Source organism: Lineus longissimus, chromosome 12 (genome assembly GCF_910592395.1).
Source record: "Lineus longissimus chromosome 12, tnLinLong1.2, whole genome shotgun sequence".
NCBI lineage: Eukaryota > Metazoa > Nemertea > Pilidiophora > Heteronemertea > Lineidae > Lineus > Lineus longissimus.
The window spans coordinates 8,737,270-8,809,358 of record NC_088319.1 but is presented as its reverse complement, the minus strand read 5'-3'; the positions used below and the strand labels follow the sequence as shown (position 1 = coordinate 8,809,358).

The window sequence follows — 72,089 nt, the reverse complement described above, 5'->3', positions numbered from 1 at the left end:
CCCACCGTTTACTCCAAGCGTACAATTTATCAAGGTCGGTCTGAAGTAGCAGACAGTCGGTTACAGACTCTATCTCCCTACACATTTTGGAATCATCAGCAAAAAGATCCATGGCAGTACCGTCACTAACGACCTCAGCAATATCATTTACGTACAATAAGAATAAAAGAGGGCCTAAAATTGACCCTTGCGGCACACCAGACAGTACATCTAAAAGTGATGACTCCGAGCCATTAATCACAACTCTCTGCTTCCTATTTGTAAGATACGACGTTAACCAACTCAGAAGACGTCCACAGATTCCAAAGGAACGAATCTTATGTAATAAGAGGCAATGGGGAACGGAATCGAAAGCTTTAGCAAAATCCAAATATATAACATCAGTTTGACCCCCACTATCTAAGACCTGGCCCAGTCTATGCTGGAACTGAACAAGCTGAGTGGCCGTTGACCGCCTGTTACAGAAGCCATGCTGGCCTTTATAGACTGACGGACTTAAGACTGGATAGACACTGTTATAAATGCAACGTTCCATTACTTTAGAAACCACAGATAGGAGAGACACGGGTCTATAATTTGAAATCAAATGCTTGTCTCCCTTCTTGTACACTGGCACAACGTTAGCGATTTTCCAATCGTTTGGTAAAACACCTGTCTGCATTGAAACGTTGAATAAAAATGCGAGTGAAGAACACAGTGTAGAGGCACACTCCCTCAGAACACGATTAGAGACCCTGTCAGGCCCACAGGCCTTAGTCTTGTCCAGCCTGTTTAATACCGATTTCACCTCAACTGCTGTAAAGTTAACAGAATCAAGGTTATAATTATCATACATGGTAACATCAGGTTTTCTCAAGTCGTTGTGATGAGAAAAATTGGAATAAAAATAACCATTGAAGGCTTTTGCCTTGCGCAGAGGAGTCACAAAAGACTCATTGCCCAGCTTCGCTGTCTCTGGTATAGAGTTTGATTTGGTTTTTGCGTGATAGAAGTTCCAAAAACGTTTTGGGTTTCTACGCACTTCTGATCCAAGATTGTTTACATTCGCTTTGTATTTGTCACGGGTCAAATTTCTGAGTTCATTGCGCAGGCGCCGGTATTTCCTCCAACAAGAGTCACTGTTCCTGTTTTTTGCGCAGCGGCGGGCAGCATTCACTTTTGTTGACATGCGTCTCACTTCGCGGTCAATCCATGGCGGATAGCTTTTGTCACGAATAGTTTTCCGCGGAATAAAGCGGTCTAATCCAGTGTTATACACACCTAGCCACTCTGACCACAAATTGTCAATGCCGTCCTGGCCATTTTGCAAACAGAAATCAGAGTTGGGACCAAGCTCGTCACAAAGGAATGACCTTAGACCTGTGTAGTCCGCACGCGTAAAGTCATAAACAACGCGCGAAATTCCAACACGACGGGGCATTCTAGTACGGAAATTCGACACTACGGGAAAATGATCAGAATCGTACATTCCATCATCCACCCAGTCAGCCATAGAGTCATACATCTTTATTTTAGTCGCGAGAGATGCTGCGATAGCACGAAAATCATGACCGTCATCATTTGCAGTGTCATGATGTTTACCCCAGTTACCCTCATGCAAGTCAATATCGGGAGCTCGATATGAACTTGGCCTTGGTAAATATGCCGAGTATCGAGTGGTTTGAGCTGCAAGGGTCCGGACAGTAACATATACACTGGAGCATTAATGGTATTGTTTGTGACCAATCCATTAATAGATGCATTGCAATTACAATGTAGTTAACCGTGGTGGGAAGAAGTTGGATGATGACTTTAGAGCCCAACCGCACTGAGGACGGACAACACAAGTGCGGCAGGACGGGGTGCGAAAAACAGATTTACCTTCACACTCAACGTCCCTATTCTTATCAATGCTACTGGCGAAATATGAATCGTCACAGGGTAAGGGCCTCTTAGTTGATCTTACCTCATGCCTGTCTTACAATATGAAGGAGGCTTGGGGTAGATATGTGGTTATCGTAAGGGTGATCCAACGGTAGAGCTCTTCCACCAGTGGCTACTGGAGAAGAAAGATAAAGCTCTTTGCTACGGTATAGGAGCTGCAGTAATATATATATGAGGTGATAGGAATGTAGGTATTTCTAAGCTATTTTGACAAAATCCCTTACAGGCCTTTTTGCCTCAAATCAGCTTAGAAACCCCTAAGAACCAGCCGCCTCATATATATATTACTTAGGGAATACTACAGCTCAATGGGTTAATTCCTTAAAATAAATGGCCTTTTTACTGTCTTCATTATCCAAAACTGAAGGAAAAATTCAAGTAAATTAAATGTATTATCCAATTGCAAATCAACATAAAAGTAAATTCACCTATGACTTCTTTAATTTAGAAGTAACTGTTAACAGTAACAATTTCTTCAGACTACAAGAAACTAAGATAACACCTTGGTTTTTGAGCCTGAAAAATAAGAAAGATTGTCTGCGACTGGAAAAGAATCCATTATCGTTTTACCAGAACCAATTTAACATGGCTGTTTGGTTTGCTACTACCGGTTGTGGTATTTCAATAGATGATCACTTGAATCACAGTGACCCATTGATAAGGTCAATTTACAGATTTCATGTTTACTATCAAATATTGAAGATGAAGAATCTAGAGATACCAATTCCAGGTGAAAGTGATTTCAATGAGACAAACAATAACATTAACCGTAGGAAACTAGGAGGGTTATTGAGTGAATTTGGTTTAAAAGACGAATATGATTTCTCAGTGTTTGAAAGTAATGAGGGGTGGACTTCCTGGATTGTACCGGATTACAACCCGAACATAACTGATCCCGGATATTACATCAATGATTCTAAAATCAATTTCTTCCTCATGCAAGTTCATGAAAATAGAATGCCACCAATGTTTAAATCTGATTGGGATGCTGGAATGGCTAATTTCAAATATCCAGAAGTATTAAGGTAGCAGGAAGGGTTGGGCGTTTGTGGTTTCTGAGTCTGAGGGGGTTGGTGTCTGTTGACTGTGCTTTAAGAGAGACTAGGCATGGCGCCAGTCTCTCTTAAAGCACAGTCAACAGGCATTTGGTCTCAGTATTTGGGTTTTGATTGCCATGACTGTACCCCTGTAAAAGTCAGAGGAGGAGAAGTTTGGAATGATGAAAGCATTGAAGAAGAAGAAATGTTATTATTGAGGAAAGCAAAATTTATTATGAGACTAGAAGGCAGTGTCCTGACTTGATTATTTTGAAAATGGCGGTCTGAACACATTAAAAGGTGGAACATGGCATTTTATCGACTTTGAAGTGCTCCGCAGTTAAAGGGAGACTATAGGCAGCAGCTAGGTAGGCAAGATAAAGTCATACAAATTTGCCAATAGGGGTCAGTCATATCTCTAGGCATGGCGCCAGTCTCTCTTAAAGCACAGTCAACAGGCATTTGGTCTTAGTATTTGGGTAAGTACAGAATCAAGGCAGCTCAGAGAGCAATGATTGAACGATGCTGTGGACAAGTCCAAGGATACTGCATCAGTCACGACTAACTTCTCATCAGAAAGCGTCACCACCAGCATATTCAATGTTCAGTTCCAACCTGTACCAGTCCAATGCACGCCTGTCATGGTCAGCAGTGGTCAGCTTAGCGCGATATGGAACATTCTTCCGAAACTCAAGCGAGGGAAGTCTGCTCATTTGCCTATCTCGCGCACTGCTCCTTCTTGTCAAACATCGTAGTGAAATCGTGGTACAGTGGGGCGTCCTCGAGGATTGCAGCTGGTCGGACAGACGTGAGGTGGAATGTGGGCGGCTGCACTTCTTCGTTGATGTGCGATGGCAGATAGCACAGTTGTTGCGTTGCATGACAGCTGAAAGTGAATGTGATATCATAGAACTGAGGCGTTTGCAATGAGACTATAGGTGAAGTAGAAGCAAGGAGTGAAATGGGCCATCTTCCAGTGACTAATATACAGAGTAAGGGCCCTGGGTGTTGTTAGATTCAGCATTGAATGTATTCCTCGTACAAGCGTGAATAGTGTGGACATACAGTGAGAGGTGAGAGACCCCTATTGACTACTTCTTGTAACTTTATCTTGGATATTATATTAGTATTGAACTTCTAGCCATGGAATATGAAGAAATTGAAGTTGTAGGCATGGAATATGAAAAATTATTCAACGGTGAAAGACATTATTCCATGAGGCTTTGCCGTGATCGCAAAGGACGCGACGTGATTGGTTCACATGCTAATGAGGTATGATAATGATAATTACCTCTATAATGCTACTTGGATAGCGACTGTGTCGTTGACTGCAACAGTGGTCTATGTCAATGTGTACCTGTAATGTCAATGAAGTATGATGAGGTGATGACGATAGTGCAATTATTAAATATTGGCAAGAGATCATACTGCAACATAGGTCTTGTTTTTGACAGATGACTGTGCGACATTCCCATTGGGTCTTGTTAGAGTCAGCGCTGCATGTATTCCTTGTACAAGCTTGAATAGTTGTGACGGACTTTGAGGGGTGAGAGACCCCTATCGGCTACTTCGTCTAACTTTATCTTGCCTACCTAGCTGCTAGCAATAGTGCCCCTTTATCAAGACTGAAACCCACTGTGTGGGGCTAAGAAATTACCTTTATAATCCTAGTTGGATAACCACTGTGTAGATGATTTGAAGAGTGCTCTGTGGATGTGTGCCTGTAATGTCAATGAAAGTATGATGAGGTGATGACGATAGTGGAATGACGAAATATTGGAAAGAGATCTATTCCTAGAAGAACATATGTCCTGTTTTGACTAGGTGGCGCATTTTAGAATCAGCAGTGAGCACTGTGTGTAACATGGTGGAGGCAGCGGAGATAATAACTGTGTCGAAAGTATTGTTATAGGGCCTTCCCTAGGCCCATGGGGTTAAATTTACAATCCACGATTGAAAAGACGTAGTTTGATCGCATTCAACTATAAATCCATTGAACAGTTGTGTTCCTTTAGTCAACCGATGACCTTTTGTTGGGCCATGATCGGGGATTGTAAACTGTAAATGTATTATGGACTGGGAGACGGGGGGAAACACAAGTGAAATAGACCAAAACAAGTGATTTTGGGGCTTTGGTTTAGACGCATGCCCCACATGCGCCATGCGGGATTATACGGTTCATGTGAACTTGTTGACATCTACATGATCTAGTGCTGTTATTGGTCATGGTACATGGTAGGCCTAATCATCATGGCTATATGTTTCAGGAAAAGCTCGGAGTAAAATGAACTGCCGATGAATAATGATGTTGTTCATGTTTACCATGTTTACTAGTACATAGCCATAGGGTATGCACTGGCCAGTGCACTTTCTGCACGTCGTCATGGTCATGTACGTGATACCGTAACCTTGCATATTTTGTTTTTTGAATGCACATGCTTTTTGGGCAAAATCACTTGTACCAACACTAATGAATAATGTCTTCTTATCCCTATGACTCCATACACAGTGAGGGCATTGTCCCATTCCCATCAAATGGTAACTTATTGTACCGTATTAGGGTGGAAGTTGGGGAGCAGATACCGACCGTTGCACGCCTGTCATAATCAGTAGTGATGAGCTTAGCGCGATATGGAACATTCTTCAGAAACTCAAGCGAGGGAAGTCTGCTCATTAGCATATCTCGCGCACTGCTCCTTCTTGTCAAACATCGTAGTGAAATCGTAATGGAAAACGTCTGGCTTTGCGCCAGACGTTGAGACTAATAAGTGAAGAACTGATAGGTAAAGAACTTCTACTTGCGCGAGACTGCTCTGATAAAATTATCATTGCAGAGACTACGGTGACGTACACACATATTTTTTACAATCAAAAATGCCCTCAAAAGACGACATGGAATGATTATTTTATTGATATTTCCTACTATATACCTTCCAATTATCACTTTATACAAATAGATCGGCGTTAGGTCGCATGCTTTTCTTTCCTGGTGACACTATAAAGCAAAATAGTTGCAACCCCGTAAATGCGCTATAAGTCCAATAATAAGTGACGGTGACCAGTTATAAATGTTTCGCCAGCTTCGCTTTTTTGCCGCTACGCGGCGCGTTGGGCCCTTGCGTCCAGATACCTTCATTAAGTATCATGTGAAACAACACAAGAATGTATTTGATGTAATTACACAAAATGAATGTCAAACCTATCAACAATTCATGATATTTAAATCAAATGGTTTCTCTAATCCTGGAATAGAGAGGTTGAATGACACAATAAGAACATATGTTTACTGTATTCTGGGTGCTCAAGCGTTGACCAGAACACCAATAATTGGAGTACCGGGTACAGAATTGGATGCTCAGAAGGAATTTAACAAACTATTAAAGGACTCGATTAATCAACATCCTGATATTCCCACTGCAATTCAAAGATACCAAAAAGCAGTGAGTGACACTCATACAAGACTAGATTATGTAATAGCACCAGGATTGTATGTCATAGGGTCAAATATGGTACTCGTTATTGGTAAGCTGGATAACTACAATAATAACATTTTAATAGCACCAAAAAATGCTAAACCTGGTAAGAATGACATTAACCACAAAAAGACCTTACCACCACCACTGATGGAAGGAAATAGTTCTAAGAAAATAAGAGTTAAGAGTAGTGTTGATACTGTCAAGACGGACTTCGTCCTGAGAGCAGAGCTCGAGACCAGTCATACACCAAAGAGTAATGTTGATGCACCAAAAACAACTGAAACATCAAAGAATACTCCTACTACTAAACGGGACACCAAAGTTGAGAGGGAGGATGATACTCATGAAACAATTAAATTCATGCTTTACTCAGTTGTTGGTACATTGATTGTTTTATGGTTAGATAAATAAGTAATTATGGCTGAAGGAGGTGAAGATTATGAAATGGATGATTACGATCATAATTACATTCATAATGTGGATGATCCTAATACAGGCGAAACCAATAGAAATTTTCAAGATGACGGCACAATATACAACACAGGTAATACAAATCTTACTACTGAAACTTCATTCACTACAACTCCAGATAGAGCAAGAGGTATTGCCCCTGAATTGATGGAAAAGGAGTTTAATTACGCTGAAGTAGAGGGTAAACTTGATACAGCATTGGAAAGAGCAAAATGGAAATATGACAAGAACAAATTGAGTAATCTTGCACCACACATTAGTTACGATGGAAACAAACTTTATTATTGGCCGACAACACAGTATGAATTTGATTTGATAAAAGGTAAACTAGGAAACGAAAATTTATTTGACTGGCGTAATAAGGATAGAGAAGACATAAAGTTAATTCCTTTAACTAAGGGTGATGGAAGCTTCTTTGCTGAAACAACTTTAAAGAATAAGTTTGGTACTAATTTTGTTAATTATTTAAAAGGTATGATTGCACCTGATGAACCAGCACCTATGGAAGGACCTAGAATGGCACCTATGGAAGGCTCGGAACCAGTAAGTCAAACACAACAGGTATCAACTCAAGCTGTTGAAACACAGTCACTAATTAATGAGGTAAACATTTCAAACCAACCAATAGATCAACTGATAGATTCTAATGATGATGAACTTAAAACACTGGGTTTTACTGAATCTGCCTTGAGAGAACTTAAAGGGTTAAAACAGGCTGGTGATGATCTAGCTGCAGTAAAGAGGGATAAGGACATGCAAATAGAGGAATTAGAAAAAAAACTTCATAATTTAACAAGAGACTATGTAAAGTATGTAGAAGAAGGTTCTAAAGATACGGGGGAGTTGAAAAAGCAAATAGATGAACTAAATAATAAATTGTATGAGGAAATGTCAAAGGTATGGAGGTTAGACAATGACAGGGAGTCACAAACTAGAAGAATTAAACGTTTAATTGTTGATGTTCTAAAGAAAACAGATTCAACTATTTCTCTAACGGACAGAATAAAGTTACTTTTTAAGACGTATGGTGTAACCATTAGCGCCATAATAACAGCTGTTGTAATGACATTTACAACTCTAGGTCTCAGTATCAGTAGTGCTTTAAGTGGTGCCACTAAATCTGTAAAACCAACTCCAGGACCACACCCAACTCCAGGACCAGACCCAACTCCAAGACCTACACCAGAACCTGGGCCAGGACCAAAACCATCAATACCAAATAAAGTAAAAGAAGGTCTCAAGAAGTTTGCTGAATGGCTAAAAGAACTGGCCAAGAAATCAGCTGCGGCTTTACCGGGAATAATAGGGTCTATCGTATCATTTCTCCTGAAAACAATTGGTGCAGTTGTTGGTTTTCTAGCTGAACATCTGATCATAGCAGTTATTGCTATTGTGAGCTCCATAATCTATGGTTTAATTGGGGGTGTTAAAGCCTTAAAATCACGTAAAGCCTTAGAATCACGTAAAAGGTCTTAGGTGACCTTCTATCAAAAAACAATGTTTAAAAAAATAATTATCATGTAAATATGAATAAATACATCTCATTAAAAGATTATTATTCTAGTGAGTGGAACAATGAGAATCTTAAAGGATACATTCGTCCTAGGGTCATGGATAGAAATTTTAGTGAAGAAAATGTCAGCAAGAATTATGACAGTGGGAAATTTGATAAGCCTACTCGAGCTATGCTCTCAAGACGAAGTCTGACTGAGACACACAAAGTAGTCCTGCCAAGAATGAAAGAATATGACGTCAGTACCAACACTAATGCCCAATTCTGCCGTAATTGCAAACGTTGGACACTTTTTGAGTATCAAAAGAATTTAAATTTAGCCAGGAACGCCGCTAAAACTGTGAAGTATCAATTCTGCATTGTTTGTAATGCAACCAGTTATGATGATGATTTTAAGACTCTTGAGATCAATATTGACAACAAGATTCGTTATTTTGACATTATTCTTAGAAAGCTTGGATGGAGACGTTTGTCTGAATCGGTTCTCAAATATTTAAAGGACTTTGTGGAAGTGTATTTACAGTGCTACTTTTCAAGTCCCAGAAAATGTCTTAGTTAGCAGAGATATGAAAGTACAGTCCACTTAGCTTTAAAAATGGGTATTAACACTCTCCCCTCTAAGTTACGGGAAAAGGGGTTACATGGCGAGGCCATACTTGTTGAATTCCACTGTGGGGAATATGACTGGTTTCTTGCCATTGAATTTATCAACAGGGCTATTGGTAAACCCCAATTAACAGATGAGAATATCACTGAACTTAGACTAGTGTACTATGCTTTCCTTAGATTTCTGCATTACTGTGGTGTGAAGGTCACAATTGACTACAAGGTATTTTTACACCAAGCCTTTAAAACGATGAAAATTGATTATGTAATATTTAGTCCTTTTTTAACCAACAAGGAGCGAGGTAATGATTTGGAGAGATTATGGTATGATTTCACTCAAAGTATTTTCTTCCAGAATTACAAGGTTGAGAAGGAATATGACCAGGAAATTGACAAGCAGTTTGACGTTTTATTGAGTGCTAGTGCAGGTCGAGACATTAACTGCATCAGTAGTATTAAGTTAGCACCAGCCTGACTTTGTCATGAGAGCTTCGCTCGAGCCGGACTTTGTCCTGAGAGCATAGCTCGAGCTAGTGTTAAGTGCAATAAACTTGTGAAAACAGCATTTTGCACTTAACACTCATGTTTCTATTATTTTAAATGAACAGTCAGCAAATGAATAGTCAGACATCATCTGTAATTGAACAACAAATGAAACATATTGGTGTTATCAATCAAAACCCAGTAGGACTTTGTCCTGAGAGCATAGCTTGAGTCGGGGCTTCTAACCAACAGAACACTGGTAGTTACCAACAGAACAGTACTAACTTTCAACAGAACTGCACTACAAATCAACAAGTTTCAAACAAGCAGTTGAATAGTTCAAATTTAGTTACTCCTAGTCAAGGAATAGTCAATTCTAGTTGCCAACTAGGATCAACTAGCAATCAACAAGGTTCAAGTAGCAATCAACAAAATTTGAACTATTTGACTGATAGTAGCCTTAAAGCCAAACAAGACTTAGAAATTTTAGTTGCAACTGGGAAAAGCAAGTATTTACTTAATAAACAACTAACTTTAAATGACTTAGATAATATGACAGAAAAGGAACTCTTAAAACACCACAGAATCTACCAGACAAAGATGGCTGCCAGACTTAATGATTCTTTGGGTAAGACAGTACTTAAAGCTTACACTAAATTATCAAGGTGGTTATTACCAATAGATGACGAGGATAATCTTTACCATGACCTCAGAAATGATTACATCGTTACCAATGAACTTGACAAATGGCTTGGATGGGTTAGTATCAAAATGGGTGCACTAACTGCACTTGCTTCAACAACACTTATTACTTTAGGCCATTGTCATGAGGAATCATCAATGAATACACCAAATATGACTGTCTCTGAATGTGACAAACCAATAGATGAAAGTCTAGATATCACAGATAGTGATGATAAAGAAGACTAAATTAACCTGGTTATGAGATCATAGTTCGAATTTATTCGGCCAAGATAAATGGAACTTGAAACTGTAACTGATACTACTAAAGTTTCAGTGTCTAAGAAACCTCGATCAGAGAAACAATTAGCATGGTCTAGAGAACTGGGTAGAATATCTCAGGAATTTAAGAGGATAAAAAAGGATAAGACGACATTTAAAGTACAGTACTCCTCCCCAAACAACAGAGTTGTGGAAAAGGAGGAAGAAGAAGTAGAGGAAGAAGAACCACAATCTCAAAATACTGATGTATCACTGCGTGAATCTACCAGTAATACCTATGTCTATGTAGGTTTAGGTGCAATTATTTTAGCAGCATTTATCATGTTTAAGAAACTTCCTAAAAAAGTAAGTAAAGAGCAGCGATCAGGCTTGAATGAAGCAGTCATGAAGGGATCACTCAGGAAGGGGTCAATTAGCCCTCTTATTAAACCTGCAGTTAAAGAGAAGAAATGTACTATTCCTTTAATGGAATGATCTCATGAGGTGGTCCGAGGTGCTTGTCTTCACCACAAGAGTTTAACTCTATTCTTAACTCTAAAGAAACCTCTGTTCCTCTGAAATTAACTAGCTTACCATTCTCATCAGTGATTTCGAATTTTATGTGATTAGTACACTTATTTATCGTTTTCTTACAATTCGGTTCGTATCGCTGCATTTTTATTTGGTCACCATTTTCTACAGGTATGATGCAGAAAATGTTAGATGGTTTATTGTTGTAGAGGGTCTTAGCTTTGTCAACCAAATTAGCTTGCAGGAATAGATTTTTCCTGTAAAAGTTGAGTGGTCTTATGGAGTAGTATTTTCCTTTCTTGGTGAATTCAGTTTGTTTAAAGCCGAACCATTCATTTACCACAAAGGCAATGTGTGTGGAGAATGTTTTGCCAGCTGGTGTATCATTTACAATAGCATAAAATCTGTTATTAAAGTAAAAGTATTTGTCCTCTGTAAGTTCAAGGGTTATGTAATTATTGTTATCACAGTAAAATTTCACATAGTTTATTCTATTTTCTTTTATGTATGTTTGCCATTCCTCACAAAACTCACTTAAACTAAAATGTCGAGAGTATGGCAATGTAGATTGTCTGTTTTTTATTATTGTTCTAATAGAGGGGTTAACTAAAAAATTCTTACAAAATTCATCTGGCGTCGCATCGGGTGTATGGTTAATGTCTTCAAGGCACTGTTCTATTATGGTTGCATTCAGTTTTTTATTAAGTTTAAACTCTTCGTAAAGAAACATGAATACTTGGGCACTCGCTGGCAGGTTATCGCTTGACCACCATGAATTGTAAAAGGTTATCGATTTCAAAGTAATGGATTTTATGTCTAATTGGTCTGTTAAGTAGTACTCAAATTTGGCTTACATTCTTGTTCACTGATTATGAAGTCCATTTCTATTTAATTCAAGAGATTCATTGAATTTAATAAATTTTAGTCTAATAAATAAAATGACTGATAAGAATCAGAAAATACTTTGCACTACATGTGACAAGTACATAGCATACAATAATATGGCCATTCACAGGAGAACCAAAGGTCACCTGACCAAATTAAATCCGGATTATGTCCCTATTGCTCAACCCCGAGCCCAATCATTGATCACTAAAAGTATGGATAAGAAACTTGCATTTGAGGAAAATGAGCTAGATGGCATAAAGAAAGTGAGTGGAGTAGAAATAGTAAAACAATTTGGCAAGCCTGTAGTCACCATTAGTTTGAAGATTGACAGAGAAGCTAAACAAGTGTATGAATACAGAGAGAAATTAGAGGAGGTATTATTTCAACTCAATGATTACCATCACAAAATAAGCATATCAGTATTTGCTCAGTTTGATCGACCTTTGGTCGCAGAGCAGAGCATTGATCATCAAGGTGAAAGTGTAACCCGAACTACGTCCAGAGAGCATAGCTCGACACACCCCATACAGTCTCCAATGGAAAGCATAATTTCAAGGAACCAGGCAATTTATGCCATGACCAACCAGTTAAACTACATTAAGACACAGATTGAGGAAAGTTACTTTCAAGGGTCTGGACTTACACTGAACAAAATAGAGTCTTGTAACATGACCATCTGTTCTTACAAGAGGTGTAAAGGTGGTTATTACACTAAATTACCATTTAAAACAAAAGCTGTAATCAATGTGGAGTCGAATGACAATAAATGTTTTCTCTGGTCTTTATTGGCCGCTAAATATCTAAAAGAAAATCCTGAGACGGACTTCGTCCTGAGAGCAGAGCTCGAGAGTACATTCAATATCACTACTGATATGCTAGAAATGACTTCGTCACGAGAACAGAGTTCGAAAACTACTGATATCAAAATCGAGCTCTGCTCTCAGGACGAAGTCCGACTCGAGCTATGCTCTCAAGACGAAGTCTGACTGGTAATTCATCATTCAATCTAGGATGTACAGACAGTTTCTTCTCACAGTGGTTAGAGTACCAGAGGAGTCTATCTCCAATAGGACAAAGTCCCGAGAACAGAGTTCGAATAGTAGAAGAAGAGTTGGATCATGTCTTACCAATCAAGGAATTCAAAGATAAACCTGAACTGTGCTTTGCTTGGTTTAACATTCGACCAATGTCTAAAACACAAAACAGGCAGAAGAGTGCTACAGTAGACTACACACTATTTAAGGATCAATTGTGCCGCTCATTTAACTTTATGGTCAATAAGCGTAATGAAAACTGGTTTGACTATCGAGACCAAAACGTGATAAACGAGTGGAGAAGGATAACAAACAAGTATTTTTGGGATAACCCAGAATTTAACGATATCCTTCTACTTAATTAATTTTCATCTTAATCTTCATCTGAATAAATAATACTAATTTTATTTCTTCTGAATAAATGAACAGAACTTGGGGTTACACAAAACGACCACGTAATTGGAAAGAAAGATTAGAACGTTTTCATAGAGAATTAGAGGCAGAAGTAGAGTCAAAGTTGGAGCCTGAGCCCGAAAAACCTTTAAAACCTCTTGGGCCTGCTATGGTCGAAAAACCTGTTATGGTCGAAAAACCTTTAAAATTTAATGTACTTAAAAAACCTGTAGTGTCTGCACGATCAACACTAAACACTAGAAATGTCAGAACAACTGATTCTAGTTATTCCCACTAATTAAATGGATGGAGACAACAAGGTTTATCCAGATTTAAGTAATTTAAACTCTGAAAGTCAATTAAACTATGAAAGGTCTGAAAAGCATACAGAAAGTAACCCTCAGGCTTTCAGACTACAACAAATATGTGATGTTAAGAGTTTCTTAGAAAGCGAGATTGAATTTAGAAGAAAGATATTTTCAAAGTACAAAAAAGCATTTAGCGTAATTACTGGCATTAGCCACTTCCTTAATTTAACTAGCGTAGCAGCCGGATCTGTTGGTGTTTCCGCTCTAGCTGGTGTCATCACGGCTCCGATAGGTTTAGCTCTGGGTGGCGTAACAATAGGTAGTACCATTATTTCATCGGCCATAGGCTGGGAGAAAAAGAATATTCTAAGGAAAATTGAAAAGCATGAGAATATCAGAATGTTGGCAATTTCAAAACTGAACACAATCAATGATTTGGTTAGTAAAGCCTTAACCGATTCTCACATATCTACAGATGAGTTTACTTTGATTCTCAAGGAGAAGGAGAAATACATTTCGATGAAAAATGCCATTAGGAAAAAACAAAGGGAGGCAAGTTCAGCTGTTGATGTAAAGTCTTTAAAGAAGACCTTTTTAGAAGAAGGAAAAAAGATAGCTCAGACAGAGATGCTAGAAAAACTAAAAGTTCAGTAAATCAAACAGGACTCGAGCTATGCTCTCAGGACAAAGTCCGACTAGGACAAAGTCCCGAGAACAAAGTTCGACTCGAGCTATGCTCTCAAGACGAAGTCGGACTAAATAGTCATAATCCTAATGTGGTGTATCACTATCACTATCACCATGACTTCGGTGTTAGGGGTGAATTTCCGCCAGTGCCACTACCATCAGCGCCACCATATTCATTAGTTTAATAAAGATTTTGCACTCGAGCTATGCTCTCAGGACAAAGTCCGACTCAAGCGAAGTTTGAATCGCTGTAATCTATGTAGCCTTCATAAAACATTCCAAATGGTAACGTTCTTATTCCATCTTCAAGTATGAACCTCTTATCATCAAAAGGACTGAGGCTTTTTTTGTCAACTTTTTCCAAATAGATTTGGTGTTTATCTGATCTTAAGTGTCTCATCTTGTGGTAAAATGACATACTCTTTTCAAGACAAACAACATAGTCATCAAATGAGATATCTCTCTTTACTACATTCTTGGCAATACCCTTTAATTTCTTAGAATCGTAATCTTTTGTCCTGTAAGCGTACATCTTACTTCTAAGGGCAATGAATTCAGTCATCTCGACTCCTCCTAACTCATCCTTGAAATAACCTGGCACCTTCTTCTTACTGGTGTCATAGAGTGGATGATCTTTTGGATAATTACTGAAGTCAAAATAGTGTTTCAACTCCTTTAAGTCTTTAGTTAAGTCATCAGTATTAATGTTAAGTACAAAGGAATCTGTATCTAGATACAGTAGTTCAATATTTTTCTCACCAAAGTACGGTTGAAGAACTTCATAATAGAATTCATACATTAATAATTTAGACAATTCAAGTACTGAAGCTCCTATGTAGATTGGTTTGTTGAATTTCATTGATGTTTTCCTCATGCTAATAGCAGCATTCTGTTCGTCAAATACGCATATCGATGAAAACCTGGGATTGGCCATTACACTCCTGGCTCTCTCCCCGTCCGTTACCAATTCTATTTCCACCCTGTTCCTTACATTCTCACAAGTCTTTCCGTAGAAAGCATTATTCATGAGCTTGAAATAGTCTTTCTCAAAATCAGTCTTAGAATCCATACGTCTTTTAGTATTAAAATCAATGTATGGTGCTAACCACTTTGATTGTTTAAAACATATCACCGAATGAACCCTCTTAAGTACCATTCCGTGCTTGAGGTAAAATTGTAGCATTCTGTAATGCACTATGTTATTAGTTTTATCCTTTTGTGTTAGTATTAGTTTTTCTACATTTGATCTTTTATCATCGCCCAGTAACTCTCTCTGGTAAGGACTTAATTCATCATCTTCAATAAAGAGAGATTCGGGACAGAATGGAAAGTTCCTTGACTTAAATTTAATATTTCCTGGATACTCCAAATCCACCTCTAAGAAGTAGCCTACTTCACTATCACTTGGAATTGCCATAATCTGCTCTTTACTAATAACATTCATGTTAAGTGGATCAATATCTATCATTTCAAAACTACCATAGGGTTGAGGTTCCATCATGGACCAGCCGTAAAGATTATTTGCGTCTACGTAGAGTAGTTTGTGGTGTTCATCTGCCTTGACATGTCTTGTTCCCATAACACCCGAAATTCCACCTCGTATTGCTTTCTCAAAAGTAAGTAAGATGTTGGTATCAGTCAGTAGTTCTAGGTTTATTCCTGTGTACTTCAAACCAGCTTGCCAGGTTAGGCCTGGTGCCGAGTAACAGTGACATGGATCTATCTGAAGGTAGTTCAAATTGACATCCCTGAATTTCTCAAATAAATCAGCTAAAAGGATCACATCAGTTTTGAGGTAGAGGTCAATGAACTCACCGTGATTCCTGATCTTGAAATGATCCCATATTACCTTAGCCTCATCATAGGCAGAATCAGGTGCCATTTCATTTTTCAATTCGTCAAAAAACATAGACTTTTCTAGGTAAGTGACTTTGTAGCTTTCATGTGATGTGTAAAGAGAGTAAGGTACTGAACCCTTCTTCCTCAATAGTTTAAAATCAATGGTATTTGGGAACTTCTGTCTCGTAATTTTAAAGTCATCATCCAGCATTGATTTGGTTATGTTGTCTAAACTGGACTGCATGAATCTGTACGAGTCCAAAAACCTGAAACAACCGAACTGAAATGAGATGTATTCCTCTGCTGTTTTGGCAAGTAATTTCAGTTTCTTGTACTTCGGTAGTTTAGTCATTAAGTCTTTAATAAACAGGTGTGAATCATAATTACTAAGATTGTGAAAAAATACTGGAACGAACATGGCTTTATTTTCATTCAAATTGCATGAGCTGTGAGCAGCACCTCGATATCTACCACTGTAGTGATCGTGATCCTTGACCTTGTCATATCCTAAAGGTTGATTACAGTAATAACATTGTGTTTCTTGTGAGTAACTCACCAAATCTTCATCTGTCATTGTTAGAGGAAAGTTACAGTTCAATAAATTAGAGAATTGTTCTTCCAGCCTGATTAACCAGTTACAGAACACATCTACAACATCAGCACCCCTGTGAGACACATACTGGCTACTGTAAAGTTGTGGGTAGTCTGAGTGAACATAAACACCAACAGCTGATGCATGTTGTTTGAATAGTTTTTTAGTGGTAACAGTGGTATCTGTCTGAGGACGAAGTCCGGCTCGAGCTCTGCTCTGAGTTGTGTTATCATTGACTGTTGTGCTTATCGCTTCGAAATCAGCATAGATTACAAAGGGAACTCTATTTTAAATGAGTGTTTTTCAAATTTAAGCTGTGACCATTTACTGTTAGGTGGAGGCAGACTAATCTTACAGTAATCGTGTTCTCCACATTTCTTTTTATGATTGTCTAGTGTAGACTTCCTGTAAAAGTAATTCATGCATCTCCTGCAAAGATACACTCTATGAGCGAGTGACCTGAAGAAAAGATTGATGTCTCTTATGTACATGAAATGGTCCTTGAAATAGAGCAGATCAATGACATCATCATCGTCATAATTCTTGGACAGGTAGAGAGGTTCTAGTTTTGCGGCATAAATGCTTTTAGCCCATTCGTTCTCTAACTTGAACACATTAATTTTGAGATTATTATCACTCTCTATATTAGGGATATCCTTTTGAATACATACAGGAAATGAGTCTATTTGTACTCCGTACTGAGAGCAGAGCTCGATTTTGATATCAGTAGTTTTCGAACTCTGTTCTCGTGACGAAGTCATTTCTAGCATATCAGTAGTGATATTGAATGTACTCTCGAGCTCTGCTCTCAGGACGAAGTCCGTCTCAGGATTTTCTTTTAGATATTTAGCGGCCAATAAAGACCAGAGAAAACATTTATTGTCATTCGACTCCACATTGATTACAGCTTTTGTTTTAAATGGTAATTTAGTGTAATGACCACCTTTACACCTCTTGTAAGAACAGATGGTCATGTTACAAGACTCTATTTTGTTCAGTGTAAGTCCAGACCCTTGAAAGTAACTTTCCTCAATCTGTGTCTTAATGTAGTTTAACTGGTTGGTTATGGCATAAATTGCCTAGTTCCTTGAAATTATGCTTTCCATTGGAGACTGTATGGGGTGTGTCGAGCTATGCTCTCTGGACGTAGTCCGGGTTACACTTTCACCTTGATGATCAATGCTCTGCTCTGCGACCAAAGGTCGATCAAACTGAGCAAATACTGATATGCTTATTTTGTGATGGTAATCATTGAGTTGAAATAATACCTCCTCTAATTTCTCTCTGTATTCATACACTTGTTTAGCTTCTCTGTCAATCTTCAAACTAATGGTGACTACAGGCTTGCCAAATTGTTTTACTATTTCTACTCCACTCACTTTCTTTATGCCATCTAGCTCATTTTCCTCAAATGCAAGTTTCTTATCCATACTTTTAGTGATCAGTGATTGGGCTCGGGGTTGAGCAATAGGGACATAATCCGGATTTAATTTGGTCAGGTGACCTTTGGTTCTCCTGTGAATGGCCATATTATTGTATGATATGTACTTGTCACATGTAGTGCAAAGTATTTTCTGATTCTTATCAGTCATTTTATTTATTAGACTAAAATTTATTAAATTCAATGAATCTCTTGAATTAAATAGAAATGGACTTCATAATCAGTGAACAAGATTGTAATGAAGCCAAATTTGAGTACTACTTAACAGACCAATTAGACATAAAATCCATTACTTTGAAATCGATAACCTTTTACAATTCATGGTGGTCAAGCGATAACCTGCCAGCGAGTGCCCAAGTATTCATGTTTCTTTACGAAGAGTTTAAACTTAATAAAAAACTGAATGCAACCATAATAGAACAGTGCCTTGAAGACATTAACCATACACCCAAGCGACGCCAGATGAATTTTGTAAGAATTTTTTAGTTAACCCCTCTATTAGAACAATAATAAAAAACAGACAATCTACATTGCCATACTCTCGACATTTTAGTTTAAGTGAGTTTTGTGAGGAATGGCAAACATACATAAAAGAAAATAGAATAAACTATGTGAAATTTTACTGTGATAACAATAATTACATAACCCTTGAACTTACAGAGGACAAATACTTTTACTTTAATAACAGATTTTATGCTATTGTAAATGATACACCAGCTGGCAAAACATTCTCCACACACATTGCCTTTGTGGTAAATGAATGGTTCGGCTTTAAACAAACTGAATTCACCAAGAAAGGAAAATACTACTCCATAAGACCACTCAACTTTTACAGGAAAAATCTATTCCTGCAAGCTAATTTGGTTGACAAAGCTAAGACCCTCTACAACAATAAACCATCTAACATTTTCTGCATCATACCTGTAGAAAATGGTGACCAAATAAAAATGCAGCGATACGAACCGAATTGTAAGAAAACGATAAATAAGTGTACTAATCACATAAAATTCGAAATCACTGATGAGAATGGTAAGCTAGTTAATTTCAGAGGAACAGAGGTTTCTTTAGAGTTAAGAATAGAGTTAAACTCTTGTGGTGAAGACAAGCACCTCGGACCACCTGATGAGATCATTCCATTAAAGGAATAGTACATTTCTTCTCTTTAACTACAGGTTTAACAAGAGGGCTAATTGACCCCTTCCTGAGTGATCCCTTCATGACTGCTTCATTCAAGCCTGATCGCTGCTCTTTACTTACTTTTTTAGGAAGTTTCTTAAACATGATAAATGCTGCTAAAATAATTGCACCTAAACCTACATAGACATAGGTATTACTGGTAGATTCACGCAGTGATACATCAGTATTTTGAGATTGTGGTTCTTCTTCCTCTACTTCTTCTTCCTCCTTTTCCACAACTCTGTTGTTTGGGGAGGAGTACTGTACTTTAAATGTCGTCTTATCCTTTTTTATCCTCTTAAATTCCTGAGATCTTCTACCCAGTTCTCTAGACCATGCTAATTGTTTCTCTGATCGAGGTTTCTTAGACACTGAAACTTTAGTAGTATCAGTTACAGTTTCAAGTTCCATTTATCTTGGCCGAATAAATTCGAACTATGATCTCATAACCAGGTTAATTTAGTCTTCTTTATCATCACTATCTGTGATATCTAGACTTTCATCTATTGGTTTGTCACATTCAGAGACAGTCATATTTGGTGTATTCATTGATGATTCCTCATGACAATGGCCTAAAGTAATAAGTGTTGTTGAAGCAAGTGCAGTTAGTGCACCCATTTTGATACTAACCCATCCAAGCCATTTGTCAAGTTCATTGGTAACGATGTAATCATTTCTGAGGTCATGGTAAAGATTATCCTCGTCATCTATTGGTAATAACCACCTTGATAATTTAGTGTAAGCTTTAAGTACTGTCTTACCCAAAGAATCATTAAGTCTGGCAGCCATCTTTGTCTGGTAGATTCTGTGGTGTTTTAAGAGTTCCTTTTCTGTCATATTATCTAAGTCATTTAAAGTTAGTTGTTTATTAAGTAAATACTTGCTTTTCCCAGTTGCAACTAAAATTTCTAAGTCTTGTTTGGCTTTAAGGCTACTATCAGTCAAATAGTTCAAATTTTGTTGATTGCTACTTGAACCTTGTTGATTGCTAGTTGATCCTAGTTGGCAACTAGAATTGACTATTCCTTGACTAGGAGTAACTAAATTTGAACTATTCAACTGCTTGTTTGAAACTTGTTGATTTGTAGTGCAGTTCTGTTGAAAGTTAGTACTGTTCTGTTGGTAACTACCAGTGTTCTGTTGGTTAGAAGCCCCGACTCGAGCTATGCTCTCAGGACAAAGTCCTACTGGGTTTTGATTTATAACACCAATATGTTTCATTTGTTGTTCAATTACAGATGATGTCTGACTATTCATTTGCTGACTGTTCATTTAAAATAATAGAAACATGAGTGTTAAGTGCAAAATGCTGTTTTCACAAGTTTATTGCACTTAACACTAGCTCGAGCTATGCTCTCAGGACAAAGTCCGGCTCGAGCGAAGCTCTCATGACAAAGTCAGGCTGGTGCTAACTTAATACTACTGATGCAGTTAATGTCTCGACCTGCACTAGCACTCAATAAAACGTCAAACTGCTTGTCAATTTCCTGGTCATATTCCTTCTCAACCTTGTAATTCTGGAAGAAAATACTTTGAGTGAAATCATACCATAATCTCTCCAAATCATTACCTCGCTCCTTGTTGGTTAAAAAAGGACTAAATATTACATAATCAATTTTCATCGTTTTAAAGGCTTGGTGTAAAAATACCTTGTAGTTAATTGTGACCTTCACACCACAGTAATGCAGAAATCTAAGGAAAGCATAGTACACTAGTCTAAGGTCAGTGATATTCTCATCTGTTAATTGGGGTTTACCAATAGCCCTGTTGATAAATTCAATGGCAAGAAACCAGTCATATTCCCCACAGTGAAATTCAACAAGTATGGCCTCGCCATGTAACCCCTTTTCCCGTAACTTAGAGGGGAGAGTGTTAATACCCATTTTTAAAGCTAAGTGGACTGTACTTTCATATCTCTGCTTACTAAGACATTTTCTGGGACTTGAAAAGTAGCACTGTAAATACACTTCCACAAAGTCCTTTAAATATTTGAGAACCGATTCAGACAAACGTCTCTATCCAAGCTTTCTAAGAATAATGTCAAAATAACGAATCTTGTTGTCAATATTGATCTCAAGAGTCTTAAAATCATCATCATAACTGGTTGCATTACAAACAATGCAGAATTGATACTTCACAGTTTTAGCGGCATTCCTGGCTAAATTTAAATTCTTTTGATACTCAAAAAGTGTCCAACGTTTGCAATTACGGCAGAATTGGGCATTAGTGTTGGTACTGACGTCATATTCTTTCATTCTTGGCAGGACTACTTTGTGTGTCTCAGTCAGACTTCGTCTTGAGAGCATAGCTCGAGTAGGCTTATCAAATTTCCCACGGTCATAATTCTTGCTTACATTTTCTTCACTAAATTTTCTATCCATGACCCTAGGACGAATGTATCCTTTAAGATTCTCATTGTTCCACTCACTAGAATAATAATCTTTTAATGAGATGTATTTATTCATATTTACATGATAATTATTTTTTTAAACATTGTTTTTTGATAGAAGGTCACCTAAGACCTTTTACGTGATTTTAAGGCTTTACGTGATTTTAAGGCTTTAACACCCCCAATTAAACCATAGATTATGGAGCTCACAATAGCAATAACTGCTATGATCAGATGTTCAGCTAGAAAACCAACAACTGCACCAATTGTTTTCAGGAGAAATGATACGATAGACCCTATTATTCCCGGAAAAGCCGCAGCTGATTTCTTGGCCAGTTCTTTTAGCCATTCAGCAAACTTCTTGAGACCTTCTTTTACTTTATTTGGTATTGATGGTTTTGGTCCTGGCCCAGGTTCTGGTGTAGGTCCTGGAGTTGGGTCTGGTCCTGGAGTTGGTTTTACAGATTTAGTGGCACCACTTAAAGCACTACTGATACTGAGACCTAGAGTTGTAAATGTCATTACAACAGCTGTTATTATGGCGCTAATGGTTACACCATACGTCTTAAAAAGTAACTTTATTCCGTCCTTTAGAGAAATAGTTGAATCTGTTTTCTTTTTTCAATTTTGCTCTTTCCAATGCTGTATCAAGTTTACCCTCTACTTCAGCGTAATTAAACTCCTTTTCCATCAATTCAGGGGCAATACCTCTTGCTCTATCTGGAGTTGTAGTGAATGAAGTTTCAGTAGTAAGATTTGTATTACCTGTGTTGTATATTGTGCCGTCATCTTGAAAATTTCTATTGGTTTCGCCTGTATTAGGATCATCCACATTATGAATGTAATTATGATCGTAATCATCCATTTCATAATCTTCACCTCCTTCAGCCATAATTACTTATTTATCTAACCATAAAACAATCAATGTACCAACAACTGAGTAAAGCATGAATTTAATTGTTTCATGAGTATCATCCTCCCTCTCAACTTTGGTGTCCCGTTTAGTAGTAGGAGTATTCTTTGATGTTTCAGTTGTTTTTGGTGCATCAACATTACTCTTTGGTGTATGACTGGTCTCGAGCTCTGCTCTCAGGACGAAGTCCGTCTTGACAGTATCAACACTACTCTTAACTCTTATTTTCTTAGAACTATTTCCTTCCATCAGTGGTGGTGGTAAGGTCTTTTTGTGGTTAATGTCATTCTTACCAGGTTTAGCATTTTTTGGTGCTATTAAAATGTTATTATTGTAGTTATCCAGCTTACCAATAACGAGTACCATATTTGACCCTATGACATACAATCCTGGTGCTATTACATAATCTAGTCTTGTATGAGTGTCACTCACTGCTTTTTGGTATCTTTGAATTGAAGTGGGAATATCAGGATGTTGATTAATCGAGTCCTTTAATAGTTTGTTAAATTCCTTCTGAGCATCCAATTCTGTACCCGGTACTCCAATTATTGGTGTTCTGGTCAACGCCTGAGCACCCAGAATACAGTAAACATATGTTCTTATTGTGTCATTCAACCTCTCTATTCCAGGATTAGAGAAACCATTTGATTTAAATATCATGAATTGTTGATAGGTTTGACATTCATTTTGTGTAATTACATCAAATACATTCTTGTGTTGTTTCACATGATACTTAATGAAGGTATCTGGATATTTGAAATAAGCCATTCCAGCATCCCAATCAGATTTAAACATTGGTGGCATTCTATTTTCATGAACTTGCATGAGGAAGAAATTGATTTTAGAATCATTGATGTAATATCCGGGATCAGTTATGTTCGGGTTGTAATCCGGTACACTCCAGGAAGTCCACCCCTCATTACTTTCAAACACTGAGAAATCATATTCGTCTTTTAAACCAAATTCACTCAATAACCCTCCTAGTTTCCTACGGTTAATGTTATTGTTTGTCTCATTGAAATCACTTTCACCTGGAATTGGTATCTCTAGATTCTTCATGATCTTCAATATTTGATAGTAAACATGAAATCTGTAAATTGACCTTATCAATGGGTCACTGTGATTCAAGTGATCATCTATTGAAATACCATAACCGGTAGTAGCAAACCAAACAGCCATGTTAAATTGGTTCTGGTAAAACGATAATGGATTCTTTTCCAGTCGCAGACAATCTTTCTTATTTTTCAGGCTCAAAAACCCAGGTGTTATCTTAGTTTCTTGTAGTCTGAAGAAATTGTTACTGTTAACAGTTACTTCTAAATTAAAGAAGTCATAGGTGAATTTACTTTTATGTTGATTTGCTATTGGATAATACATTTAATTTACTTGAATTTTTCCTTCAGTTTTGGATAATGAAGACAGTAAAAAGGCCATTTATTTTAAGGAATTAACCAATTGAGCTGTAGTATTCCCTAAGTAATATATATATGAGGCGGCTGGCTCTTAGGGGTTTCTAAGCTAATTTGAGGCAAAAAGGCCTGTAAGGGATTTTGTCAAAATAGCTTAGAAATACCTACATTCCTATCACCTCATATATATATGAGGCGGCTGGTTCTTAGGGGTTTCTAAGCTAATTTGAGGCAAAAAGGCCTGTAAGGGATTTTGTCAAAATAGCTTAGAAATACCTACATTCCTATCACCTCATATATATATTACTAGCTGCTGAGCGAAGTCCGTGGATCCAGTTAATTTCAATGGTGTTTCTTAACTGGAGGCCTGACACGGACTTAGGGTGACGGTGGATGAAATCAAGTACATGAATTTCAATGTCGTCAAGGCCGTGGTAGTCAAGTTGTTTGAAATGGCGACTGATGCTGGTGTATACATTGCCCAATGTGGTTGTGATGCTGTAGTAGTGACCCTGGAACCGTTCAATTATGGTTCTGAGGGTTTGACCAACATATTGTAGTTTACATGTTTTTGCAGGTGATGCAATAAATGAGATTGTTACTTGTGGCTGCCGAAATGGACTTCATGATGATTATGTTATTGTTTTTAGATTTAGTTTGAATTTAGATTGATTAATATTGGTATATAAAGTTTATGTTTTATAAATGAACAGGAAAGTCTTCACTTCCGGGGATCCGTGAGAACGATTGAATACGCTCGAGTAAAGTGAGCCTAATTATATCGGACAGTAAATTTAAGGAAGGGTCCAGGATCTGAAGTTTATATAATAATAAAATACCATATATTGAAGTGCTCTGTACATGCCATGCATGCTCCAGAGCACTGTACAGTAGATAAAAACGACCAAGAAGAAAAAGTTCTAAAAAACATTATAAAAGTCCAGAAAATTCGATAATACTAATATGGATTAAAACATTTGAATTGCACGATAAGATTTTAGGAATGTCACACATCGTAAACGATCTGAAATAGATGAGTTTTGAGGGCTCGCTGGAAGGGCCCAATCTCTCCGATGGCTTCAAGGTGGTCAGGAAGCGCATTCCATAATACAGGACCACTGGTTCTAAATGATCGTTCACCAATTATAGTTCTTGTCCTTGGCAGAATCAACGTGTTCTTGGATTCAGATCTTAATGACCTTGCTGGCGCAAGTTTATTGTGCGTGGGTGGAGAGGAAATCTGTATATTGTCATAGTAATGAAAGACATGCTTATTCCAAGGTTATTGTGTTGCTAGGCTTGGCGGCAGATCAAAAAGAATGACTTTGACTGACCCATTGCCGCATCTTGCGTGGGCGGACGACTTCCGTTCTCAGAAATAAGTAACCTGCTTTATCTTAAGAAATATTTGTACGATTGTAAACTCTTGGTGGTCCTAACAGTGCCTGGTCTCTCCGAGCCCCTCCTACTCACACCCACGCTTAGCATAAATGATGAAATCTTAGTGAGAAGTAGTTTAGTGTAAAAGTAAATTCTGAAGTGTTATGACCTCTCGTGCTCCGTGAATGTATCAGCGTTGATTGCAAATATATTGTTCCTTGATGAAGTTTAATACACGGATTATATAGTAGAACTGAAGTTGTTTGTGAGCCAAAGGATGTATGGACTCCCCCGACAGAGCATTACTTTTGCAGTTAACATTGGTTTTTGCCTGGTAGCTTCTTTTTGTTACAGTGCTGACAATATGTCCTGAGCGGCTGATTCTAGGACAATAGCGACACTTTCCTGTTTTGCATGGAGAGTGTGATTTGTGTATCTTAATCTTAGTGGGGGTTGGTGTGATGGCCGCCCAGACGCGGAGGTCACGGAGATTGGGTGGTTTACGGTGACCGAAGATGATTCTAGTTTGGTCGAGGTCCTGGCTGGCCTTGGAGTGGGAGAGTGTGCCCCAGTTCCCTGTAATAATGTTTTTAGTAATGAAGTAGAACGGTGACGGTTCATTTTCCTGCTCTGCATCCTAGGTTGGTCGTGGGGAGGGTGTGATGAGAGTGGTGCTATCCTGTCGGTAGGCTCTGATGAGTGACTTTTCGACGAGTAGTTTGGGGTAACCCCTTCTCACAAAGTGATGTGCGAGATTGGTGGCATGTTTTTTTTATATCTATCAAGCGAATGCAGACGCGGCGTACTCTGAGGAATGACCGTATGGAATACCATCGAGACATTGTCTTGGATGTGTCGACAAGTAGAGAAGATCATTGTGTGCATCTGTGGGTTTAGAATATAGGTCTGTGTATAGAGACTGCTTGTCCCCTAAGATGGCAGTTGTGTCTTAAAAGTTCACCTGTTTGTCTGAGATTTCGGCTGTGAATTTGATTGTTGGATAACGTATTTAGGTGTGTTATAAATATGTCAAGTTCTGCCCTGGAGTGGGTCCAGATGCCGAAGATGTCGTCTATAAACCGTCCCCAGAAGACGGGTTGAGTGGGGTAAGTCGGCCGTAAAGAGGTTAGCATATGACGCTGCTACTTTGGTTCCCATTGCTCTCCCGGAGACGTGAATGTAATTGATGCAGTGAAGATGAAGTTGTTTTTGATGAGAACCAGATTGATGCGCGACTCATTACTGGGCCGGGTTGGATGTGCCTAGGCGGTGGTTCCTTAGGTGCCTGCTTACCCTCTAAGTAAGGGATGTTGGTATAGAGGGAGCTGACATCTGATTCTAACAATAGTGTTCAAGTGCCTGCATGGACAGGGCCCAGCATACCTAACGGAACTGATACTGACATACAGCCAAACACGTGATCTAATTAAGGTCGACTGAAAAGATCCTTCTCTCCACACCCACACTGGTGCTCAAAAATATTAGGACAAAGGCCAATTTTAGGTTTGACATAACTTTTCACCTGCTTAGAATTAACGGAATGGGCTCAACTTGGTCTCATATGTTAGAGGAAGGGTCCCTCTTTCCCCTTGATACAATTTCAAAGAATTACATAACCAGTGGCAGTTGTGTAACTACATTAAGGACAGTAAGGCATTTTTTGCCCTTGTCCAACTTGGGCATTTACAGTAAAATACTCGTTTTTCTTCCAAATATTCTTGTTTTTTCTGTGTTTTTACTTTATTTCTCTTGAGAATAAAGCTTTCCATAACTCATGGCTGATGATACAAATGTGTTACATAAGATATGTCACCAATTGTATCATAATAAGATGGGTGTTTATTTTACATAAAATTAACAACAATCCATTTTGGAAAAGCACAAAATAACAGTTAAAACAAATACAAAACCTGTGCTACACTTTCTTGGAGCTAAAACATGTCATCTTCTTATGATTGCACATGTCAAATTATGACTTCATGTCATTAAGTCCGTTACATCTCCGGCAATGATAATTGAGATCCATCCAATTCAGACTGTTTTTTCGTCGAAGTAACCACCTTTGGCCTTGATGACTGCCCTGCAGATTCCTGGCATTCTGTTGATTAGTTTCTCCATGAAGACGGGGGTAATTTTACTCCATCCTTGCTGCAAACAGTCCCACAGGTGCTTCTAGCTAGTTGGCTTAATTTTTCGAAGTTGTCTGTCCAATTCATCCCACAGAAGTTCAATGGGCGACAGGTCAGGGGATTGCGGTGGCCACGACATGACTTCCATTTGTCTTGATTCTGCCTGTTGGTTCAGGTATCCTCGGCACAGCTTTGACGAATGCTTAGGATCATTGTCTTCTTGGAACACCCAAGATCCACTGAACAGCCTCTCGGCAGATGGCACGGCGTGCTTCTGCAAGATCTCAAGATATCCTTCCTTCTTGAGAATGCCTTCTATCTTGACCAGATCCCCAACTTGATTCCCAGCAAAGCATCCCCAGACCATAACATCTCAAATTTACTCTCGTCAGTCCAAAGAACTTTTTTCCAATCATCAACAGTCCAAAACTTGTGTTTTTTAGCCCATTCGAGTCGTTTCACCTTGTTTTGGGGTCTCAGGAGTGGTTTTCTCACAGCAACACAACCTCGTAAACCAAGGTCCAGCAGACGTCGACTGACCGTTTGACGCGAGATGGAGCGGTGTTGCTGTTCCAACTCATTCACCTCTTGGGCGATATCGACTGCAGTTAGGCGCCTGTCTCTCAGAGCGACGTTTCTCATGTACCTGTCTGTAGCCTTGCTCGTCTTTCTGGGCCTCCCCTTACCTTTTCTGGACTGGTTATTTCCAGTTTCCTTCTTCCTTTTCAGGATGTAATGAACAGTTGATTTGGATACATTCACTTTTTTAGCGATTGAGCGTACTGAAAGTCCAACATCATGATAGGCACAGACTGCTGCCCTGATTTCGACACTGGTCTCTCTCTTCCTACGCATTTTGCTGTCAGTTTCACCTGCAAATGTGCCCTGGTTCTCCAAATCAGTAGACTTTATACACCCGTCATTTGTCATTGCCTAATGGTCCAGAAATTGATTTCTCATGTTATGTAATACTAGGGAACCATTGGGATGACATTATACCATTGTGTATTGTCTAGAAAAATTGATCATAGTATTATTTTTTTAAGCCATTTATATAATGAAATGGCCAGGGCCATTGTGCTCACCTCATGTGGAGAAAAAAGATGGATAAAGAGCATGGTATTGTGTCATGTAGTGTTAGGTTTGATGTAGGTCCAAGCAATTACAATTTCCCCAAAATGGCCAATTTACAGTACATTCGACCTCTGTGACCTTGAAAAGTAGGTCAAATCAAAGAAGACCCGGGTGACACATTGAATGGTTGTTAGAATTAGATGTACCTATGATATAAAATTGGTGCCAATCGGGTAAGTCATTATTAGGAATAATGGCATTTTGAAGAATTTAGGATTTGGCCCCCTCCCTGGAGGCCAAACGGCAAATCAGATCGCACCAAACTTCGGTACCTGAGATCACCTGACCAAGGGGTACATGTGTACTTAATTTGTGATCAATAGTCATTGCAGTTAAGAACGTGCCATAGTTACGGCCCGACGGCGAATTTACGCCATTTGACCTCTGTGACCTTGACAAGAAGGTCAAATTAAAAACCTGTGTGACATATACTGTATGGTGGTTAGATGTACCCATGATATCAAATTGGTGGCAATCGGGCAAGAAGTTAAGGAATAATCACATTTTTAAGGTTTTTGGATTTTGCCCCCTGGTGGTCAAGTGGTGAATCATATTGGACCAAACTTCGGTCCCTGAGATCACCTGACTAAGGGGTAAATGTGTATCAAATTTGGTATCAATAGTCATTGCAGTTTAGAAACGTGCCATCGTTACATCCTAACGGCCAATTTACACCATTTGACCTCTGTGACCTTGAAAAGGAGGTCAAATCAAAAACCCGGAGGATATATGATGCACCTTTGCTAGAAGTACCTACCATATTTTTTTCAAAATTTCCCGACTACTATTAAGGGAGATATTGCATATTTTCACTTTTAACGTTTGGCCCCCTGGTGGCCAAACCATGAAACGAATCGGACCGAAACTTGGTCTCCAAGGTGTCATTACATAAGGGTACATGTGTACCAAGTTTCAACTCAATAGCTCTAACAGTTACGAAACGTGCCCTGCTAACGGACGACGGACGACGACGACGACGGACGACGGACGCCACGGTATGGGATAAGCTCACCTCTGCTAAGAGGTGAGCTAAAAACGAATTGGTGCAAAGGTTCAAATTCTACCTTTCCTCATTATTATAGATCTGGAACTAATTACTGATTATGTAATTCTTTGAAATTATATCAGGGGGAAAGAGGGACCCTTCCCCTTACATATGGTTCATGCCCATTTCGCCTTGTCTTTTTTCGCCTTTTCCCATTTTGCCTTTAAAAAATATACATTTCGCCTTCTCCTATTTCGCCTTTTCCAATTTTGCCTCTTCCCAATCCGCCTTATTCTATCTCGCCTTTGTCTTTTTTCGCCTTTTCATTTTTCGCCTTATGCTATTTTGCCTCTGTTTTATCTTGCCTTATCACAAGTTGCCTTATCCATTCTTGCCTTCGTCTCAGTTTGCCATTGTCTTAATCTGCCTTCTCCTATTTCACCTTGTCCTAATTTACCTTTGTCCTAATTCGCCTTCATCCTATCTCGCCTTTACCCGCCCCGCCTTTGTATTATTTCGCCTTCTTCCCATTTCACCTTCTTCCTACTTTGCAACAAACCTGGTGTCTTTACCCATGTTTGTTGAGTCAATCTTTCATGTGAAAGTGTCTTCAACAGTGTTGAAGGGCTTGTAGGGTCCATTCGGGGGTACCCGCAACCAAAACCCGGTGGACATTGCCAAAATTACAAGTGTAGATAACTTCTCAGCCATTATAGTCATATTACATTACATACCATATTACAGAAGACTTTTGTCTCTTTTACCCATGTTTTACCCATGTTTGTGGGGCCAATCTTTCATATAAGAGTGTTTCCACGAATTATGTTTTGGTACCCTACCCAAGGCTGTTGCTTATTTACCAATATTTTCAAATCTTCATAACTTCTGAACCATCTACATGTAAGCTTACATGTATCTCCAAAACCAACTTTTGGATTGATAAAAGGCGAGGCGAGATATGGTGAAACGGGAGAAGGCAAAATGGGAAGAAGGCGAATTGACATAAAGGTCAATCAAGAAAAGGCAAGATGAGATAAGGCAGGATGGAACCAAGGCAGAATAGGACAAAGGCGAAATAAGAAAAGGCAAACTAGGATGAGGCAAGATGAGAGGAAGGCGAGTTAGGAAGAAGTCCAATTGGAACAAAGGCGAGATAAGACGATGACGAAATCGTAGAAGGCGAATTGAGAAAAGGCAAGTTAGGAGAAGGCTAAATGGGAGAAGGCAAAATTGGATAAGGCGAATAAGGTTAAGGCGGAATGGGCAGATACCTTACATATGAGCCCTATTTGAGCCCATTCAATTAATTCTAAGCAGGTGAAAAGTTATGTTAAACCTAAAATTGGCCTTTGTCCTAATATTTTTGAGCACCAGTGTAGGTTCAAGAGCATGAGCTTTAGTGCTATGGCATTCGGGGTCGCAGCTCTGGCACTCTGACCTAGTGTAGACCAAAGTATACGCCACATGGACATCCCCTGCAATTTCTGAAAGGCCCCTCAAAACTTACCCATTCAGGAGACACTTTACATAATGGGCTGACAAGTGGGGGTTTGCTGTTGAACATTTGTACAAAAGTGGAAATGGTGCCTTACAAATTTGATTTTAGTTTCTTTAACTTACTTCCTAGGCGCTCTTGTTCGGGCTTTTCATACAAGCTAAGACAAGTTTGAAAGCATTATCTTTATTGAACTTTTTTTCTACAAGCTTTTGAAAATAGGTTGGCGTCAAGAAACAGGGATAAACCAATACGTATTGGCAGGCAAAGTTATTTAATTATACATTTGTTCTTTTTCAAAGTCTAATAAATTCTATTACATAACTTACCCACGATGACCATGCTTCATATCAATGGCCAAGTAACCAGTTCACTGTTGAGTATTTCTTTCCTTACTGACCACCCTGAGTCGGGTTTTTCCAAATCAAATTCAAACTCAAAATTTGCCCAATTCCTTCACCCATACCTGATAAAGTGATATTCAATGGATAAACATATGCTTCTTTTGTCTAAAAACACCTCATTTTTAACTATATATTGAAAAATGAAAATATTATGACCAAAATTATACCCCTGATACCCTTACCCCCTCATCCCTGAAAAAAGTTTCAAAAAGTACACCAAAGGTTCCAACGAAAAAAATCCTTTTGATCTAGCAAATCCAAGACCCTGTAAATTCCATTCCAAGTATTAATTTGAACTGTGCTCTCCGGTATTCTTGTTAAAAATTGTTTGAATTGACCGAAGAGGGCTGGCTCTGCGCTGGGCAAAGATCAAGCTAAAATCAGGACTCACTAGAGCTCCACACTGGAACAAAGGCAATGTAAATGTATAGGCATGGGTATTAACTTCACCTGGGTACCACGTACATGCTGTTTAAAGCCATTAAAACCTCACCTAAAGCGTATGAATGGGGATATAATTTCCCCGCACATTTGCCGGCGTGACCGTTTATGGTCCAAGAAATGTCCCCGTATATCTACGGGTGTGACAGTGAACTGGTTAAACCATTTCGTGCGTTTAAGACTCGGGGGATGCACAATCCATGTGTAGGCCGTGGTCCAAATCAAACAAGTATACCACAAAGCGGCAGCAATATGCGCCTGTTGCTCTGTGCTCCAAAACTTACCATGAACATGGCAAAGCAACTGGTAATTTATGGCCTTGCAGAAAATGAAACTGTTTGGTGTGTTTTCATGTTGATAACTTACACTGGTTCTGAAATAACAGCCTTTTTTCTGCTTGAAAATCAACCCTAAATAATTCCTATTTGCGGTGATTTTTGACACTGTCCCACTATAATCTTTGGCTAATAAGGTGTGAACCAAAGTGTGAATACTAATTAGCTCACTCAATAAGGTCACCTCAATAACCCCATTCAACGTAGGCCTTTGATTTATTTTGAATTGATGAACTAAAATAACTGCTTTTGTGATTCAAGTTGGACATCCGGTTAACAAGCAACTATTTCTGTGGGAATTTTATAATTATGTGATGCTATCACCTAATTCATCAAGATAAGATAGAGCATTTAACCTTTGCTCCCAAAATGTAGTCATAAATGACAGCTGTTTAGATTTGGTCCACCTCCTATTGGGCTGTCTTGCAGAATATAGTAGATCAGGCTACATCTCCATTACAAACATGCCTGAAGTCCCTCTTTCTTGACAGATAATAATTTTCACACAGCTCAGTGTCTTAAAACTGGGCACAGAATTAGCATCAATCAACTGGACCGATGGCTTCATTCTCACGCATGTCCTCCGTGTTGGCCTTGTCCACCCAAACTCGACGGTCCGATACAGGAATATAATACCAGCCTTTGTAGTCGCCTCGTTCTGACATTAAATTCTTGACTTTTCTCTCCAATAATCTGTAACAATTAAAGTACATAAAATAAGCAATAAATTGAGTTCAGATGGGTATTTCCCATTGACAACCAAAATCCGTACTCCTTTACATTCAAGCATAAAAACAAGATTAACATGAAGCGTGGCTTATCCCACCGAACGAGCACATAATTTGATATGGCGTGATTTTAGTAATTTATTACTTATTGTACATTGACAGACAAATACACAATTACAAGCACACACTGGTCACCAAATTAACCTAATAACACTCTATATGAGTAAATGATCTAACAAGGCAACCACAGTTGTGTGGTCCCCGTCATGGCTTTTTAAAAGTGGTTTTGTGACATAGGTAGAGGTTGGTGTCATTTTGGTTGAATACTTACAATAGAGGATGTTACATAAGTAGTGACCATGAGAATGAGGGGCTAATCACTCGAATCAACTATTGGAATCAAGACTAGAAAAACGGATCCTTATATCCTTATACTCTTTATTACTATCTCATCAGAAATGCTCACTCAAATATTTACAGACCATACAACTCATTTATAACTGTTATTTACAATATTCATATTGATATCATTATTACTATCCAGTTTTAGGCAGCATGAGGATCAAACTTTGTTTTATGTAACTTGCAAATGAAATGTCGTATTCGTCAACTTATGATTAGCTCCAAGCATGCAACATGAAAATGATCCATTATCACCACACATGGAAGGCAAGATGGTGGTCCGAGTGTCGCATGTACTTCCTGATGAACGTGGGAATTTATGAAGATGAGATCCACAAGTCCACCGAGCAAGGGTGTTGGTGTTCGAAGGAGTTGTTTGTAGTTGAAGTCTACTTCTTGGCAGGAGAACTGAAATGAGATGAAGTTTCATTTGTTGTTGGAAGGTTTATTATTTTAAAAATGTGGGGGAGATTGGTGGTGTTTCTTGCTTATTTTGTTTGCAAAGGTCACAAATGAATAGCTTCTATCAAACCACTCACGAACTACCACTGAGGCACATTGTCAAAACAGAATAAGATACATACCCTCCATAACTCCTATAAATGCCTGCAAAGCAACAGCATTCACCCTCCACTGAACAACATTTTTACAAAGATTGTAAAGTTATTTTAGTTCTAACAAAATTGGCCCAAACATAAAGCGTCCTAAGAACAAAACAACTTTTATAATCTTTGTAAAATTTCTGTTCATCGAAGTCACTGTTTTCAAAAATCAACCATGCTTCCAGTCAGAGTAGTCCTAGCTACACTAAACAATGATATACATATAAAGCATAGTATATAAACTAGCAATTAATCTCTACCTGGGGCGACACAGAATGCATTGTTTAGAATGAAGCTTGTTTTACACTATACAATGTATTTTGTAGATTTATGCAAAGAGAGTGCTTACAAATCCTCCTTTTTTGTAAGATGAGACATTTCACTGCAAAAACTGCTCATATATTCATGTAGTCACAGACCCAACAATCAATTTGTCAAAACTATAATGGTAACCATACAGGGTGCAGCCAGGAGTCCAGGTGCAAGGATGAACATTACCAACCAAGCAAAGTTCAGATAGCAGACCCTAAAGCAAAAGGCTTTTATCACAATTCCTGCAGAAATTGGACTTGTTTAGGAGGCCACAGAATTATGCAGGTGCAATGGACACGCATTATATCATTCAACAATGAATTGTTACAATTCCATAATAAAAAGATAGCATTTGGTGAAAGAAAAAAACCTGCTAAGGACCAATTTGACTCTTCTAGATTGGAATGAAAGTGGTCTTGGCTGAGACTACACCTCTGTGGATTATTTGTATGATGCCAAGGCACCAAGCAGGCAAGTTGGAAAACCTGCTGTGTGAAAAAGGAATATGATTACAAAGGTGCAATTCTTGACAAATGGATCGAGGTACTTCGTCCCCCATCAGGGGACTCTAGCTATGGCGGAGGGAATATTTGCAGGCCTGTACCAAATCTCAGTATGTATAGTAGTATCACTGTGAATAGCAATGGCAGAGGGGGAGAGTATTGTTACCCTAGTCCTAACTGATGAACAGAAGGAATCCATCAATCAATCAATTAATCAATGTTGGCATTTGTAAAAAGCTCCAATTACTCAGCGAGTGGGTATTCTGGAACTATCAAAGCCTTTTTTTAATTCTACAATTCCGACAATGAGGAAGTGAACTGAAATGAACATCACAATGAGGTGGAAAGGCACAAGGAGAAAATTTGGAGTTAGAGAGTGCAAGTGAAGAAGGGACTCAGGATAATTCACCCCCACAACAAATCATTTCACCTGTCTACAGGGCTGAAATATGTCCCCCTTGCGTTAACAAACACCCCCAGAGGTGTTTAGGAGATGTTTACAAACAGAAGCTAGTGCCGAGAGCACCAATCAAAATTGAGGAAGGAAATTTAACTGAATGAATTCTTCTTCCAATTCTTACTACATTATTCCCCAAACCTACAGGCGCTGCACCCCATACTAAGGGCACTATCTTACTAAATAGCAGTATCCTACCCTCTGATCTCACGGCAGGCATAATTGATGGGAGCAGTGTGTACCGACTGCGACGCATATCCTAGCCTAGGCCAATATGCATTATCACACCTGCTCAATGACATGCTGCCAAGGAAGAACGTTTCACATACAATCATAATGTACAGTTCATTTATATTAGAGTGAGTACTTACCATCAATTTCCAGTTAATAAGCCGGAGAACGAGAACACAAAATTGTAGAACACGCTGTTGACCAAGAACAGCGACTGCCGTATAAAATGATCAGCACGACCGATGTCGAGATGCTGTTCGTCACGTCAACAAAAACACAACAAAATGATTTGATTTTCAACACCAAAATACTTTATTACTTATTATGTAAATCTATTGTCTCAAAATAATCAATGCACCTTTATCCCCTCTGGATCGCATCAATGGGGCGGGATTTTGGATCATTATGAAAACAGTTTTCCAACAACAGTTAACATTAAACAAGAGGCCTATCTGCCTCAGTGGGAGCTCCACTAATGTGGTTGCACACATAACCAGCTGAAGGTTGAGACCATATACATCTTACACATCTAGTTCCGATGGTTCTTTGGACTGTGACAACCCAGTAGATGCATGAAGATGCATGGGCACAACTCAGTAGACAACCAATAAATGCAGTCTGGACCAACATCTTATCCATTGAAGTTCAGACAAATTAGTACAGTCCATGTATGGTCTCAACATAGGTGCAACCAGTCAATGCAGTCTTGATCTTCACATCAAGTCCTGTGACATGTTGTGACAAACCAGTCCAGTAGATAGATGCAGTCGGGACCTTTACAGCAATTCCGTTAATTAGTGCCATTCCCTGGAAGTGCTAGGATGGATGTACATACCTTCCCTTTCTTTTTTGGTCTTCATAATTTATTTTATGCATCAACCTCTCGTAGCTTAGTTCCATATCCTCATAACAATATCGTGCAAACCAACGTTCAATAGGGTGCTGAAAATACAAAGTTTTAACTAAAAATTGACTTATCAGTAAATTTGAAGACTGCACTTAGTGTATTAGGATGATGATGAGGAAGAAGACTGATCAGTGCCCAAACAAACCTCTACGAAAACGTCCATTAAATATCAAGGGTCACATCATTCCAGAGGGAGTGTAATAGCGTAGATTCAATGACAAATTTTTGCCTGTTTTTCAAGTCAAAGCTCTTGTGGTTCATCCCCAATGATTATTTTTATTATTTTCCATTTCCACCCACAATTTATTAAGATATCATTAGGTGTTATCATATGAGCAGAACCGTATCAGTCCAGGTTCGAGGCCGTGATACAAGGGACTGATAGGGCTCTGCTCATATGATGATATTTGTATCATGGACCCGACAACAGTATTGATGTTAACTTCGGAGAATGGAATTGTAACCAAAATCCTTGTCACTGTGACAGACCAAACATTGGCCGCGCTGTCCACAACCCATTGCATTTTATGCATTGCATTCAGTCAGGAGCTCCTGACTCGGCGACGACTGAATTTAATGTGAGGCAAATGACGTTACGGCGACGTCGAGAAACAGATTGGACTGAAATTCATTGTCAAAGGTCACCTGACCTGGGGGGTTCTGTGTACAAAGTTTCAAGTTCATAGCTCGTGCTACTGCTTTTGAAACAGGATACAGACGACAACGATGACGGACGACGGACACAGCGGTGTTGTATAGACTCCCCTACGGTGAGCCAATGAGAGATGGAATTGGGCAGTTGCATGTCAAAAGACAACAAACACCGATTTATTTTGGCGAGTCTATTTTGGCTTTGCTCTCCGCCATCGTACTCGAGTGGTCAAGTGATGAAAGTTGAAGGCGTGCGAAATAAATAGTTTTTTTGCAAGCTGCGTGTATTATTGGCGCCTTCTTGCCATTTTAGGTGCCCGATGTCAGAGGTTACATGCGATAGGGAGTCATGTGTACCAAATTTCAAGTTCATCGAAATCCGAATTTCATCGAAAACGAGTTGCTCATATTAGAGAGATATCACACTTTTTAGGTTTCCACTTCTGATCCCCTGGTAGCCAAGTCAAGATTCAAATCGGATCGAAATTGACTGTCAGAGGTCATTCATCAAGCTATTCATCAAGCTACTTAAGTCAAAGTATGGTACCTAATAAAATACCCAAGTTGAGTACTATACCTAAGTGGAATTCTCCAAGCTACTTACCTTAAGTATGGTACTCAAATCCACCCCTAAATCTAAGACACCTGTCGGTGTGTCCTAAGTCTAAGTGCGTTGGCTTTTAGAACATAAATTCTAATAATTTCGTAAAGGAAGCTACTTCGAGATGGCTGCGTTAATGCTGTTGGCGCAAATGGACATAAATCGGCGGCGCGCTATGAGGCGGGAAAGTGTATTTCGGGACATAGTGCATCCATTGGAATCTTGAACTTTATCAAAGATATCGGTTTGATTATGGTACTATTTTAGCCCGTGCGTTCATTGCCTCTGTGATTCGAACCCATGCTTGGTGCTTTTTCTGAGATGTGACGTTCGGCCCAAATTTGGATACAATCAAATCAAATTCCTTTTCATATTCTTCCATTAATCTCAGCTTTTCAGCCTCTGTAAAGTTTGGTTTTCTTGTCGACTTATCCATTGCGTCTATACTGCTCTAAACTAGTGGATACCGGCCCATGCACAGTTAGTATAGGCCTATCACCAAAGCCTTACCCAAGATGAACTCGGAATCGTAATATTACACAGTTCATCATCGTGGTCATTGAGGCGCTCGACCTAGAACCATCCCCAATCCACAGTAAGAAATTCCACAGTTTTCACTTGAATCTGCAACTTATTAACCCATTTGTGCAAAAGGGTTTTGTTACCCGGTCTTCTACTGCGGAGATGCCCCCTTGATATTATTCACCTGGCCCAGACAACAGGAATCATGTCACCATTTCAATGGCCTTGTTTAATATGCCTATGAATAGCTCTCCCAGGCCTGGATTTGGCAGCTTGACAATGGGTTCACCAATATTACTTTACCCTCGCGTTTACAATACATCATTAGAGAGTATTCACAACCGCCCGGTTAGGCCCTACGACGACGTTTATCTATTGTTCGGGTAAACTCACACAATAGATAAACGTCGTCGTAGGGCCTAAACGGGTGGTTGCGAAACCTCACTAATGTTAACAACATTTCCACCCCCATTCAAAACCCACTCCAAGAAAACGTTAGTTTGCATGTCAAGAGGAAATGAACATCCCATTTATATTGAAATTGCTGACATTCAACATGCTCATCGGGCCTATTCACAAAAACTGAATTCAAAATTTTGTAGCGTGTGACCGGGTTCAATACACTAGCATGTTCGAATTCAATAGGCTTGGTGGTGAAGATCACCAGGGGGTTTCTCCAAAGTAATTCCAAAGTCAATAAACAAGGTGCAAAATTTTGACATAAAATGCTGTTTTCCCACCAATTAACACAAGATATTTTCATCACCTTGATGGGGACGTGGGTTTTTCATCATGGTGATTCATCCTATCAAGAAAAAGTACGAAAAAAATCGGAAACGAAAAAGTTGATTTTGGGGCCTTTTGTAAATCAATAAAAGTCGGTATTAGATAAAATGGCTAATTTTTATGTGGTAGATACCATGATGCACAACTAAATGCCCTATCAAATGCAGCAAACCGCATCGATTTATCACCAGCCGTTTTCAAGAAAATTTGATTTTTGTGTGTCCATTTACTTTTTTGAAGGACTGTACATAAAAAGCCTGTGAAATGTGACATACACCCTTGGAATTGATATTTGGACACATCTAGGCACCATACCTAAATTTGAGTATACTACTTAGCTATGTAGGTACTTAAGTCCAGTTATGAATTCCAACCTAAGTATGGTACTTAGAGCTTAGGCATTCCTAACTTAAGCTGCTTGATAAATATGGGCCCTGGTCATGTGTACAGAGTTTAAAGTTGATAGCTCTAGCGGTTAAGAAACGTGCCACGGGAGGTGTAAATACATGCACTATGGAAGTACCAATCTCTAGTCCCTCCACCTAGCCCTGATATTCTGAGATAAGAAGCATGTAACCCCGCCCCTCCCACCTTGCTGGCCCCTGATGGATTTGGTGGGAATGAGTATTGGCCTGACAAATTTTTGGGGTAGAATAGAGGGTCCCTAGATATATGTCCTCACAAGTTTAGAACCTTCTCCCTCAAATAGAAACGAAACGTGCCACCTATCGGTGATTTAGTGAACTTTGACCTCTGTGACCTTGAAAAGTAGGTCAAATCAAAAACCCGGGTGATATGTCATTTAACCTTATTAGATACACCCACCATCAAATTTTGTCACTCTACGTACAACCATTAGCTTCAAAAAGGCAAATGAAATGGCCAGGGCCATTGTGCTCACCTCATGTGGAGGAAAGATGGATAAAGAGCATGGTATTGTGTCATGTAGTGTTAGGTTTGATGTAGGTCCAAGCAATTACAATTTCCCCAAAATGGCCAATTTACAATACATTCGACCTCTGTGACCTTGAAAAGTAGGTCAAATCAAAGAAGACCCGGGTGACACATTGAATGGTTGTTAGAATTAGATGTACCTATGATATAAAATTGGTGCCAATCGGGCAAGTCATTACTAGGAATAATGGCATTTTGAAGAATTTAGGATTTGGCCCCCTCCCTGGAGGCCAAACGGCAAATCAGATCGCACCAAACTTCGGTACCTGAGATCACCTGACCAAGGGGTACATGTGTACTTAATTTGTGATCAATAGTCATTGCAGTTAAGAAACGTGCCATAGTCACGGCCTGACGGCGAATTTACGCCATTTGACCTCTGTGACCTTGACACGAAGGTCAAATTAAAAACCTGTGTGACATATACTGTATGGTGGTTAGATGTACCCATGATATCAAATTGGTGGCAATCGGGCAAGAAGTTAAGGAATAAACACATTTTTAAGGTTTTTGGATTTTTCCCCCTGGTGGTCAAGTGGTGAATCATATTGGACCAAACTTCAGTCCCTGAGATCACCTGACTAAGGGGTAAATGTGTACCAAATTTGGTATCAATAGCCCTTGCAGTTTAGAAACGTGCCATCGTTACATCCTAACGGCCAATTCACACCATTTGACCTCTGTGACCTTGAAAAGGAGGTCAAATCAAAAACCCGGAGGATATATGATGCACCTTTGCTAGAAGTACCTACCATATTTTTTTCAAAATTTCCCAACTACTATTAAGGGAGATATTGCATATTTTCACTTTTAACGTTTGGCCCCCTGGTGGCCAAACCATGAAACGAATCGGACCGAAACTTGGTCTCCAAGGTGTCATTACATAAGGGTACATGTGTACCAAGTTTCAACTCAATAGCTCTAACAGTTACGAAACGTGCCCTGCTAACGGACGACGGACGACGACGGACGACGACGACGACGACGACGACGACGACGACGACGACGACGACGACGACGACGGACGACGGACGCCACGGTATGGGATAAGCTCACCTCTGCTAAGAGGTGAGCTAAAAACTAATTACCAAGATGACCGCCTGGAGGCCAGAAAGTTGGTCATATCGCGAAAAAGAAAACTACGGCGGGGCATATTGCCCAGTTACCATCACACCAAGTTTTAGCCATCTAGCCCTAGCGGTGACGAAACGTGCTCCGCTAACGGACGACGATGACGACGGACGCCACGGTGTCGTATAAGCTCCCCAGAGGTGAGCTAAAAAGGAAAAACCCTGAAAATGTCCAGTCCGACACAAAACAAGTACTAAGAAATGGCCCTTAGACTGAAATTCGACGTCAGAGGATATCTGACGTAGGGGGGGTCATGTGAACCAATTTTCATGATACCAAGATCGCCTGATTTGGTTTAGTGGTTTTTGCTTTAGAGCCTATTTTGTGAAGCACAGACAGGCTTCATTTGTGCAGAGGAAAAATCTAAATTAGCCATAGTAAGTTTGTGGATTAGCATATCTTTTGGCCTATAAGGCGCTACTTTTTTGTTTGAATGAAACGGCCAGGGGCCATTGTGCTCACCGTATACATCTTTTAGTAGGCAGGATCATGCTTAGTTTAGAGGTGAATATGGTGAACACAATCTGGCATGAAGACTTTTAGATGTGTATTGATGTCAAGTAATAAGACAGGGCAGTATATATAAGTTTATGATCCAACCAATAATTGTCTATGACATCAACAAGATCAATATCGTGTGATTGCTAAGAGTCCCTGCAATAAAAAATTCATCAAAAAAAAGTCATCAATAAGCGAGATATTGCACGTCCTACTTTTTCAGTTTTGACCCCCCTGGTGGCCAAATCAAGAATCTGATCAGGCCAAAATTCGGTGTCAGAGATTATCTGATGTAGGGGGTTACATGTACCAACTTTCAAGTTCATAGCTTCAGCAGTTAAGAAACGTGCCATAGTTACACTCTAATGGCCAATTTACGCCATTTGACTTCTGTGACCAAGAAAAGGAGGTCAAATCCAAAAATCATAGGACATGTGGTGTATCCTTGCTAGAAGTCCCTGCCATAAAAATTTTATCGAAAACAATTCACTCAAATAAGCAAGATATTGCACTTCTTCCTTTTTCCATTATGGCCCCCTGGTGGCCGAATAAAGAATCAGATCAGGCCAAAATTCGGCATCAAAGGTTATCTGATGTAGGGGGTTATATGCACCAAGTTTCAAGTTCATAGCTTTACTGGTTAAGAAACGTGCCATAGTTTACACTCTAACGGCCAATCTACGCCATATGACCTCTGTGACCTTGAAAGGTAGGTCAAATTGAAAACCCGTAAGACATGTGATGTATCCTTGCTATGAGTACCTACCACAAAAGTTTTATCGAAAACAAGTCATCAATAAGCGAGATACTTAAGCGAGACTTTTTAGATATCCACATTCGACCCCCTGGTGGCCAAATTGAGAATCAGATCGGACCGATATTCAGCACAAAAGGTTATCTGATATAGGGGGTTATATGTACCAAGTTTCAAGTTCATAGCTGTGGCGGTTGAGAAACGTGCCATAGTTACACTGAAACAGCCAATTTATGCCATTTGACCTCTGCAACCTTGAAAAGTAGGTCAAATTAAAAACCCGTACAATATATGATGTATCCTTGCTATGAGTACCCACCATGAAAGTTTTATTGAAAACAAGTTATTGATAAGCGAATTATCACACTTTTTAGGTATCCACATTCGGCCCCCTGGTGGCCAATTTGAGAATCAGATCAGACCGAAATTTAGCACCAGAGGTTATCTGGTATAGGGGGTTATATGTACTAAGTTTCAAGTTCATAGCTGTGGAGGTTGAAAAACGTGCCATAGTTACACTGAAACAGCCAATTTACGCCATTTGACCTCTGTGACCTTGAAAAATAGGTCAAATTAAAAACCCGTATGATATATGATGTATCCTTGCTATGAGTACCTATCACAAAAATTTCATTCCAAACAAGTCATTAATAAGCGAGATATCACCCTTTTTAGATATCTACATTCGGCCCCTTGGTGGCCAAATTAAGAATCAGATCGGACCGAAATTTAGTGTCACAGGTCATCTGACCAAGGGAGTCCTGTGTACAAAGTTACAAGTTCATAGGCTTAGCGGTTAAGAAACGTGCCACTGTTTTTGAAACAGGATACGACGACGACGACGGACACTGCGGTATTGTATAGACTCCCCTACGGTGAGCCAAAAAGGGCCAAAATTATTTCCAGGGTCAATTGGTTGACGAACCAAGCAAAGTGCCTGGGGGCTCAGCTGAATGTAAAGATGCTCACTTCTGTTTCCTGGGTCAGTCTAATAAATCTTCCGTCACAAAACAGCTATTCCAAGATGGTCTCGTGCCAAAAAAAAAAAACACGAGGGGCTTTGCTCGATCCATCTTATTGTTTACACAACTTCATATAATGAGTGTGATTAAAACTTGAAGGTTGTTACAGAGATTAAAGGGTAACTCGTGTCAAATTTCACCATATAATGTTTTAGCTGTTTTTGACAAATGACTACGTCACTTTCTCATCAATCGGTAAGGTTTTCGAATCGAAATGCACATTTTCTAGAAATTGATGGTTTTAATCCCGCCCGGACGGCTCGCTCCGATGCCGTTGAAATCGCGCTACGCCGACGACGTTTTCGTTGATGACGTCACAACATGAACATTTTCGTGGTCGCGGTGGTTTACATTCCCACGAAAAAAAAATCTCATTCGTTTATTTACAACTGTCATTGACCATTGACATTCCATCCTGTCCTTACACAATATATACACGATAAGAACTGATGATTATGGAGAAGAAGAAGAAAAGGGTTGTCGAGTGGCGTTGTGCTGCAATGTTTTGCGGCAACACCAGTAAAACTGAAGGTGTTGGGGTTTTCCGCTGGCCTGACCCTATCAAAGAACCGGGCCGTCACCATGAAGTTCAAGTCAAGAGGTCACCAGCTGGTGGTTCATCTTCTCCTCCTGATGCTCCGCCGGAACACAACTTCGAGAACCAACTCCAAATTCGTCTGCCGTTGGGAGTCTTCCAACACATTTGGAAAAAATCCCGAAGTAACGAAGTAAGGGAAGGGACGGCCCCTCCCCCCCATGTCCACAGTCCTAATCATTTCATCATAAATTTCCTAAGTCCAACCAGGAAATTTCATCGCTGACGTCATAATAATGGTATTCCTAAAACTATTTTTATGCCCCCCTTCTTAGGGGGGCTCTTAAGATACACGCGTGTGCGGGAGTATAATGACGAGAAATGACGAGAGTAACTTGCAATGTTGCATAGGCTACAATCAATTTTTTTTGGTTTTTCAAAATGGCGCTCAATTAACTCCGTTTACTTTACGATTTCTCCGCGATCTTCCGGTGGTGGTTGCCATCCCATTGGTTGAAATTAATTTAAATCTTCATGGGAATTCGCTACATATGCCTAAGAAATTGGCCAATTAATTATACTGATATTTTTACGAGGGAAATATCCGTCCTAAATAATGACAGAAAAGGGTGGTTTATTTCAATTTTGTGTCGACATGGTCGAGGTCACGTGACATAAACAAATCAATCGCACACACCCGTCCAAAAAAGGCACTTTAAGAAAAACAAATACATTTTTCCTGCTTAACCTCTTGACTACCGGTACCGTTCGAACGCGTCTATACTGCATTACCTGTAGTAATTATTCAGAATTATGATACCAATTTTCAAAAAATTATATCAATTAGGTTTTTGGTGATACACCCAAAAAACTATACATTTTCGTGAAGGGAATCGACAGGCCTATCGATTGGAATTGGTTGCCAGTTCATATCTGTAAATTGGTGATCAATCACCAATATCGATGTGATTGATTTTTGTCATTTTCTATATAGACAGGAAAAAAACAGATTTTTTTGCAAAACATGTCTTCTCTTTATTGTCAATGAACAGTAGATCAAGTAAAAATTTATATATGACCAGTTACTGATCGATATTGATCGATAATCAAACACTACTTATCGAGATTTTCAACGTTCTATAACATCAACCTTTGTCCTTTGAATTTGGACTTTTGAAGCAAGGATACTCAACATATATGCCTATATGATCAAACATAATGATATAAACATGAATACTGATTGATTGGTTATTGATTAGCGATTAATTGGTTATTGATAAGTGATTTTTGGCCAGATTTTAGCCGATTTTTTTCCTTTTCAAGTCCACAACACACTTTGCCAGCGAAACTAACTGTTCTAGATCTCTAAGTTTTACAGTCAAGAGAGTATTTACTCAGCAGCATAGTCATGTTTGGTGTGCCAGAGTTCGAAGCATGGCGTAATACACAACCCGGGCTGGCTTGGACACTTCGCACAGATGAACTTTGTCGCACATCGGACGCCTTTCTTTGTGCACACTCTGCATCTTGCCACTGGGTTCTTCCAAGTATCACTGTCCGGTTTCCTGGATGGAAAGTGGCGCTCTGTCAGCCTTACAATCGTCTCAACTCTGTTGACATTGGCAGCCGCCCCAGCATCGTCTGGGTTGGGGAAGATAAGGGACCCAATAACCTGGAAAAAAGTAAAAAACGTGACATAATGTGATAAATATTATTCCTTTTTATAACATCCTTGAAGACATAAACTTACCTCATGAGAGAAGGCTAGGAATGCTTGGTTTCCTCCCTGTTTCTTGTACAGAATATGGGCATTCAGAAGGGCAACTTGGATGAGATGGAACGCCAGCTTCTTGTACCATTTGACTGTCTTTCGGGCAGCATTGTAAGGTTTGATAACGTGCACATTCCTCAAGGAAAGAAAGAATTGAAATAAGAAATTGAGATAGGGAACAAACATTACTAAGTTGCTGGTATGGTACTGTTTGAAAAGGATATCTGATCTTGGAAATCAACGCCTCCCATCAATTTATTGTAATCCGTTACTGCCTTCGGCTTCCTCAGTCTTGGCGCTTCATCCCGACGTTGGCCTCTTGCTCTCACAGCAACAGTTTCTTCTGTGTGAATAGTGGTGAGGACATGAACCACCTTTCTGTCATACAACTTGATGAGCAACAGCCTACCAGTCTGGTACCCTCTAATTTGCCCAGCTGGGATGTTGACATTTCGTATGGCTCTGTCAACCTGGTTCTTTCGAATAGTTCCACAGGCATTTGTCAGTCGGTGAAACAGGTACAAGAACAATCTGTGTGTTGTGTAGAAGTTGTCGACATAAAGCTTGTAGCCTTTATCAAGAATGGGAAGCAAGAGGTAGATCACCATCTTTTCTGCTTTGCTGAAGTTGGCTGTTAGCGGAGGTAGATCATTAGCCAGGTCTCGAGTAGGATCTTCCCTTCCTGTGTAAATACGGAAGCGATAGGTGTAGCCAGTTGAGGACTCGCACAGCAAGTATATCTTGATTCCAAAACGAGCACGCTTCAGAGGAATGTACTGACGGAAAACCAATCTCCCCTTCCAAAGAAGTAAGGACTCATCGATGGAAATGTTCTCATTTGGGAGGTAGACTCTTTGGAACACATCGAAGAGTTTATCAATAAGGGGTCGCAACTTGTACAGACGATCTCGGTTGTTGTCGATGCGATCTGGCTCATTGGCTGATTCATTCAAATGAAAGAACTTCAACATCAGTTGATACCTGTTTCGTCCCATGACTTGTCCAAAGATGGGGGTCCTGTACAGACCATCTGTTGACCAATACAAATGAATGCAAGGCTTCTTCACGATGCCCATGAGCAAAGTCAGTCCCAGAAACCTTCTCATTTCCAGCCTATCAACAGGCCTCCACTCCCGGACATGTGAATACCTCGGCAGATTATCTACCCCCCCTTGAGCAGTAATATATTTGTCTGCAAAAAGATTGGTTTGGGTGATGATGTAGTCTATCATGTCGTTCCCAACAAACAACTCAAAATAGTCAATAGGTTTGAAATCCTTAGTGTTGACCGTTACACCTGCTGCCCCAGTAAATGGATGAACAGTTGGTTGTTCCATCGCCGCCGGTCTCCAATTTAGCTCTGGCATGACCCAATCGTCACCACAATCAGATCCAGATCCGTCATCAGATCCGTCATCAGATCCATCATCATCCCCATCACTAGGCCCGTCATCACCAGGACCGGCATCATCCCCATCATCAGCAGGACCGGCATCATCATCATCATCATCGTCATCATCAGTGATGTCCATGGGCCTACGGTTGTAATCTGCACTAGTACTAGCGACGGCAGCAGGCATGATCTTGCGGGCAACTCTGGCCCTGGGCCTAAGACTATCGGTAGGCGTACGTTTAGTGGACGTACTGGGAGTGGGACCAGCAATTGGGGTGGACCTCAGATGTGCTAAAGGAACTAAGTCTTCAGGGGCCCACTCCTCTTCACTGCTATCATCATCACAAGCAGCGTCTCTATCACACCGGTTATCGTTCAAATCATCCTGAACCATTGATGCTGGAAACTGCAAATCAGTTTCATCAAGGTCATCGACCCCATCAAGACACTCCTCACCACTAGTGTCATAGTCTTGAGAGTCCTCTAATATCCTAGAAAGGGCCTCCTCCACCCCAAACTTAGCCCACAAGCTCATATTCAACGTAAAATAATACAATAGAAACGATCCAGAAAGTCACGATACACGCCATGTGCTTCTGAGAGGCTTCCTGATTCAGCGCCAAAAATAATCAAAAGTTTCGCCATCTATACATTTTAGGTCAAACTAGAGGCTCTCATGCCATTTCATACAACCCATAGCAACTCCATACACCGATCAAATAACTATAGGCTATACCTAATTATGTACAGAAAATAATTAGGCAGCGACAGAAAAAACCGTGCAGCGGTAAAAACTTGACTTCAATAGCTACCGACTATGGTTGTCGCCGGTATTCAACTGGTTAAAACCACACTGACAACTGAGTTATATTGGTCTTCTGCCCAAATTTGAAGTATCAAAATGAATCACAAACTAGAACTAGCTCTATTTAGCTATAGTTGCGTGAAAAATTCGGGTGAGCGACATTCTGCACCCTAGCGGCCAATAATTAAACTACTTTCAGCCGTCTGCTCCGGTCTCGTTAGGGAGTTTTTCCCAAATGTACGCGATGATGACGTGCCCCATTAACAGGACATAACATCTATTTTAAAATGCGTTTCCAAAGTGATTGCATGAGGACAACCCATTTGTGTCGTATATCACTGGAAACGCCCGATTCCCGTGATTCTGCAGGATGTTAAATCGGGCATTTTATTTCTTTAAATAAATCATAAGCGTCGCATTTGCTGCTACTAGCTCTGTTCACCATCCCAAATGGCAATATTGCCAATTGGGGTGGACAATCACGAAAAACCACAAATATTATACATTTCTTTCTGAATGAAATGGCCAGGGCCATTGTGCTCACCTCATGTGGAGGAAAGATGGATAAAGAGCATGGTATTATGTCATGTAGTGTTAGGTTTGATGTAGGTCCAAGCAATTACAATTTCCCCAAAATGGCCAATTTACAGTACATTCGACCTCTGTGACCTTGAAAAGTAGGTCAAATCAAAGAAGACCCGGGTGACACATTGAATGGTTGTTAGAATTAGATGTACCTATGATATAAAATTGGTGCCAATCGGGCAAGTAATACTAGGAATAATGACATTTTGAAGAATTTAGGATTTGGCCCCCTCCCTGGAGGCCAAACGGCAAATCAGATCGCACCAAACTTCGGTACCTGAGACCACCTGACCAAGGGGTACATGTGTACTTAATTTGTGATCAATAGTCATTGCAGTTAAGAAACGTGCTATAGTTACGGCCTGACGGCCAATTTACGCCATTTGACCTCTGTGACCTTGACAAGAAGGTCAAATTAAAAACCTGTGTGACATATACTGTATGGTGGTTAGATGTACCCATGATATCAAATTGGTGGCAATCGGGCAAGAAGTTAAGGAATAATCACATTTTTAAGGTTTTTGGATTTTGCCCCCTGGTGGTCAAGTGGTGAATCATATTGGACCAAACTTCGGTCCCTGAGATTACCTGACTAAGGGGTAAATGTGTACCAAATTTGGGATCAATAGTCATTGCAGTTTAGAAACGTGCCATCGTTACATCCTAACGGCCAATTTACACTATTTGACCTCTGTGACCTTGAAAAGGAGGGCAAATCAAAAACCCGGAGGATATATGATGCACCTTTGCTAGAAGTACCTACCATATTTTTTTCAAAATTTCCCGACTACTATTAAGGGAGATATTGCATATTTTCACTTTTAACGTTTGGCCCCCTGGTGGCCAAACCATGAAACGAATCGGACCGAAACTTGGTCTCCAAGGTGTCATTACATAAGGGTACATGTGTACCAAGTTTCAACTCAATAGCTCTAACAGTTACGAAACGTGCCCTGCTAACGGACGACGGACGACGACGACGACAGACACCACGGTATGGGATAAGCTCACCTCTGCTAAGAGGTGAGCTAATAATTCTTACAGTGCCCATTCCCCCATGAAAGACAGTTGCTTACGCTACACAACAATCAAAAAAAAATCGAGGGTCAACCATTGAACTTTTGAGATATGTTGAATTTTGCACAAATCAGCGAAAAATGCACCAACTGGCACTGGACGGCTTTTCAAAACGGGGCCGACGCACATCCCAAGTTCAGTGTACACATACGTCGGCAACAACAGTAAATGCGTAGTTTCTTGCTAGCCGCCTATTTAGTAGCGCTCTAGATTTCAGAAACTCCAACAAAACATGTCTTTACCAAAACCACTGCTAAATCAACACTGACGTACTGTGAGGACCGAGAAATCAATGATTTTAGGAACTACGGTTAGGGCTTGGCCGCGCATGAATAAGGACAATCACAATGTATTACCTTACCAAACAAAAATGTGTCGGAAGGAACTATGGATGGTCCCAACATGGGAGGTTTGGGGGGGTTTCCCCTCCATTGTACAGGGTAAAAACGTTACGCTATCGTAGGGGGGTTCGGGGGTGCTCCCCCGACCTAAAGGGGGGCTCACTAAGTCCTTGACTTTACATATTAGACCTCATTTAATATTCATTAGATTTTCCTGAGCGTACGCGAACAACTGCGGATATAGCTTCTTCCTAGAGCGAATAGGAAAATATTCGACGGTCTGACTTGTTCATGTTGTGACGTCATGAGGTCACGTGACTTAGTGCGGGTTTTTCAAAACGTCTTCGGCAGTTGGCCAGTCTGACGCGATTAAAACAGCAATTTTATAATAAATCAAATCAAAAATGGAAAATTTGAGCTTTACATTTGTGATCAACAATTAAAAACGGACGTATTTCCGCGAAGTTGTAAATCACATCATAGTTTCACTTTAAGTCTTACTAGTTACAAATTTTTTGAGAGTCACAACCCGGTAGACAACCTGTAACTGCAGTCTGGACATTTACATCAATCTGTTGAAGTTAGGCTTGAGACAAACCAGTCCATTAGATGCATGGTCACAACCTAGGCCAAATAAATCTAGTAGTAAATGTAGTCTGGACCTTTGTATCAATTCCTTCATTTTGAAGATGGGAAAAAGACGTTTTGGTTGCAAAGACCTTTGAATCCCCCTCCCCCTGTACGTACTCTTAGCTGTGGACCGACTCCCCTTTTAGTGTGTATGTACTTTATGGACGGTCCCATACAAGCTGGAAGACAAATTTTATAGTTACCCTGTAATACTCCCATCCTTTTGGTTCATAGCCGTCAGGTATTTCAGATAAAGTTGCTTTCCCTGCAAGGGAAAAAACGTTATATAATCAAGGACAAAAGGGGAAAAAGAAATAATCATATGAGGTCACACGAATTTGGATAAAAAGGTACCCATCGTTGACAAACTTCATCATCATGAAGGACTTGTATCGGATGTCTTCGTAAAATACCAGGTAGCCAATCCTTTCTGTACTATATGAAACGGCCAGGGGCCATTGTGCTCACCACATAGATATTTGGTGGTTAGGAATTCATCCTGGTTAAGAAACATGCTACATGTATAGTATATAGGTCAAACCAAAGTCGGTATGACATGTGATGTATCCCTGCTTGGAGTACCTACCACAAAAAGTTATCGAAAACAAGTCACCGATAATCGAGATATGGCACTTTCTGGTGTTGGAGGTTAACAGACCTAGAGGGTCATGTGTACCAAGTTTCAAGTTGTTAGCTTTAGCGGTTAAGAAATGTGCCATTGTTACACTCAAATTGGCAATTTTAGCCATTTGACCTCTTTGACCTTGAAAAGTAGGTTAAATCAAAAACTCATACAACATGTGAAGTATCCTTGCTTGGAGTACCTAAACAAGTCACTAAAAAGCAAGAAATTGCACTTTTTACCTTTTCAGTTTTTGCCACCTGGGGGCCGAGTTGAGAATCAGTTCAAACCAAATTGCGGTCAAAGGTTGTCTGACAAAGGAGATAATCTATACCAAGTTAAAAGTTCATAGTTTTAGTGGTTAACACTTTCCCTACCACAGCTACTTTTAATCATTATCCCCCAGTTTGCGACGATTTCACTATTTTTACCAGATTTTCAATAAATTTCAGAATGAGCAGACAATCGTCTGCATGGAAGCTTAACACATCAAACCTTTTCCCGGTACAGCACCGAGATAACATCTGGTGTTATGATGAAGAACTAACCATTTCATTCTAGAACGAGTTTGGCAGGAAACAGATGGGAAGTTGCGAACGTTCTAGAACGAGTTTGGCAGGGAAAGAGTTAAGAAACGTGCCATGGTTAGACTGAAACAGCCAATTAACACAATTTTACCTCTGTGGCCTTGAAAATTAGGTCAAATCAAAAACCCATATGATATCTGATATATCCTTGCTAGGAGAACCTACCATCAAAATGTTATCGAAAACGAGTCACTCACAAGAGAGATCGCACAATTTTTAGGTTTCCGCTTTTGGCCTGCTGGTGGCCAAGTCAAGAATAAGATCAGATCGAAATCCAGTGTCAGAGGTCACCTGACCAAGGGAGTCCTGTGTACAAAGTTTCAAGTTAGTAGCCCAAGCGGGTAAGAAACTTGCCAGTTTTGAAACAGGATAGACGACATCGGACACTGCGGTATTGTTTAGACTCCCCTACGGTGAGCCAAAAATTTTAAAGAATCTTTGACAATTGGTAGTGAAACGTACCACCATCAGTGAAATTTTAGTTTGACCTTGGAAATTAGGTCAAGGTCACAATGTTATAAGCACTATGTTAAGATTGATCATATCAATCAATGATGCACATTTGAAGATCACACAGTGGAGGTTAATACAATACATGTTATGTCCTTGCCAACCAACTCTACCCCTCATCATGGAGGCATGCTATGTCAAAAACGACAGTACTATGACCAGAATCCCGGTGAATACACTGTTACACGGCCTAATAGAGGCCTGCTATGTATCACTATGCAATAGCTCTAAAGACATACGCCAGTGATGTTTCCTCGGATAATGATTTTTTTTCTGTGCATAGGAGCATTAGCAAGGGTTCTGAATGTAGCCAGGTCATTTTGTATTTGGGCCTTATTTTATGTTACACCCTTTATTGCTGTGTAGGTCTGAGACCAGATTGAACTAAGCCTCAATCTGATGTCACAAAATTCCAAGATGTCAACAATGACCATGTTTTTCATTTTCTCCATTTAAATTCCATTTTTTTCCAACTTTAAAGTGATGTACGTGGCTGTGCCTTTCCCAATGACTCAAACTCAATATTATTAAACCCCCCTGTATCTCTAATTCATAAATAATAGACCCATCAATTCATGTTTTAGGCAATTAGGTTGAGAACAAGCATGTGCTCTGTACAAAATGTAGTGTGTACTTCAAGAGTGTACAATGTGTGCCCAGCATGGCCATTTAAATTGTAATAGCCATTACAACATTGAATAAACACCATGTCACAGACTTAGACTTGTCAATTAGGTTTCGACCCACCAGACTGTGGCTGTAGAGGAGCCAGCCACGCACCACAAGAAAATTATTGTTGTTACATGAACAGGCCCTGCGTACAAGGTTCACGGAGATTTGAAATGGATTTGCTGGAAGGGGCAACATCTGGCGTTTTAAAAAGCTAACTTTAGCTAGCCGGGCTATAGCATGTTACGTGTTTTAAAAAGCTAACTTTAGCTAGCCGGGCTATGTTATGTCCTAGTTAACCGATGCCTATAATCTCACTTTAAAATTGTCAGAAAAAATAAACAATTAGATACACTTATTAAGTACATATATGTACAGCATATATTGTTCCCAAAAATGAATGACTTTGCTGGGATTAAATGTGCCATTAAATCATATCACTTGACCAATTCGAAAAATTAACAAGCGCCCCACGCCCACGGGCCTGGTGCTCAGCTGAATGTTAAGACGCTCACTTTTGTTTCCTGGGTCAGTTTATATAAATATTCCGTCACAAAATTGACCTGAAAATGATTTCCAAGATGGCCTCATGCCAAATTTTTTTAAAATGAGGAGCTTTGCTTGATCCTTCTGATTATTCACATAACTTCATACAATGAGTGCGATAAAAGTTGAAAGTTGTTACAGAGATTAAATCTTACTAGTTGCGATGGTTCCTTCTAGAGTCAGAACCCGGTAGACAACCTGTAACTGCAGTATGGACCTTTACATCAATCCGTTGAAGTTAGGCTTGAGACAAACCAGTCCATTGGATGCATGGTCATAACCCAGGACAACTACATCATGTAGTAAATGTAGTCTGGACCTTTGTATCAATTCCTTTGAATTGCAGGTTGTGAAAAACCAGTCCAGTCGATGCGTGGTCACAACCTTGGGGCAAACAGTTAAAGACCTTAATTCTTTGAGAGCCCTTGACCACCCTGTGGAATCAGCTTCACCCTCACCGAGCATCTCCAACCTCTCCAAGTCATGACCAACCACCTCTCCGAGAAAATCCAACTGAAGACCACCTCCCAACGAGACCCTCGTATAGACCGTACAGCGAACTGATAGCTTTCTCATTGTAATGAGGCTATGCCAGGACCACTAAGGAGCTAGGTGAAGGTGTTCAAACTGATGTTGCATTTCTGGCTCCTCCGTTTCAGCTGTTACAGTTGCGCGTAAAGGAGAAACCGAGGAATACTTTTGAACTGAGTTGCAACATCGGTTTGAAGGCCTCATCATGACTCCTTGTGTATCCTGGCATAGCCTCGCCACAGTGAGGAAGCTGTAAGTTGGATGAACGGTCCATACGAGGACTTTGTATACAGTCAGAAACTGGATATACTCGGCGAGGTGGTTGGTCATGACTCTGAGAGGTTGGAGCTGCTCGGAGAGGGTGCAGCTGATTTCACGGGGTGTTGACGGAAAGGTCCGACTTTCCATCTCATCCTCTAAGTGCCCACGACGGAACTTTTCGATTTTTCGTACGTTCATCACCAGAACGGTAGATGTCTACGTAATCGCCACGAAACAGTGTCTAACGATCGTCGCTCAAGTAGGGATTCCCCAAATGTGCTTCCCGAGTGTATTCCCATTCATGGGCACTAGGGGAAAATCGCGAAAATTGATGGGCACTCATAGAGTTAACATCAAATCCTTTGAAGTGCAGGTTAAGACAAACCAGCCCAGTAGATGCATGGTCACAACCAGAAACAGTCAGAACCTTCACATCAATTCCTTTGAAATGTAGGTTGGTTGTGACAAACTAGTCAAGTGAACATGTCCAGCCTAAGCTGAGACAGCCATGCAGTAATTGCCATCGACTTTACATAAGGGACAACCAATAGTTTCAAAGTGCATGGTGAGGACCAAGTCCAAGGGGTATGATTTTCATAGCCCGCATTGATAGCGAGTAAAAACTTAACAGATACACTTCATTTTTTTGTAAACCAACTGCCACTTATAGTTTTCTTTATTATTAATCAATTTTGAGGTAAGTATTACAATGAAAAAGAATGAAATACTAGAATTGACTTGTTCTCCTGATTACCATGCGGGTGAGCTCTGAAGTTGGAGGTGCAAGGTGTTTGTTTGGTTCTATGAGTATGAGTGTAGCTCAGCTCCTCTCTCTTTGTCATCTGTGATGTGGTCACCAAAAATGTTCAAATGCAGCTGTAGATTATTCCTGTAAAACATGATAATAAAACATTTTAATTTTTATAGCAAAGTTTTATAATACAAGACCAACAACAACTGATGAGGCGCTAATGATTATTGGTCAAGGTATAGGTAGGAACTACTAAGGAGTGCTAATTATCAAGAAAGTTCATTGATACGATTGAGAATACAAGGAGAGTGTGTTGGATGCATTGTGCTGTGTACAGTGTGCATGTGAGTATCGCATTGTTTGTTGACATTTCAAGTCTCCACAGCAGATCATCGATTGCGCTGTTTATTTACATTATCAACCTTATCCATGACTTCAGAACGATGTTTATTATTGTATTGTTTATCGGTTAACAATTGTGATCCTTATTTTTTACTCTAAATTTTTTTTTTCGTCAATTTTCTCCTCGAAATCTATTACTATAGGTCTTATTATTTTTTTTCATAGCCTAGCTAAATTTGTATGCAGTTTTGTCACCTGTTAGATTTATTTGGTATAAATCGCTAGTTTTTGAGAAAAGGTGTTTTTGTGGTCATTTGTCCGTTCATTTCGTGGATATTTTGGGTGATGTCCATTAACCCGATAACTGCTTTTGAAATCAAATAAAAGGTTTTTAAGGTATTTGATATGAATTACTTTACTATTTGTCAAGTGGGATTGACTTTAGACATTGACTATTGAACTGTTATGCGGGAATGACGAAAATATGCCAACATTGTTGAGAGTATATTCACTTCATGAATTAAAACCTTTCCCTTTGAGAATGCCGAATTGTAAAATAGAATATGATTGACAAACCTAGTGTTTTTCGCCAAAATTCATGTGTGCACATTTTCTATGGTTATTGCAATTTATTTCTTATTTTTGAGGATAATTTTGACATGTTCTTATAGAGTATTGTATCATTGATTTTCCCAAGTGCCTTCCAAGTTTTCAAGGCGGTAAAATTTGAATCGAGGGGCTGAAAGCTGAATATTGAAACGACTACAGTAGCGTTTTGGTCTGTAAGATTGCTTTTAATTTTAATGACAACTATACCTTCCCATATCATGTATCCAATCTTTTGCAAGAGAAAATCAAGTCTGTAATGGTGTTTTTGTTGACAATTTTCATGTTGAAATCTCGCTGTTTACATTTTCTGGTTCGTCGACCATTTTGTATGTCACTTGACCTCGAGCTTTTTTATGAGTTAGTTCAATACCTGGCAAATGGCAATTGGCAATGGAAATGTGCGAAAAGTATTATCAAGCTATAAAACAGTACATAAGTTTCAGGAGCCTATGGTCTGACCAATCCAATTGTGAACCTGAGGCCGATAGGCATGTTCACATTAGTTCTCCTATGTGACAAGAGTTATTTTTTGAGTAATCCTAGTGTATAGCCGGACCTTAACATTGTTTTAGATCAGATACTCGGCCGCCATTTTGACAACTTTAGATATCACGTGACAGTGACTTAGCAGATGGACTTTTCGTCTGCTTATGCATAAATTAAAGTTAAACCCAGTTTTGTCAGGGGATAAAAAGCTTGATATCTAAATAAATTGTGGGTGAAAATGTAAAATGATTTAACATATGACTGCAGAATCATCAAGGATGGACAGCAAGAGCATGGACTAGATGAAACGGCCAGGGCCATTGTGCTCACCATCTAGACATTTGGTGTCTAGGAATTCATCCTGGTAAGAAACATTCTACATGTTTTGTATATAGGTCAAACCAAAGTCGGTATGACATATGATGTATCATTGCTTGGAGTATCTACCATAAAAATATTATCGAAAACAAGTCACTTAAGCGAGATATTGCACATTTTAGGTTTTTTAGTTCTGGCCTCTTGCTGGCCAAGTCAAGAATCAGATCAAATCCAAATTCGGTGTCCAAGGTAACATGACATAGGGAGTCATGTGGACCAAATTTCAAGTTCATAGCTTTAGCGGTTAAGAAACGTACCATAGTTACACTCAAACGGCCAATTCACACCATTTGACCTCTGTGACCTTGAAAATTAGGTCAAATCAACCCGTAGTAAATGTGATGTATCCTTGCTACCAGAAAACTACCACTGAAAACGAGTTGCTCATAAGCAAGATATCGCACTTTTTAGGTTATAACTTAAGGCCCGATGGTGGCGAAGTCGAGAACCAGATCAGACCAAAATTCGTCAGAGGTTATATGACGTAGGGAGTCATGTGTACAAAATTTCAAGTTCACAGCTTTATCGGTTAAGAAATGTGCCATAGTTACAGTACACTCAAACCGACAATTTACGGAATTTGACCCGTGACCTTGAAATTTAGGCCAAATCAAAAACCTGTATGATATGTGATGTATGTGATGTATCCTTACTAGGAGAACCTAAGATAATAATTTTAGCGATTACGAGTCACTCATAAGAGAGATATCACACTTTTTAGGTTTCCACTTCTGGCCTCCTGGTGGCCAAGTCCAGAATCAGATCGGACCGAAATTCAGTGTCAGAGGTCACCTGACGTGGGGGGTCCTGTGTACAAAGTTTCAAGTTCATAGCTCTAGCAGTTAAGAAACGTGCTCCTGTTTTGAAACAGGATACAGACGACGACGGATGACAACAGGAGACTGCAGTGTAATATAGACTCCCCTACGGTGAGCTAAAAAACAAGCTGTGAAAAGAGGCAAAATTTGTCATTGAATCTGCGCAATTACACTCTCTTCATAATGTTGCATTCACTGCACATTTCTACAGAGACACTAAATAATCAGATCGTCGCTTCAATATTTCGAGAGAAGGCGGACTCGATTCAAAGGTTGTTTTTATCAAATTGGGTTGAACCCGTCGTTAACAGAGCATATAAACAAATTGTGCCGAATCTTTCATGTCTTTTCTATGAAGTGAAGTTTCATACCATAATTAACCATAATTAGCTTCAGAAATTTGTTACTTACCTAAATTCAATCCATTTAAATAAAATAAAAAGGTCACCATTTTTTCCGGCACATGTCGTCAGCGGGCGCAGTGCCAAAAGGCAAGATCTCCAGCGTAATCCTCTCTGTCACTAGTATTAGCTTCCAAGTTCGAAAGCCACTGTACATTATACATTGCATTGGAGCGAATCCAGCACACTCGGCGGTAATGGTGGGCAATTCTAGCAGGGATACAAATGTATGTCAGTTCAGGGCTGGAAATTGAAACCAGGGTCCAACGACATTTTTGCTAACCACCGCCAACTGGTGATATAAATCGGCAGCATTTCCTGGGCTGTTCATGTCAAATCCCAGATTTGAAGTGCCTCGGTCTTTCGGTTACAAAATGCCTGATTTGTCCACGGATTGATGGAAGGATGGATGGATCGATGTAAGGACACCATTCGAATAGCTATTGATTAGCTCTGCTGACTTTGTCAGCTGAGCTAAAAAGTAATGCCTCATTAAATACAGGGTTTACATTCCTCTCTTAAAGCTACAAATTATGCTAAAGTTGATCTAAATGACAATATTGAATTGACCATCCCTATTCTTACTCATTTTCCATTGAGGCCGATCCGAATGTACCTCTTGTTTTGTATTGTAGTATTCGACTGGCCATATCTCTGGAACCACTCAAGATAATCCAAAATTTCAAAAAGTACCTTGACCCATGCACTTAGCTCTTTTAGAAAAATCCCTAAATGGTACCATTACATGAATATTAAGGCCGTAATGCTAATTATGGTAAAATTCACCAGATACATGACAATGGTCAGCATCAAAGGAGAGCCCTAGTTAAGATCGCCAAAGAGTGAGACTTACCAACAAATACATTAGCACAGAAGATGATTAACCCAAGGGGTATCGCTCCCAGGAGAACATAGAAATGCTGAAGAGGAAAAAAAGGAACTCATTATACTTAACTGCCATTTATTTAATGCAAGCTGAAGGTGGTCACAAACTGATTTGCCTCTGCCCTTGTTTGAGAAAAAAAAGGCAATGATGACACTGATAAGGGGCCATCCGTATACGCACTGAAGGGGGAGTCTAAGAATTTTGGGGAAAATGCCTACACCTGTACATTTAGTCCAAATTGTGCATACAGAGAGAGGGGGTGGGGTCACAAAATCTCCAGTTTGATGCGTACATAATTATGGATGGCTCCTAAATTGTCCCTGGAACAGAATAGTGCTTTGGTGGTCAGTGTGTACAAGCACCTCAAAAAAATACGACACTTGATACGACACTTCGTGAGCACTGTTTGTGATTGGAAACATCAACAAATAGGGAGAGGAAGGTATGACAATTGTGGACTAGATGTTGATTTGACTGAACTTTTTCTGGCAATATTAGCAGGTTGAATGGAGAACTTTATCATTGTTACTTTCATAGCCTCAATCATAACTTACAACATGATCCTTGAAGAGTTTGACCTCATGATTGGATGGCATAACTTGCATGGTCCGTCCAGAAGCCATACGTCGAACAGGGCCACCTGAAGAAAATATAAGATAAACTAGAACTGGCAAAGCCAGATCGACGGTTTTTGTTTGGGGAAACTGGTATTGGCACCTGGAGGTCACATGATGTAACATGTCAGAGGAGAATGGAGAGACTGATGTTCACACCAGAACCCAGTGGGCTATTGCTGAATAAATTTGGCTTTCGGAGCTCAGTGCGACACAGACCAGTATGTTTTGTGCGCCTTCTTATTTCTGCATCCTCCATGATGAAACCAATCCCATTTCAATCGGATGTAGCATATAGGAGAAAAAGCGATCTACGTAGTGTTGTAAACACGTGCGTTTTGTCTGCATGTCAAAATATGAAATGTCATTTAAAGGGGCACTGTATTCAATCGCGAATCGGTTTCAGCACGACCACCGTAGAGGGAGGTGCCCATCGGTAAAACGATGGAACTACAGGAAACGTATCTAAAATACCCAGCACTGTTGTTTGTTTAGTGATGTATTGCCGTCAAAGCTTCCACACAGCTTCTTCAAACATTCTAATGGGATATTATGCTTTCCTGAAGAAAGTTTAATAGACTTAATACAGGTAACAATGGCAATTTAGATAACGTGTTTCTTAGTTTCATTCCTAGCCGATAGGCGCCTCCCTCTATGGTGGTCGTGCTGAAACCGATTCGCGATTGAATGCAGTGCCCCTTTAAACCGTCATTTTGTTGTGCTTGAGGTCAATTAACAGGATTTCGAATGAGCAGAGTGAATTCTGACTGTGCTAAGAGTAAAAAGTTGGCCAAAGAACAGTTGGGATGATGCGTCTAATGTATTACGTCTAAAAAGGCAACTGTCACATACCCACAGTATTTATGTATAATTATCTCATGAATAAAACCATGAATCTCTTGATGCTTTCGATTTGACTTGTTGACTTTTTATTTTGAAGAAGATGTTCTTGGTGCATTCATCAATTCTGGTTTAATACAGTAGGTTTGACTGTATGATCCCGCACAGTGCAGTGCAATGCACGCAGCACGCCGCCACAACACACACACACACACACGACCACGTGCACGAGTGACGAAGACGCTGTCCGACGCTGCCCGGCCACGCGACATCGTTGGACAGCCTGCGGTTTACCTACCTAACCTAGGGTAACCGCTAAAAAAGCGTCGAAGTTAACTTTGCTGGTCAATACTACAAAAGTAAAATCAGTAGCCTGTGCCTCTTTGCACTTCCACAATTGCTGATTTCTTTCGAGAAAAAACTTAATTACCTACCGACCCAGTCGAAATCGAATGTCGAATGCGAAATGGCGAATTGTTAATGACAGCCTACTAAATTGCGACAGTAACCGACAACATGGCTCTCGATTCAAATCACTATCTAAACTATCAATAAATGCCACAAAATGTATACAATTTATTAAAATCCAGTTTGTAGATTATTAAAAAATTAATAAGGATTACCCGTTGCAATAAAAAACAGTTGTCTTAGAGTGTCGAATAGGGTCGCAAATTAGTAAGACCCAATGTGATTCGCGTCATTAGTTTGGTTTCAGAACCCACCGCTAGGGCTAGAAGGGTAGGTATCTAGGCTTGCTCAGGATCTACCATTCGCCGAAACCAAACGCCACCTGGCGTTAAAAGGAGTAAGCTCCACAAACGCTCGCAGTGCCGTTATTTTACCCTTTTGGTGTTTGTCGCTTTTTCAGTCAGCGCCATCTATCGTCAAAACTACTGACAAATTTTGCGTTGCCACTTAATATATATTGTTTCATGCTAAAATTGCATTTTCTCCCTTACGCCAACCCCGATTTGCATGAAACTTTCTTTATCCGAAGCGGAACTCTAATACGCACAAAACATCAGGAGACACGTCACCCCGATTTTGTCAACGGTTTCGACGATAGAGGGCGGTTAGTGAAAAAAAGTTAAAAAATGCATTAAATGCCACCTATTATCAAAACCTGTAACTATAACGTGACTTCGTCGGTAACATCTGGTGGGTAATGAGATTCTGCATCAGATGAAATTAATCCGATTCAATTCGGAGTTCGCATTCGGAAGTTATAGCTCTTGTAAGAAAAACAAGACGGCTGGTCTGGAGGCCATATTGAATATCCGATCGCAACCAAAACCTATATATTCCATGGGCATCATAGGGAGGCATTGTTCTATGCCACTAGAATAAACTCAAAGGCTCGCAGTGCCGATATTTTACCATTTTGGTGTTTGCCCCCTTTTTCCAGTCAGCGCCATCTATCGTCAAAACTGTTGACAAATTTTGGGTCGCCACCCTATATATTTTATGCGCAACAAGATTCTGCATCAGTTGAAAGTAGTTTCGTTCAAATCGGAGTGCGCATTATGGAGAAAAAGCCATTATTAGATTTTCCTCCAACCTAAGGCAGTATACAGTGATATCATGAAGAAATTTTTAAAGAAAAATGACACACCTCTTGGGAAATTTAAAACCAATTTTGTCCTGTCCGACACGTTCTGCGTGTCGGACAGGACAAAAGCATGGCGGACAGGGCACAAATCCTCCTTTGGTTGACTAATGACTACTTGTTTTGATAGCTATTGCATGTTTCACAATGAATAACCTTATTGAAGGTTATTTTGACCTTTTTGATTAAATCAGGAACCTCCAAGGATGATTAAATTGCCAATAAATGGCATCTAAAAAAGGGAAAATGGCTTCCAAATAAAATCGGGTTGGAAGACATATCGTTGGAGTTTGAATGGTTTCTTCCTTTCTGTTTTTGGATGTCTGACATATTTGAGTCAATGAAACCATATTAGCTACCTTGAAACTATATAAAGGACTCTGAAAAAACTGTGTTTTCGTTCAAAACAAATGACAATTCTTGGGTTGATGAAAACAATGTCGTCAGAAAGTTAGAAGTACCAGTCATGAATAATCGCGGGCGATGTTCATTTGATGAATCGATTCCAGTTGTTGAATGAAATAGACAGTTGACAAAGAAACTGATGTGGCCTTCAAATCCAAATACCGAGACAATGAACCGGTACAATTTGCATTTTAAAATGCTTGTCCTGGTCTTCAAGTTGGGGGGGGGGGGGGGGCTTAACTGTGACCCTAGTATATTATTGTAAGCATGAAGCTTCTTGTAGTATTGTGTCTACCACTTTAGTTTTTACTATGAATATAATGAAATTGATTTCATACAATAAAAAGTGTTTTTTCAGTCATTTTTGCCAAAAGGGAAAAGTGTCCTGTCCGACACGTCCTGTCCGACACGCTACCCACTTGAGAACAAATTACCCCCACTCGGCTATCCCTGGAGATTTTGAAACCAAACTTTTTATAAAAGCTACCTAAGGTACTAGGGTACATAACTGGCTAGCTTGATTTGAAATAAATCATGTAATAGATCAGAACTTTTGACTTCCCTAACATACCGAAAAACCCACTTCCTTTTTCTGTCCTGTCCGACACAAGGCTTCTGGCCTCATTTTGAATTGGAAAAAATAATTTCAGAGATTGGATTTTTTTACCATGTCAAGTTGTTCTATAGCACTTGCCTAAAACAAGTTCAAAGTTTTAAATAATTACCCTAAATTAATTTTATTGAGGGGAAAAGGCCTGCAAATGTCCTGCCCGACACGAAACAAATACCATGAAATGGCCCAGACTGGTTGGATATCTGTCCCTCCAACCTTTATCGATGCAATGCTCACCTTTGCAAGCTGCTGCCGTGTGCCAAAGATGGCAAACTCAGTTTTAGTGTCATTGATCATGAGTTCATTTTCAATATACCATGCTCTAACTTTAACTATGCATCGTTCAATGGCTTCCACTGCTTCTGTCTGGCATGCAAGTGGCATTGGTTTAAAGGAAAGATACAACTGATTGTCATCTGAAAACCGTGGGGAGGGTAGATATTTTGAGATGAGGCTGTACAATCTTGAAATGTAAAAGAGAATAGAAATGAGTTATCTGTACTGTGTACAACCACTTGGGGTGTTTCAAGATCAGTGTTGCGCTTTGTGTCAACCAGGGAGCCAAAAAATTTACCCTCCCAATTATGAGTAGGTAATTCCATTCTGAATCAAATTGTACACATCAAAGGAAAAAGGAACTGAAGACGGAATTTGAATACTGGCAATGTGTCCGCAATCTCGGTGCATGGTTTGATTGCAACATGTCCATGGAGACACACGTAAACAAAATGTGTGCCAAGGCATACTATGGTCTCTTATCGGATACGACAAATCCGAACCTCTCTCAGTCTCTGTCGGAAAAATCCGCCAAGACATTGGTACGCTTTTATCATCACCAACCTTGACTATTGTAATGCTCTCCTATGGTATCCCCACCAAGTTTTTGAACCGAATTCAACAGGTTTTCACCTCTGCTGCAAGAGTTACATGTGTTTGGTGGGAAAGTTTGACCATATTTCCCCTGTGTTGGTTCACCTGCACCGGCTACCAGTCCAGCTCAGGATCCAGTACAAGATTCTGCCCTTGGTGTTCAAGTGCTTGGCTGGGGAGGCTCCAGGATATCTCAGATCCATGATTCAGTTAAGAAGGATCGATTGCAAAGCCTTAGATCAGGATCTGCGATGTTCCTTGAGGTTCCTTGGTTCTTAACTTCAAGTGCCAGACTCTTGGTGGTCATTCCTTTGCGGTAGCTGCTCCAAAACTGTAGAACCAGCTGCCGCAAAAGCTTCGTAACATTGATTCCCTCCAGACTTTCAGGTCCCTCCTAAAGGCCCACCTTTTTGCAGTTGCCTTTGGGGAGAAAAGCGCTCAAGAATACCCACTCGCTGAGTAATTGGAGCACTCTACAAATGCCAACATATACATTTATACATACATCGATGTACAGACAATAATGTGCGAATGTCATCTCAAAAAACATGTTATTTATACTGGAAGGAGTGCTGGTTTGAAAAAGATTTTGTGTACGGTATATTTTCTTCTTTTTAAGCGAAGAAGCGAGGATTTTCTCAAAATTTTGTCATCAACCTCGTCTTAAAAGAACCAATAAAAATTAAACACATTCTTTCTTTACCAATATTTGGATCGACAAATAAGCTAAGGTCATTCTTAATCTGTGTCACGCGGCTTTGAGCAGTGGTTTGCAGGAAAAAATAGAAACCAAGCATTTTCCGAACCATGCCAAATCTTCTCAAAATTGCCGCCTAACATTATGTGAATGAGCAAAAAATGACGTCATCGGGGTAAGAAAATGTGCCCGAAAACGGCACTTGGCCGGCTGACTGTTCTGGTGTCGATGCCAGTGATGCCGACACTAGTTTATGCCGTCATCCCTAAAGGCAATCGGTGATGCCAACGCTGCTTCATGCCATCACTGCAAATCGGAGATCGACCGAACTGTTACTGTCACGAACTCCACCGAATTGCAGGAAAGTAGTCCGAGGTTTGGTATTCATACATCAATAAAGCGGATGCAGTACATTACTAGTACTAGTAGGCTATATAAGAAAGTAGGCCGGATTTATGGTACAACTCAATTGAAACTGACAATGACCGGATTGTTGCGATAGGTGTTTATGATAGGAAGAACAATCTCATGCAGATTGTGGTTTCTGTGTACATGCCTTATTATAATGGCAGTCCTGGTCAGACGACAAGCTTTATTGAAACGGTCGACGCATTACAATGCTTTCTTGATAAATATGCAGACCAGGCCCCGGTTATAATATGTGGTGATATAATGTTCAGTTACCAAACTCTGCAACAATTAGTGCTAAACTGGTCTAATAAGCCGGGTTTTTCACGGCATTCGGTCATTTTATATGATTTCTTATTAGCCAATAATTTTACTGTTTCTGATTTCCATTTTAAACAGGAGGTTGAGTATACATATTTTTGCCCTAGTCGCAATGCATTCAGTTGGATTGACCACGTCTTTGTTATTGAAAGACTATTCACACTTGGTAAAACGATGTAATATTGTGCCTCTCGAGTGTGGTAATGTGAGCGATCACCTCCCTATCCACACTGAACTTTTTATACAATCTTATACTGATGACCATGTAGGTAATTCGGGATCTACATGACCTGTTACTAAATGCAGGCGGCCTAATTGGAATAACAAACTCAATAGAAAGAATTATTGTGATCTGGTTAGGGAGAAATTGCTCTCATTTCCTAGAAGTTATGATTATAAGAGTAGAGATGAGGCGTCGTTTTTTGTAAGCTCTAGTTTTGATTTTCTGGCGAACTCCTTTCATGATGCAACCTATGACTCTGGTTGTGCGTCTAAACCTAGAGGGAAATTTAAAGCCTATTGGTGTCCCGAACTGAGTAATCTTAGAAAAAGAAAGATGTTCTGGTGGAAAATTTGGGTTGATAATGGTAGACCCCGCCGGGGGGTCGTCTACGAGTGCTGGAAGAATATTAAGAGATTATTTAGACGCACAACCAGACAGTGTGTTTCAAAGAGTCTCAATAAGTCTGTAAATGATATGGATAGACTTTTTCGGCAGGGAAATCATACTGCGTTCTGGAGTGCTCTGAAAAGTCAAAGCGTGGGAAACAACCAAACTCATGCCAAGGATCGCAGGATTTTGCTAAATCACCTGAGTGAAGTAATGAGTGATCAATCCATGGCTTTGAATGCTGAGCAAATGCGTATCTCGAATGATGTCAGTGAAATATTTGAAAGTCAGAAAGATACCTGTGGTGATCTCACAGTGACCCCGGACCAGATCCAAGGAATAATTCGGCGGCTTAAGTGTAATACCGCCTCTGGAATAGACGATATTTTTTCTGAACATATTATTTATGCCAATTCCCCTGAATTGTGTAATTTTTTAAGTGCTGTTTTTAGTGTTATGATAAATTGGCATGTCCTTCCAGAATGTTTTCTTAAGGGTGTTATCATACCAGTTCTCAAAAAACCATGTTTAAAGGCCATATATCAAGGTTTGAAAACATGCTTGATACTCATGAAATATGTTGAGGGTTAAAAAAACAAGATCCCAGACATTAAAAAAATTCTAATAATAAAGTCATTATTTAGTTATTTCAATTTTCAATTTTAAACTATTTGAATTTCCCACCACACACAACTTTAGATTAGTTCCACATGTGGCCGCTAGGGATTTTTTGATGACGTAGATCAGGTCAGTCAGAACAAAGCAAGATGGCTTCCGCATACAGTTCAGAGAGTGAGAGCAGTGAATTTGAGGATGTTTTGGTCGATACAGAAGGATATTTAAACGTTGAGCCGTACATGTTCGAGCCACTAATATCACTAGATCATAATGAGAGTGATCATTCGGACGAAAGTGATTAGAATTTGTGGTTAATCAATTTGCATGGCAGACCTGCCGATATAGCAAAGAAGACATTGATAGACGGTTGCAGATGCATAACATGTATGATTTTTGAACAGACTAATGTTGCACAATATTGTTTCGCCTCGTCAGTGTTGTATCGCCAGTTATGTCATGACGCTGAACTACTATTGAAAAGTGACGGTATTATGCACTATCATCTTGACGTGACGATATAATGCCGTGCAACGTTAGATAGGCCTAGATGTCAGATGACAATAATCTGTCATTGACAGTGGCTGTCACTGACACTGACCTGTGTCGCTGTCACCTTGCTATGGCTGGAACACAAGAAGACACTATGCGGTATCACAGGCCCCAATAGGGCCTACACATTATGTATAACAACCGACCTCAGCAGCCTCGGGCATTAAATGCAATTGACATGGTTGGAACAGCTGTTTTTAACAAGTGGCATTTAATATTCAGTTGGATGCAGTTATCCGGCTTCATGTGATATTCCGTATCGATAAAGTGATCACTGCAAAGTTTGGCCGAAGGCCCAGGCTTCCAACACTCCAAACGTTTGCACTTCCGAATCCACAGCTTCCTCCTCTCTCGTTCAACTGGCTTTGGAAATTCATGAAAATGGGTCCCATCCGCCATTCGATTGTTCTTTGTGCTATCCTTGACACAATTCGGAGCCACACAATACACCATAGTGAATGAAACACATTACTTCCAGGTGTGCATAATTAATTAAGGCCCTCCTGCTTTTATGATTGCATGACATGTACAGATAACCTGATCTACATCACAACTTTTGCTGAACCCGCCGCCTGGCTCTAACAAGCCAGTTGCTAGCCTGATTAGGTAATCAAGTTGTCAAACACATAATTGGCTATATCTTCAAAATGGATGGAGCTAATTGCATTTGGTTTTCTGTGTTGTATAAAGTGTTAGGTACACTTTTGAAATCGTCTTACAGCAGAAAATGGCAAAAAACATTGATATATGGCCTTTAAACCCAAACGATGTAACTAATTATAGACCTGTCTAAGCTGCTAGAATTTCTTCTTATCCCTGATGATCATATCCATTCCTGTCAATTTGGGTTCCGCCAGAATCGTGGCACTGCAATGGCCACCTCTTGATACATTTAAGTACTTTTCTTCAAAATGCTCGCCTGTATTTGTATTGTATTGTATGTAGTCTCGATGCAGAGAAATGTTTTGATACCATTAGGCACCACGGACTTTTTTACAAACTCTTGGATAAGATTCCTAAAGATCACTGGCTGTTGTTATTTTCGTGGTATAATAACCTTAAAGCATGTGTTCGATTTCTAGACAATGAAAGTGATGAGTTTTTTATCAAAAGAGGTATAAGACAGGGCGGAATTTTGTCGCCAATATTATTTAATTACTTTGTGAATGATCCTTTGAAATTGTTATCGAATTCGGGCGAGGGCCTGTCTATTTTAGATAAAAGGTTTAATTGCTGCGCATATGCGGATGATTTAACAGTGTTCGCCTCTTCTGTTGACGGGTTACAAAAACTAATAAATATTTCTGCTGGGTACTCAAATGATTGGAAATTTTCGTTCGGTCTGAAAAAGACATCGTGCATGACTATTGGCAGGCGTAATTGGAAGGACGAGCCTAGGTGGTGGTTAGGGGAGTCCTTGATTAAGAATGTAGACAGCATGACCTTACTTGGCACGCTTTTTAATTCGAACCTCACTGGCGTTGATCACGTGAATAGTAGAATTTTAGCATGTAGACGAGCAGCGTTTGGCCTTTCCTCGAGTGGCTTGTGTTATCCAGGCCTATCAATTGAAACTAAGACCTTTCTTTGGAGATCTGTGTGTCAACCTACCTTAACTTTTGCTCTCGAATGCAGTACCCTGGACAAATATTCAGCGACTAAGTTAGAGAGTGCTCAGGGTACCCTTGTTAAGGGCTTTTGTGGTGTCTCGAAAAGATCACACCACACTAGACTTTTAGAAGCTCTGGATGTTTCAAAAGTTAAACCATTAGTTGATAGAAATTGTGCCAAATTATATTAGAAACATTTTTAAAACTGACTCCCCGCAAGGGATTTGAATGTAATTTTATAAGTTTTTATCGGAAGGTATGGATTCCGTAAAGGGCACACTTTTATCAAAAACTCTTTCATGTGGTTTTAACCCATTAAAGCTGATGATGGGAGAGGCTGTCCCTCACTCTTTGGCCCCCCGCCGCGCGGAGGATGGTGCCGTTGACAGTCTGCGCTGTCTCCTGCGGGACGAGGGCTACGGGGTCAGGGACTCCCCCTCCCATCGCTTGGTCAAATCATTGCTCAGGCATTAACTGTGTACTAGCATAACCCGTGTAGTGGGCTTAATTCGGGTGGTAGCTAAGGTTGAAAGGCAGGCCTATATTATCATAGGTTGTGCCACTGACCGTGTTTTGTTTGTCATCCGTTCAGTATGTACACACATTTTTCCAATTTGTTAGATACCCCCCCCCCCCCCCGTGTACGCATAGGTGATACAAAGTAATGTACAGCAATTTAATGTATTGGAGTACGCAAAATGGCCCCTATATCGTAACCATGGTTACTGAAATATAAAAACCAAACTTTGAAGAAATCGGCCCGGTAGTTTCTGGAGTCACCCAAAAGGCCAGGTGTGGGGGCGTTGCCGGACACGCATTTATTTCTTTATTGACTTTTGTCTTTTGCATGATAGGACCCAGCCGGCTACCACCACCCTCGGCTAGGCCTATGAATATGATTATGATAGGAACTTGTCGGCGCGGCGGTGGGTCGATCAGATATTCCGGCATGCAGTCATTATTTGTGGGAAATTTCCTTTTTAGAACGACAAAATTGCACTCGCCTTGCTCAACATGCAGTCGACAAATTCAACTTGGACAATCTCGCAAATTCGCACGAACGGTGTGATTCTCTCTGTGATGACGTCATTAGCAACGCGTAGAGAAACTTCCAGCGAAATCGCAAATGAGTGCTTTAGCAAGTGAGTTCTTGCGTTTTCCTGACAAATGCAAGAATAAATTGGCCGCTGACTTTGACAAATGGTGCCGAGGAAGCAAGTTTAAAAATGCATGTCGAGTCGTATAGTCGAATCGAGGGCTTAAAAAGAAGTTGCAAAATGGTCGATCTTCAAAAATTTACTGACACTTGCTGCGAAAACATGGCGGTCGGAGTAAGACTGAGACGGGGAAAAATCTATATAAAATCTTTAAATTTTAATACTTTTCATGTATGATTAGCGATTTGAACTATACGTTGCATCAGGAGAGTATATTCCAAACAACCATGCCGAATTTCGAGGCAAAACAACATCAGCAAGTGTGAGTTTATTCGTCCCCCTTTCAGTATTATTATATAGATATGATACTGTGATTTTATGTATGTGTTCAGGCATCCTACGTGTTCTTCATGTATATGGAGGTTTAATAAATAAATAAATAAATAAATAAATAAATTTAGAGCCGGTGGAAGTGAATATTCAAGTCACTCCTAAAAAATCCCCCAGTTTAGACAGTTTAGGCCATACCCTGCTTGATTCTTGTCTCCTGGCCAGGTAAACAGTGATGTGAACGCCACAGTGCCCGTTTGGCATGGAATGGATAGGCCTACTTTCTTGGTCAATTTCAGGCCTTGTGTTTAGGCCATGAATGAAGTGAAATTCGACCATGTCAAGCAATGTAGCCTACATTTCATTACACTTCCACCTGGAGTGCAACCAAGAATTTGTTTATCAACAACAAGCATGACAAGCATGCAAGGGTGGATGTAATGTAGGCCTATTATTGGCCTGGACGAGACCTAGGCTACCCTAAACTGGATCGAGGAGTCTCGCACACTATTATTAAACCCACACCCAGTATCTGACGTATCACTGCCTCTAAACAAAATAATTCTGTACATACCTAGAGCTACATAACCAGATTGTGGAAGGTTCGAAGTATATCGCAATAGAGGCCATTTGAGCGTTTGAACGCCACTTTTCACAGTGCGAAGGACACTCAACACCGCCATAGTTAGCAGCAGCCTCGCTTTGCCAAGTGACGCTAGAGGCGCTGATTTCATTCCTTAGGTCTCGTTGGGGAGTTTTTCCTAAATGTACGCCATGATGACGAGCCCATTAACAGGACGTAACATCTATTTTAAAATGCGTTTCCATAGTGAATGCATGAGAACAACCCATTTGTGTCGTATATCACTGGAAACGCACGATTCCCCTGATTCTGCAGGATGTTAAATCGGGCATCTTATTTCTTTAAATAAATCATAAGCGTCACATTTGCTCCTGGCTCTGTTCACCATCCCAAATGGCAATATTGCCAATTGGGCTGGACAATCACGAAAAACCCCAAATATTATACATTTTTTCCTGAACAATTCTTACAATGACCATTCTCCCCTGAAAGACAGTTGCTTACGCTACACAAAAATCAAAAAAAATCGAGGCTCAACAAATGAACTTTTGAGATATGTTAAATTTTGCACAAATCAGCAAAAAACGCATGCATTTTCGGACACTAGAACGAAATCTTCCTGCGGATATTGCGGTTTCGGTGATGATTAAAGGAGAAATTGACTGTTCTTAGAGTTGTATGGGATACAACTCTAAGAACAGTCAATTTCTAAGAACAGTCAATTTCTCCTTTAGAAACCGCAATATCCGCAGGAAGATTTCGTTCTAGTGTCCGAAAATGCATGATCTTACAGGGGCGCTAACTCGACAAATAGAGGGAATCTATGGGGATCTATGCGAGTTTTAGGTCCTACAGGTCTCGAAATCTGTAAACATGCCTCCAAATCCCATTATGATAATGAAGAGATTGCCCCATATCTGGGAGACTGTTTTGAAACCATCGCTAATTTTGGAAGATCGGTGCCCGGCTATTTGGTTTAAAAAACCCTATTTTTCCCCCATCAAAACAGCACTTTTCATTATTCAAATGATAACTTATTGTCTGAAGACTTATTTCATAGCAGAAAAGTACTAATAACTCTGATTTGATGCGAAAAATCTAACTTTGTTTGAGGACTTGATTTTACCTTGATCCACGACTTGATTTTCCCTTGGCCGTGGATCGGAGACAAGACCACTAATGAATGTTCATAGCCGGTTGGAGGGTCGAGGCCTATCAGTTAGACGAGTGCATGTATTTTACTCTCAAGTACATATTTGGAGAGGTATTGAAAAAATATTTGTCAATTGTCAATATTTGTCAAAAATAT

General features: G+C 39.8%; 1 protein-coding gene across 1 annotated transcript; it reads right to left on the bottom strand.

The window, feature by feature from the left end:
* Positions 1-31,344: 31,344 nt before the first annotated feature.
* LOC135496670 (NADH dehydrogenase [ubiquinone] 1 beta subcomplex subunit 5, mitochondrial-like) lies at positions 31,345-70,901 on the bottom strand. The gene is made up of 6 exons (XM_064786114.1): positions 70,772-70,901; positions 59,504-59,589; positions 58,917-58,983; positions 50,756-50,817; positions 36,425-36,531; positions 31,345-33,047 (listed from the first exon to the last, which is right to left on the bottom strand). Exons 1-6 carry the CDS (start codon positions 70,878-70,880, stop codon positions 32,897-32,899), a joined length of 582 nt encoding a protein of 193 aa, XP_064642184.1. The 5' UTR covers positions 70,881-70,901; the 3' UTR covers positions 31,345-32,896.
* Positions 70,902-72,089: the final 1,188 nt, after the last annotated feature.

Bases quoted from the DNA above. Each gene is read 5' to 3' on its own strand.
- LOC135496670 (XM_064786114.1), bottom strand. From the start codon at position 70,880: ATGGCGGTGTTGAGTGTCCTTCGCACTGTGAAAAGTGGCGTTCAAACG. The intron at 58,984-59,503 runs GTAAGTTATGAT...TTTCCTCTTCAG, and splicing joins AACTCTTCAAGGATCATGTT to CATTTCTATGTTCTCCTGGG. The intron at 50,818-58,916 runs GTAAGTCTCACT...TTTCCCTTGCAG, and splicing joins CTGTGCTAATGTATTTGTTG to GGAAAGCAACTTTATCTGAA.